The sequence below is a fragment of the Schistocerca americana genome, chromosome 11, assembly GCF_021461395.2.
Source record: "Schistocerca americana isolate TAMUIC-IGC-003095 chromosome 11, iqSchAmer2.1, whole genome shotgun sequence".
In the NCBI taxonomy this organism is placed as follows: domain Eukaryota; kingdom Metazoa; phylum Arthropoda; class Insecta; order Orthoptera; family Acrididae; genus Schistocerca; species Schistocerca americana.
Genome location: NC_060129.1, coordinates 91,246,110 through 91,318,198, shown reverse-complemented (window position 1 = coordinate 91,318,198; position 72,089 = coordinate 91,246,110). Strand labels below are relative to the sequence as shown.

At 41.5% G+C, this 72,089-nt stretch overlaps 1 long non-coding RNA gene across 1 annotated transcript; it reads left to right on the top strand.

Annotated features, from left to right (window-relative positions):
• Nucleotides 1-26,091: 26,091 nt before the first annotated feature.
• Nucleotides 26,092-65,167, top strand: LOC124553579. Its single transcript, XR_006968064.1, has 4 exons — nt 26,092-26,165; nt 39,763-39,892; nt 40,016-40,063; nt 65,139-65,167. It is a non-coding gene; the product is annotated as an uncharacterized LOC124553579 (long non-coding RNA).
• The last annotated feature ends 6,922 nt before the right edge of the window (nt 65,168-72,089 follow it).

Genomic DNA, 72,089 nt, shown 5'->3' with positions numbered 1-72,089 from the left:
TTTGGTAGAGATAAACGCTTTTTCTCTAACCAGTTTGTTTCTTTAACTAGTGAATGACCCTCGTATTATGTTACTAATTGTCACATTAGGTCCCTTATATACAACTGGATAAATCAATTTCGTGGCTTAAATGTTTCGCCTATACTTCTTTAAAAGGCAGAGGGTGACAATTATGAAACAACATGATCAAAAACGTAAATTAGTTACAAACCACGACGTGCCCACGCATTATTCAGCATGTAAACGTCACTAAAGATATTCGGATTTAGGCTGTCACATGTTCCATATGCCTGCCACCATGGGCGATGATACGGCGCAGACGAATAGCGAATTTCTGCATGACCCGCTGAAGTGTCAGAACATAGATGCAGTCGATGACCCCCTGAATGACCCAGGAATGGTTTTGGAGTTGTTGATCTACAGCGTGTCATTAGTATAGGCCCACAAAGAGGAGTTTCATGTGTTCGGATCCAGAGAATATGGCGACCACTCTAGGCCCATGCCAGTGGCCTCTGGGTACCCCAGAGCCAGAATGCAGTCCCCAAAGTGCTCCTCCAGGGTGTCACTCTCCTGCTTCTAAAGGGTCGAAGGTAGTTTAGAAACTCGGTAACCTACCGTACAAGTTCAAAGAAATCTTTCGACTTTGTTGATTCAACTACGATCTCAGAGTTTTGAAGATAGAAGGAATAAAATGCGCCCAGCGGAAATTTGTTTCCAGCATGAACACAGACCTGACTGCACTTAATAGAGTCTATAGACACTAGAATGAACACGTAGATGAGAAGAGAGTGAGATAGTGTTGAGAATACTCCCGAAGTTATTCTATCTTCAGGGCGAGAAAGCTTTGAAAGAAACCAGTAAGCAACTTGTTAAGGAGATTAAAGTTCAAGATGAAGAAATATATACTTTGAGGTTTACCAGTAAGATTGTAATTATGTCAGTGATGCAGAAGAAGCAAAAGATTAACTAAATGGAATGGATACAGTTTCGAGGAGAGGTTACAAGATGAGCATCAATAAAAGAACTACAGGATATAGGAATGCTATTAACTAAATCAAGCCATCGTCAGGGAATTATGTTTGGAAAAGAAACTGTAAAGGCTGTATATATCGTTTGCTATTTGAGCTTAAGAGTAACTGATGATGGCTGAAGTAGAGATGATATAAATATGGAATGGAAATAGAAAAAGAAGCATTTCTGAAAAACAATAATGCTTTTAATGTATAATATAAATTTAAGCGATAAAAAATCCTTCATGAACATATTTGTCTGGAGTGCAGTCTTTTATGGAAGTGTATCGTCGACGATGAGCAGTCAAGAAGAGAACAGAAGCTTATCAAATTCAGTGCTGCAGAACAGTGTTGAAGATTACATGGATAGATCTAAGAAAAGATGAGGATACAATAAAGTGAATTGCGAAAAAAAATTGTAGTGCAACGTGACCAAATATTGGGTAATAACCAATGGGACTCGGGGCAAGTAAGGCTAGTAACCTGCTTCCCTGGTACTTTAAATATGATGCTGACAACAATCAGAGCAATATGCCTCGGATCTTCGGAGGTGACGGAGTCCCACCTCTAACTGACAAACCAGGGACTCCTAAGATATGACTTGGCAAACAAATGGTAATGAGATGGCGAGCTATTAATATCAATGGGGGCTACTCTGGGAAGAAAGTAGAGCTGACAGAGGCTGCAAGTAAGATGGGGTTGGACGTTTTAGTTGTTAGTGACATTCGGGTAAGGGGGTGAGAAAGAAGAGGAAGTGGGAGAATACAAGGTTTACCTGTCAGGAGTCAAAGCAGGAATAGCACAATGGGGTGTAGGGCTTTACATCAGGAAATAAATGGAATCCAGCGTAGTTACAGTAAGATACGTAAACGAACGACTGATGTGGATAGATTTGACAGTGTCTAACAAGAAAATTAGGATTGTGTCAGTACATTTGCAATTGTGAAGGGACAGATCAAGATAAGATGGATAGTTTATATGACGCACTCAGTGACATAGTTGTTAGAGTAAAGGACAAGGACAGTGTTCTCATGGGTGATTTTAATGCCAGGATTGGAAAATGGAACAGAAGGGTATGTAAAGGTTATGGGTAAATTTGGAGAGGATATGGAGGCCAACAGGAACGGGAAACAACTCTTGGATTTCTGTGCCAGTATGGGCTTAGTAATCACAAACTCATTTTTTAAACATAAGAACATTCACCGGTATACTTGGGAAGGCAGGGGAGCCAGCTCTGTCATTGTATAATAACAGACCAGGAATTCAGGAAGGCTGTGAGGGACACACGTGTATTCAGAGGATTCTTTGATGACACTGATCATTATTTAATCTGCAGTTATATTGCGATTGTGAGGCCGAAAATACAGCAGGTCAGGTCCATATGTAGGTGGATAAGAGTGGAGAAACTTCAGGATAAGGAAATCAGGCACAAGTACATAACAGCGATCTCAGAAAGGTACCAGTTAGTTGAATGTAGTCAATTACAGTCATTGGAAAAGGAATGGACAAGGTACAGGGACACAGTACTAGAAGTGGCTAAAGAATGTCTTGGAACTGTGTAAAAGAAGGATGAAGCAAACAGCTTGGTGGAATGACACAGTCAAGGCAGCCTGTAAAAGGAAATAGAAGGTGTATCAAAAATGGCTACATACTAGAACTCAGGTAGACAGAGAAAGTTATGTTGAAGAAAGAAACAAAGCCAAACAGATAATTGCAGCATCCAAGAAGAAATCTTGGGAAGACAGGCTGGAGACAATGGGTCAAACTGCTGGAAAACCATTCTGGAGTGTAATTAGCGGTCTTCGAAAAGGAGGTAAGAAGGAAATGACAAGTATTTTGGACAGGTCAGGAAAACTGCTGGTGAACCCTGTGGATGCCTTGGGCAGATGGAGGGAATATTTGGAAGAGTTGCTCAATGTAGGTGAAAATTCGATCAGTAATGTTTCAGATTTCGAGGTAGAATGGGATAGGAATGACGATGGAAATAGCATTACATTTGAGGAAGTGGAGAAAATGGTCAATAGATTGCAGTGCAATAAAGCAGCCGGGGTGGATGAAATTAAGTCGGAACTCATCAAATACAGTGGAATGTCAGGTCTTAAATGGCCACACAGGATAATTGAAATGGCCTGGGAGTCGGGACAGGTTCCATCAGACTGGACAAAAGCAGTAATCACACCAATCTTTAAACATGGAAACAGAAATGATTGTAACAACTACAGAGGTATCTCTTTAATCAGCGTTGTGGGTAAAATCTTCTCAGGTATTGTTGAAAGGAAAGTGCGAGTATTAGTTGAGGACAAATTGGATGAAAATCAGTGTGGGTTTAGGCCTCTTAGAGGTTGTCAGGACCAGATCTTTAGCATACGGCAAATAATGGAGAAGTGTTATGAGTGAAACAGGGAATTGTATCTATGCTTTATAGAACTAGAAAAGACATATGACCGGGTTCCTAGGAGGAAGTTATTGTCTGTTCTACGAGATTATGGAATAGGAGGCAAACTTTTGCAAGCAATTAAAGGTCTTTACATGGATAGTCAATCAGCAGTTAGAGTTGACAGTAAATTGAGTTCATGGTTCAGAGTAGTTTCAGGGGTAAGACAAGGCTGCAACCTTTCTCCACTGTTGTTCATATTATTTATGGATCATATGTTGAAAACAATAGGCTGGCTGGGTGAGATCAAGATATGTGAACACAAAATAAGCAGTCTTGCATATGCGGATGACTTAGTTGTGATGGCAGATTCGATTGAAAGTTTGCAAAGTAATATTTCAGAGCTAGATCAGAAATGTAAGGACTGTGGTATGAAGATTAGCATCTCCAAAACGAAAGTAATGTCAGTGGGAAAGAAATATAAACGGATGGAGTGCCAAATAGGAGGAACAAAGTTAGAACAGGTGGACGGTTTCAAGTACTTAGGATGCATATTCTCACAGGATGGCAACATAGTGAAAGAACTGGAAGCGAGGTGTAGCAAAGCTAATGCAGTGAGCGCTCAGCTACGATCTACTCTCTTCTGCAAGAAGGAAGTCAGTACCAAGACTAGGTTGTCTGTGCACCGTTCAATCTTTCGACCAACTTTGTTGTATGGGAGCGAAAGCTGGGTAGATTCAGGTTACCTTATCAACAAGGTTGAGGTTACGGATATGAAAGTAGCTAGGATGATTGCAGGTACTAGTAGATGGGAACAACGGCAGGAGGGTGTCCACAATGAGGAAATCAAAGAAAAACTGGGAATGAACTCTATAGATGTAGCAGTCAGGGCGAACAGGCTTAGATGGTGGGGTCATGTTACACGCATGGGAGAAGCAAGGTTGCCCAAGAGACTCGTGGGTTCAGCAGTAGAGGGTAGGAGGAGTCGGGGCAGACCAAGGAGAAGGTACCTGGATACGGTTAAGAATGATTTTGAAGTAATAGGTTTAACATCAGAAGAGGCACCAATGTTAGCACTGAATAGGGGATCATGGAGGATTTTTATAAGGGGGGCTATGCTCCAGACTGAACGCTGAAAGGCATAATCAGTCTTAAATGATGATGATGATGATCATGATGATGAACTAGACCAAATGAAGGGATCGGCTGGTAGGACACAGCCTGAGCCATCAAAAACTGGTCAGTATGGAAAGAGAAGGAAGTGTCGAGCGGGAGGGACAGGGAGGGCGGATAAATAGTAAAATTGTAGCAGGTGACAAAGCCTTGAATACAGTAAGCAGGTTGAAAGGTATGTAGGTTGCAGCAGTTATACAGAGATGATGAGGCTTGTCTAGTATAATGTGGTGAGTTGCTGTAAAGCAATCTTCTGACTGAAGACTACAACACTTTTATTTTATTTGTTCACTTATATATTTCTTTGTGCTCTGTAGAACCAGTATCAGCAAAGTTGTATGGATTTGGAACGAGTCATAATTATACATGAGAACGGTAGTCTACTTATAGATGCTGATAGATACAAATTGCAATATGTGTAAAGGAACAAAATGTGGTAACAATTACAAGCTTAGGCACTTCCTAATGTAAAACACAGGTATAACACAATACTATAATAAAGTACCATTATTCCATAATAAGCTACAACTTTTCTAGAAATGAAGTACATTCTTATTCTGACAAACACCATGTGATCAAAAGTATCCTGACACCCACAAAAACGTATGTTTTTCTTATTAGGTGCATTATGCTGCCACGTACTGCCAGATACTCCATATCAGTGACCTTAGTAGTCGTTATACATCGTGAGAGAGCAGACTGGGCGATCCAGGTTACTCACGGATATCGAACGTGGTCAGGTGACTGGGTGTCAGTTGTGTCATACGTCTGTACGCGATATTTCCACTCTCCTAAACATCCCTAGGTCCACTGTTTCCGATGTGATAGTGAAGTGGAAACGTGAAGGGACACGTACAGCACAAAAGCGTAAGGGTGGACCTCATCTGTTGACAGACAGAGACCGCCAAGGCAGACATCTATCCAGAACATCACACAGGAGTTCCAAACTGCAATACGATCCACTCCAAGTAACATGACAGCTAGGAGGGGGGTGAGAAAACTTGGATTTCATGGTCGAGTGGCTGCTCATAAGCCACACACCACGCCAGTAAATGCCAAGCGACGCCTCGCTTGATGTAAGGAGCGTAAACGTTGAGTGGACTGACGAATCACGGTACACAATATGGCGATCTGATGGTAAGATGTGGGTAAGGTGAATGCCCGGGTGAACGTTATCTGCCAACGTGAGTAGCGTCAACAGTAAAATTCGGTTATGGTGTAGTCGGGTTTTTCATGGAGGGGGCTAGCACCCATTGTTGTTTCACGTTGCACTATCTCAACACAGTCCTACATTGATTTTTTACGCATCTTCTTGCTTCCCACTGTTGAGCAATTCGGGGATGGCGATTGCATCTTTCTACACGATCGAGCATCAGTTGATAATGCACGGCCTGTGATGGAGTGGTTACACAACAGTAACATCCCTGCAGTGGATTGGCCTTTATAGAGTCCATACCTGAATCCTTTGCAACACCTTTGGGATAGTATGGAACGCCGACTTCGTACCAGGCCTCACTGATCGACATCGATACCTCTCCTCAGTTTAGCAGTCCGTGAAGAATGGACTGCCATTCCCCAAGAAACCTGATTGAACGTATACCTGCGAGAGTGGAAGCTGTCATTAAGGCTAAGGGTGGGCCAACAGCATATTGAATTCCAGCATTACCGATGGAGGGCGCCACGGACTTTTAAGTCATTCCCAGCCAGGTGTCAAGATACTTTTAATTACATGGTGTAGGTCATGATGTCATGTCATGGCAACAGTGAATATTAGAAATCCATGCGCCATATCTGGTTTACAATATAGTAGCGTTTATGAGAAAGAATTCAAGGGAGTAAAAAGAGGGATCAAGAAGATATTCTTATAATTTTGTGGTGTTACTCTAGTAAGATCTTTAATTTTCATAAAAAGTACATTATACACCTTTTAGTACGAGGCTCAAGTTTTTGCATCCACATGCAACTCGTGTTTTGATGTTGTGTGATAGTCATGATAGTCACTGTTAGTTTTGTGCATCGTTAGGTTCTTAACTAAACAGGACACGAGAGATATGAGATATTGTGAGGTCACTGTTAATATTTCATGTCTTTTAACAAGATTTCTGCATCTATAATTTACACTCACTCCTCTTAGAATTCCGATTGCCCCTTTCGGAGTGACATATATTTCATTTTCCATTGGTTGATTGCCCCAAAACATTATGCCATATAATAACAATGAATGAAAATAGCCAAAATAAGCACCATTTACAGCGTCAGTATTTTTCATCGCCGCTATAGAGCATAAGTCCTAATCTAAATCTTTTTCTCAAGTCCAGAATGTGGCACAAGGAATGTAATTCATTGTGGGCGTGGAGGCCTGAAAATTTAGAACGATATACTTCATGTAGATCTTGATCATTACAGCATAGGCGTGTGTCCTCCTGCACTTTCTGAGACCCAAGGAAATGACTGTACTGTCTTTTTTTTGCTTTATTTTATTTAAAGTCAGGCCATTGCAGGCAAACCATTTATAGAGAGCGTTGAACACGAAGTTGACAGATGATGCAATGTCTCTGTCAGGTGTCTTTTTTTCCAACTAAAAGAGCTGTATGATTTGCAAAGAGAGTATAACGATCAAAAGGCTATTAATGAGGACCCTACGATGCCGTGTGACAACAGATGAGACAGTAACATAATGACGCCTTGGCTGTTTGGACGTGCTTCTGACTACACTTGGATTGAAATTACCTAAATTCTCGGTGTATCAGCGTGGGCTGTCCAACGTGTCTACAAGGAATATTACGAGGGTGGTTTGAAAAGAATCAACACGAGAGGTCAGCACTAGCGTCATGAGTTCTTCACGTGATGTTCATTGGACTGTAGCCTGTACACACGTGCCACGTCAGTGCTCTCGGAAGAGAGCTGTGGCGGTGACATGGCTCTGTTGTTGTTTCCGTTTTGTGATTTGCGAAGATGGAAATAATCGAGATAAGAGCAGTGGTTAAGCACTTCGTTAAAAAAAGGTATGAAAGCAAAGGACATTCATGCCGATTTACCGAATACACTGGGGGACTCTGCTCCTTCATATTCAACTGTTGCCAAGTGGGCAAATGAATTTAAATTTGGTCGGGAGAGCTTAGACGAAGATCCGCGCAGTGGTCAGCCAAGACATATCACTACTTCACAAATCATTGCAAAATTGCACAAAATGGTCACGGGGGATCGCCGATTGAAAATATTGCCATATGTCATCTGAAATGTTATATCACATTTTAACAGAAGAGTTAGAAACGAAAAATTATCTGCAAGATGGGTGCCGCGACTCTTGACGCTGGATCAAACACGCATGAGAATGGACATATCGGAACAAATTTTGGCCAGTTTTACGAGAAACGAACAAGATTTTTAGCTTCGGGCTGAGACCACAGATGAAATTTGGGTGCACTGCTATACCCTAGAGACCAAACAACAGTCAAAGCAGTGGAAACATGTTGATTCTCTGCACGAAAGAAAGCAAAGACAATTCCTTCGGCGGGAAATGTTATGGCATCAGTGTTGTGGGATGCAAAGGGGATTCCGTTTGTAGATTATCTTCCCACTGATGAAACAATTAATGGAGAATACTATGCTAACCTCCTGGGCAAACTGCAACAAAAGATACGCGAAGAAAGGCCAAGTTTAGCAAGGAAGAAAGTCATCTTCCATGAAGGCAACGCCCGCCTGGACACATATATGTCGCCATGGCCAAATTACACGAACTAAAGAACGAATTGTTGCCACACCCACCTTATTCACCTGATATGGCTCCGACAGACTTACATCTCTTCCCAAAACAAAATTTTTCTTGGTGTACGAAGATTCACTTTAAATGTAGAATTGATAGTCGGAGTGAACAACTACGAGTATTTTGCTGCCCTGGAGGAAACTCATTTTCGGGATGGTATCAAGGCATTCTAATACCTATGGACCAAGTGCTTTAATCTACAAGGAGAGTACATTGAAAAATAAAAAAAGTTTCACTGATGTGAGTGCTTTTTTTCTATTCCGTTCCGAGAACTTTTCAAACCACCGTTGTATACCACCGGCAAGCACATAAGGTGACGTAAGACCAGTGATTTTTAAACGATTCTCACTGCAGGGATCGAAGACGAGAACCAATGACAGTCAGTTTCAAACCAAACAGGAATTTCTCCTGTCAGAGAATACTGAGCAGTAAGTTTCCGAGAGAATATTTCGGGTGTCTCGTGAAAGGACATTTCTCACAGGAAGACCTAATCCTGCGGGTCTCCAGTCCGCCAAACCACACAGAAAGTGGAGAGTAACAGGCTGGAGGCGTTTAGTGTGGTCCCCCGTGTCACGGTTTCGCCTCTCATCAAGCGAATGCGCGGCGCCAAGTGCAGCGATAGCGCAGTGACGCGCCCAACTCGTCAAGTATGGGGCAAGTGGCAGGGGCTCGAGGTGTTTCTGCGATATGTCGGTGGTGTTTTTTCGTACTATTACTATAACCTTTTCATTCGGGTTAATGCTGACATGAACCAAGAAGTTGCCCAGGAATTTCTCATTCTTTTGAATATTCGTCATGAGAATGTTGTGGACACACTGTCTTCCAAGATGACAGCCGTGTTCGCAGAGCTGCGTGGAACGTTCCTTGTATGATGCACACTCGGATATCCAATTCTACATCGACTGGACCGCTAAATCGACAGATCTTAGTCCCATAACCTCGGGGATAATTTAGGACAGCGTGTGAAATGTAGCAATTAGGAGTCCTTCAGTTTTGTATGTATACAAATATACACTCAAGAGACGATAGTCATGACATACCTTCTTTTCCGGCATAGTGCGGCTACTCGATGTGGTATAGGCCCAACAAATCATTGGACGTCTCCTGCAGCAATATTAAGCCATGCTGTCTCTATAGCAATCCGTAGTCCCAAAAGTGTTTCCAGTGTAGGATTTTGTGCCCCAATTGACATCCGCAATACAGGACATAAATGTTTTGTAGCATTCATACCGGGAGATATGGAAGGCCAAATAATTCGCTTGAATTGTGCACAATGTTATTCACCCCGGTGACATGACGCATTGTCGCCCACAAAAATTCCATTGTTGTTCGGGGACAGAGAAGCCATGGATGGCTGCAAGTAGTCTTCAGATTTCTTTTTTGAGTCATCAGTCTTCTGCGTGTTTTGATGAGGCCAGCCACGAATTCCACTGGCTTTTGCCCTCTACAGCTCCCACTAGCTCCCTGGTGTATTAACAAATGTCCTATCACCCTGCCCGTTTTCCACATATTCGTTTCCTCTCCGATTCAGCGCAGAACCTCCTCATTCCTTATCTTACCAATCCACCTAATTTTCAACGTTCGCCTGTAGTACCACATTTCAAATGCTTCGATTCTCTTGCGTTCCGGTTTTTCCATAGTCCATGTTTCACTTCCATACAACTCTGTGCTCTAAACGCACATTCTCAGAAATTTCTTCCTCAAATTAAGACTTATGTTTGATACTAGCAGAATTTCTTTCTCGCTGTTCTCATTTCTTGCTACTTCTCATTACCTCCGTCTTTCTTCTATTTACTCTCAATCCATATTCTGTACTAATTGTTCATTCCATTCAGCAGATCATCTAATTCTTCCTCACTTTCACTCAGGATAGCAATGTCATCAGCGAGCCGTATCACTGATATCCATTCACCTTGAATTTTAATTCCACTCCTGAACCCGTCTTACATTTCCATCATAGCTTCTTAGGTGTAGCGATTGATATGTGGGGGCGAAAGACTATACCCCTGTCTTAAACCCATTTAAATACGAGCACTTCGTTCTCAGTCGTCCACTCTTATTATTCCCTCTTGGCTCTATGGCATGTTGTGTATTACCCGTCTCTCCCTACAGCTTGCCCTATTTTCTTCGGAATATCGGACATTTTGCACCATTTTACATTGTCGAACACTTTTTCTAGGACGACAGATCCTATGAACGTGTCCTGATTTTTCTTTAATCTAGCTTCCATCGTCTAACACATCTTAAATTTTCTTTTCCATTCTTCTATATATTATTCTTGTCAGCAACTTGAAGGCATGAGGTCCATGCTGACTGTGCGATGATTCTCGTACTTGTTATCTCTTGCATTCTTCGGAATTGTGTGGATGATATTTTTCCGCATGTCAGATGGTTTGTCACCATACTCATACATTTTACACACAACGTGAATAGTCGTTTTGTTGCCACGTCCCCCAACTATTTTAGAAATACTGAGGGAATATTATCTGTCCCTTCTGCCTTATTTGATCTGAGGTCCTCGAAAGCTCTCTTCTAATTCTGATACTGGATCCCCTATCTCTTCTAAATGGACTCCTGTTACTTCTTCTGTCACATCAGTCAAATCTTTCCCCTTGTAGAGGCCTTCACTGTACTCTTGCCACCTATACGCTTTCTCGCCCGCATTTAACAGTTAAATTCCCTCCACACTCATAATGTTAACTCCCATGTTTTAGTTTCATTGAAGTTTACTTTCATTTTCCCATATGTTGAGTCAGTTCTTCCGATAATAGTTTCTTTATCGAGTTCTGCACGTTGTTCATGCAGCTATTTCGTCTTAGCTTCCTTGGATTTCATATTTATTTGATTTCTTAGCGACTTGTATTTCTGTACTCCTGAATTTCTCTGAACATTTTTGTAGTTCCATCATTCATCGATCAACTGAAGCATTTCTTCCGTCACCCATGGTTTCTTCGAGTTACTTTCTTTGTACCAATGTTTTTCTTCTGAAGTTCTGAGATTGCCATTTTTAGAGATGCCCTTTCTTCTTCAGCTGTAGTGCCTACTGATCTACTCCTTATTGCTCTCTGTGTAGCCTTAGAGATCATCGAGCAGATCCCATTATTTCTTAGTACTTCTGTATTGCACTTCTTTGCGTACTGATTCTTCCAGACTAATCTCTTAAACTTCAGCCTACTCTTCATCACTACTACATTTTGATCTGAGTCTATGTCTATTCCTGGATACGCCTTACAATCCAGAATCTGATTTCGGCATCTCTGTCTGACCATGATGTAATCTAACGGAAATCCTCCCGTATCACCCGACCTTTTCCAATTATACTTCCACCTCTTGTGATTCTTGAAGAGAGTATTCGCTGTTACTAGCTGAAATTTATGACAGACCCGAATTAGTCTTTCTCCTGTCTCATTCCTTGTCCCAAGCCCATATTCTCCTATAGTATTTTCTTCTACTCCTTCCCCTACAACTGCATTCCAGTCCCTTATGACTATTAGATTTTCATCTCCCCTTACATACCATATTACCCTTTCAATATACTCATACTTTCTCTATCTCTTCATCTTCGGCTCACGACGTTGGCACGTATACCTGAATTATCGTTGTTGGTGTTCGTTTACTGTCCATTCTGATGAAAACAACCGTATCTCTGAACTGTTTACATTGGCACACTCTCTGTCCTACATTCCTATTTATGACGAATCCTAGTCCCATTCTACCATTTTCTGCTACTGTTGATATTATCCTATACTCACCTTACCAGAAATCCTTATCGCCTTTTTATTTCGCTTCATCGAGCCCTACTTTATCTAGACTGAGCGTTTATATTTCCCTTTTCAAAGTTTATAGGTTCTGTACCACGTTCAAGCTTCTGAGATTCCACGGTCCAACTCGTAGAACATTATCCTGTCGTTGGTTATTGAATCTTTTTCTCATGGTCACCTCGTCTTTGGCAGTCGCCTCTTGGAGATCCGAATGAGGAACTATTCCGGAATCGTTTACCGATAAAGAGATCACCATGACACTTTCTCAGTTATAAGCAACACGTATTGTGGATACACATTATATGTCTTTAATGGAGTGGTGTCCATTGTCTTCTGTATCCTCATGCCGTTGGTAATTCCTGATTTTTCTGCCCGGAGGAGCAGTTTCCCACCCCAAGAACAAGAAGGTGCCCTGAACCTCTGTCTGCTGCTCCGCCCTCTTTGACAAGGTCATTGGCAGAATGAGGGTTACTTCCGATCCCAGAAGATTTTGGCCGCCAATGCTGATTATTAATCAAAATTTCAGTAGTGAAGTGTTTAGAACCCGAGATCGAACACGTTTTGATTACTGATCAAAGGAGCTACCCCTAGAAAGGCCTTCAGATAGCTGAACATAACGATGATCGGTTCAGTTGGAGTAGAGAACCCAGTCCGTTCCGTGTAAACATAGATCACATGCTAATGGAGCCACCACCAACTAGCACAGCGCCTTGTTGACAATTTGTGTCCATAGCTTCGTGGGGTCTGCACCACACACAAACACTACCATCAGCTCTTATCAGCTGAATCCGGAATTCATCCGACCAGACCACGGTTTTCCAGTCATCTAGGATCACGAGCCGAGGAGAGGCGCTGTAGGCGATGTCATGCTGTTACCAAAGGCACTCACGTCCGTCGTCTGATACCATAGCCCATTAACTACAGACTTCACCCCACTGTCCTAGTGGAAACGTTCGTTGTACGCCCCACATCGATTTATGCGGCTATTTCGTGAAGTGTTGCTTGTCTGGTGGCACTGACAACTCTTCTCCAATACTGATGATCTTGGTCGTTAAGTGACGGCCGTCGGCTACTGCCTTGCCAGTGGTGAAAGGGAATGTCTGAACTGTGGTATTCTCAGCAGACTCTTGAGATGGGTGGACTTTGGAATATTGGATTCCCTAACGACTTCAGAAATGGAATGTCCCGTGCGCCTGTCTCCAACTTCCATTCCTAATTCAAAGTCTGTGACTCCCGTTCTCCGACTATAACCTCGTCGGAAAGTTTTTCGTATGAATTACCAGAGTACAAATTACTGCTCCGCAAATGCACTGCCGTTTTATACCTTGTGTACGTAAAAGTACTGCCATCTGTACATAGTCCTATCCCCAGCCCACGACTTTTGTCATGTCTCGTGTAATAGTGAGTTACCGGTTGACAATTATTGAACAATAGGAAAAAATCGTATATTAGTTAGAAACAACGGTGTGCACTAAGTATATTCAACATTTAAACGTCACCATAGATATTCGAATTTACCTTATAACATGCTCTTTATGCTGCGATAATTTGCGATGATGTGGCGCAGACAAATAGCTAAATTCTGCAAGACCCGCTGAAGTGTTGGAACATCGATGCTGTCGATCACCTACTGTATGGCTCTGTTCAGCTCAGCAATGGTTTTGGGGTTATTGGTGTACACCTTGGCTTTAGTCCTTCAGTAGGGTGCGGTGTTTTACGCAACGAGATCGGCGCCGTGTATCAAATTGACTATATCGCTTATTCACGTGGTTAATTATTGAATTTCCCTAACAAAACACACAATAAATTAAAAAATCTTCAAAGAAAGACAAAGAAGACATAATAGCATAACAGCAATTTAAGTATTATTAATTAAGATTTCTTTTCGTCAGTTTTGGATTGTTGCACCGAATGATAACATTGCCTTCTTTTCACATGCTTCTTTATTACAATTCACTAGTTAAACTCATTATAAATGACAAATATCTCTACAGAAAGGCAAAGATGACGTTATAGGACAATGAGAATGGTAACATTACTTATTCAGTCATCGTAACTTTTGGGCTGCGGTAACACAAGAGGAATTTTACCAGTGAGAACGAAAAGGTTCAATGTGCATCAAGCAGATTGGCTTTTGACACATTTTGCAACGCTATTTTGTCATGTTTTCTTCACTGCGCAGGAATCACACCTTTTCCTCTTGCTTGCAGTTGTTTTTTTCTCCTTTTCTGCTTCCATCTTCTGCTTCACCTTCACACGTTGACCTATATTGTTGTAGCCTCAGTTGCAGATCCCTGTGATGTCCAGACTTCTTCGAGCCAAGTGAGGTAGAACTAATGCATGAGACTGTTGTTTCAGGAATCCTTTTCTTATGATACAATTCTCATTGCTGCCATAGTAGATTACTTTTGCATTGATTCCATTCACATTGATCACTGAAAAAAATATAACCATCGGCCAACGGCGCATGTTTCTTGCAACATTGTACGAAGTGGTCAGCTTATCCGTAGTGTCAACTCCACCTTTGGCGCCATTAATAAATGTTACAATCGATGCCTTTAGTTTATCTCCAGTGTCAGCACTTACTGATTTATCGTCATGCAAACTTGATCCTAGGATCAGATATTTCCCCTTTCTAGGAACGTAGGAAACTAGAGTACATCCATTCTGGAAGCCAAAAAGTGAACTGTTGGCAACCGTTTGTTTACTAGTAGCAAACTCCGGAGGAATCTCACGCTTGTTTTCCTTCATAGTTCCAACAAAAGAAACAGTTTTCCTCCATAACTCTTCTGTCAAGCAAATACTAGTAAGTCAGTTTTCTGAGGTCACATTTCGACCTGACTGATAAATAGGTTCACATAGTCGCAGAACATCATCGGAATGTTTATTGCTTACGTGATATAATCCTTATGGTCGTAACCCAGAGTATATTTCCAAATCATACAGGTAAAATACTTGGGAATACACAAAATCATATATCTTATTCCCATATTTATTTGTTTTGCTAGATATCACAGAATCCTTCCAGTTTCTCATGTACTGTAACATTTTCTCCGATAGGATTACTGTCAGTTCGATACAAATATAGAAAATATTTCCCAAATCGTTGCTATCTTGTCTAATCGTCTCCCTTCATCGAGAGTTGCACGATTGTCAAATCTAAGACACCGCATAAAGAATTTGAAATGTTTTATGTTCATTACGAGGGAAAATTTCTCAGTGACATCCCCATTACTTCTCCACAGATCCTCTAAGCTTTCTCTGTTGCTTTTGTTTACTCCAGCTAGAAAGAAGTGACCGATGAAGGCTTTCAATTCAATTATGTCTATTTTTTTACGTCTCTTTCACGCTGGAATGAAGCTTTGACGCTCCCAATATACTGATTTGTACACAAAAATATAAAAGACAAAATTTTGTCATCTATAAGGCAATTCGAGAATTCCAAAGGTGTTCTCGCTGCATTTGCTACTCCTATATGTCCAGTAATTTCCGAATAATATTGAGAGCCCTGCGATGGTGGAGCTTCATTCCATTTTGTCTCTTTGTCCCTTCCAATATAGTAATGGCCGTTTTCCTCAAGTACTTCCTCATATTCTTCACTGTCGTCTTCTCCTGTTCCTGAATCTTCCAGCCAGACTTCTATTACGTCATCACCATCTGTGTCCACTTCAAAATCCTCTTGAAATTCGTTAATATCCTCTTCGAATAGCATCTATTGGATTTGTGCAACATGATTTAGGTCCAGGAGTTTATATGTCTTACTGTAGCCTGAAATCACGAAACATATCCCACCTAAAATCATAACGTTCTATAAAAAACGCAATCGGGAGCGTGTTATCAACTTGAAACGTGATTATCAGACAACTTAAAATACGACTAAACGCTCCAAAAAGAATATAAGTGCATTTTACATTCTCAATTAGCTTTCTACTACTTACCTAGTTAGGTTGATAATCAAAGAAACTACCTGTTGAAATGTAATGGGAATGGGCGTGGTGTATCAAACTAAGCAATGAGCAAATATCTCGACAACACAGCAGTCACGTTGATACTGAAGCGTACAACAACGGATAACGTCTGGGGAAGGGAAGCCACTAGCGAGAAGGTGCCGGTGCTGCCAAATGCTGCCAAATAATTTACAGAAACTATCGACGTGTATCAATTTTAACGGCCCGCCCGACGGAAGGTTAATGTAGCCACACGAAAGGGAGATGCATGTGTTCACACCCGGAGAATATGGCGGTCAGTCGATGACCATGCCAGTGGTCTCCGGGTACCCCAGAACCAAAACGCGGTCCCCAAAGTGCTCCTCCAGGACATCACGCTCCTGCTTCCATGACGCCGAGATGCGTCTTACACGAACCACGTCTTGTCGAAATTAGGGTCACTTTGAACAATGGCGATGGAATCATCTTCCAGAACCTTCACTACCGTTCGATACTAACGATACCAGCAAGCAGTATCGCCTCTATCATTCCGTGACTGGACATTGCACACCACACAGCCACCCGTTTAGGGTGAAGGGACTTCTCTATCGCGAAACGCGGATTCTCAATCCCTCAAATGCGCCAATTTTGCATATTGACGAACTCTTCCAAATGAAAGTGGGCTTCGTCGCTAAACGAAACCAAAATGCGCATACTAATTCCCATCATGCCCTGCGACTAACCGTGCATATTCAACGTCCTAACACAAACCGTTCAGAAGTTATGAAGATTTTATCTCACACAGTGCAATGATTGCCACCCTGCATATGGCTAATGTGAAGGACGTTGTTGTCTGTATGTTCCACGGAACAGAAGCCACAGACACGGGAAGAGACAGTGTCGACATTATAATGACCCTCCCTGGGCCACTAGAAAAATGAGCAAAAAGAACAGACAGTCAGGCAGCCCCGAAACTTTTCGTTGCGAAATTGATTGCACTCGCTATTCCCTACTCTTACCAGGTCATCTTTCCTTCCTAATATTAAATGATTCAATTAAATCTGTCCTTCGGTGTTACTTTTGAATATGAAAAGTGAAACTGGTTTTTTCAAGAAAAATAATATGTTTAGTGCTGTGGATCTTAATTGCTGTCTTCTTGGCTGGAAAAGAGTGCAATCAAGTAAATTCAAGGTTAAAGTTCTTCCTAACAGCTAGCGTAAGAAACAGTTTGTCAAGATCTGCGTCGTGATATAGGTCTGAAAATTTCTTGACGCTGTTATTGAAGAGCAAGTTAGACGGATACGATTATGAACAACTGTGACAGTCTGTCTCGTTAGGGCAAGTTCCACGAAATTTCGCTTTTCATTATAGAGAATTTGTTCATTCCAAAAGATCGTGTTATTAAACAGGAATCGCACAGTAGTACCAAGCACTGAAAATCCTAAGTCTTCTGCTTGCATGCACTTTGTATCGTAATTACTATGAGGGAAGAGAGCATAGTATTCGGTTCGGAAAAGAGAAAAAATTTATGTTTTAAGATAATAATTATTATTTAATACACTACTGGCCATTAAAATTGCTACACCAAGAAGAAATGCAGATGATTAACGGGTATCACTGGAAAAATATATTATACTAGAACTGACATGTGATTACATTTTCACGGAATTTGGGTGCATACATCCTGAGAAATCAGTACCCAGAACAACCACATCTGGCCGTAATAACGGCCTCGATACGCCTGGGCATTGAGTCAAACAGTGCTTGGATGGCGTGTAGAGCTGCCGATGCAGCTTCAACACAATACCACAGTTCATCAAGACTAGTGACTGGCGTATTGTTACGAGTCAGTTACTCGGCAACCATTGACAAGACGTTTTCAATTGGTGAGAGATCTGGAGAATGTGCTGGCCAGGGCAGCAGTCGAACATTTTCTGTATCCAGGAAGGCCCGTACAGGACCTGCAACATGTGGTCGTGCATTATCCTGCTGAAATGTAGGGTTTCGCAGGGATCGAGTGAAGGGTAGAGCCACAGGTCGTAATACATCTCAAATGTAGCGTCCACTGTTCAAAGTGCTGTCAATGCGAACAAGAGGTGACCGAGACGTGTAACCAATGGCACCCCATACCATCACGCCAGGTGATACGCCAGTATGGCGATGACGAATACACGATTCCAATGTGCGTTCACCGCGATGTCGCCAAACACGGATGTGATCATCATCATGCTGTAAACAGAACCTGGATTCATCCGAAAAATTAACGTTTTGCTATTCGTGCACCCAGGTTCGTCGTTGAGTACACCATCGCAGGCGCTCCTGCCTGTGATGCAGCGTCAAGGGTAACCGCAGCCACGATCTCCGAGCTGATAGTCCGTGCTGCTGCAATCGTCGTCGAACTGTTCGTGCAGATGGTTGTTGTCTTGCAAACGTCCCCATCGACTCAGGGATCGAGACGTGGCGGCTCGATCCGTTACACCAGTGTGGATAACATGTCTGTCATCTCGACTGCTAGCGATACGAGGCTGTTGAGATCCAGCACAGCGTTCCGTATTATCCTCCTGAACCCACCTGTTCCATATTCTGCGAACAGTCATTGGATCTCGACGAACGCGAGCAGAAATGTCGCGATACGATAAACCACAGTTGCGATAGGCTACAATCCGACCTTTATCAAAGTCGGAAACGTGATGGTACGCATTGCTCCTCCTTACACGAGGTATCACAACAACCTTTCACCAGGCAACGCCGGTCAACTGCTTTTTGTGTATGAGGAATCGGTTGGAAACTTTCCTCATGTCAGCACGTTGTAGGTGTCGCCACCGGCGCCAACCTTGTGTGAATGGTCTGAAAAGCTAATCACTTGCATATCACAGCATCTTCTTCCTGTTGGTTATATGTCGCGTCTGTAGCACGTCCTCTTCATGGTGTAACAGTTTTAATGGCCAGTAGTGTAGGAATGTTCTTCTCAGTGCTCAACTATTACAATATATATTCAGCTTCTTACAAGAGCGTATATTGACAAAAATTAATATTTTCTGATATCTCGCATCAATGGTGGCTGTCGTTTCTTTTTCTAACAGTAGAGGTACACCTGATTTGAAAATACGTCCTTCGTTGTCAAGCCCACTATCAGGAAACAAAAATTGTTAGTTAAGTCACGCAGTCCACAAATTTGTTAAAAGTCACAGAACGCCAACGATTTTATTTACAATCTGCGCTCTCGCAGGTGAAAGCGATAATACTGGTTATTTATAACTAGCGCAGAAAAATGTTGTTCTTTGAAATAGGTTCCTACAGTGTTGCCAATGTTATATTAAGTATAATAAAATTCATTTATGTCCAGCAACCTTTAGTATTTCGAAATGTTAACTCGCAGTCAAATTATTACCACATGCAGAATGGCAACTCAATAACAATTCGGTGGTGGTATGTCAGACATTATTACATTTTAAACAATGTACAACAGGACTGATATTGTTCCTACAGCGTTGCCAATGTTATATTAAGTATAATAAAATTCATTTATGTCCAGCAACCTCTAGTATTTCGAAATGTTAACTCGCAGTCAAATTATTACCACATGCAGAATGGCAACTCAATAACAATTCGGTGGCGGTATGTCAGACATTATTACATTTTAAACAATGTACAACAGGACTGATATTGTTCCTACAGTGTTGCCAATGTTATATTAAGTATAATAAAATTCATTTATGTCCGGCAACCTCTAGTATTTCGAAATGTTAACTCGCAGTCAAATTATTACCACATGCAGAATGGCAACTCATTAACAATTCGGTGGCGGTATGTCAGACATTATTACATTTTAAACAATGTACAACAGGACTGATATTGAGTTACTGCGTGAGTAGATTGTTTCATGACCTCTAGTTCGCCTGAGTTTTATTATATTTTCAGTGATTATAAATTGGTGAAAGTTATGTTGTGATGGATTACATAATGGATTTACCGCAGAAGAAGAAGAAGCAGTACGCTCAAAAATATCGGTATGCGTGGGAAGCAGAACCTGAATTCGTTGGAGACTTATCCAAGGCAAGGTGTCAGGTATGTGCAACAGAGTTTTATGCTAAATTGTGTTACATTAGAAAGCATTCGAAAACTATTAAGCATAAACCAAAAATTGATTTAAAAAAAACGCAAACCACCTTACCTGTGAAAGTTGTTCCGAAAACTACAGTTAGAACAGCAAGCAGAGTGGAAGGCGCCCTTTATTTATTGCTGAACATTGTTCTATTTTAGCTGTAGATCATTTAGGAATACTGTGCAAGAAGGTGTTTTCCGGTGATGAGGGCGCTAAAAACATGCAATTACATCGTACAAAGTGCACTAACATTATAACTGAAGTTTTGGCTCCATATTTTACACAATCATTGGTTGAAGATCTAGGTAACCAAAAATACAGTGTACTAATAGATGAATCCACAGATGTATCAATATCTAAAATGCTAGGTATCATTATACGGTAGTATAGTGTAAACAACCAAACCATTAGATCAGCATTTCTCAAACTCGCTGTAGTAGAAACTGCAGATGCAAGAAATCGGGATGCTGTTCTTGTGAATTCTATGAAAGATCTCAAACTTCCAATCGCTAATATGGTAGGAATTGGCACAGATAAAGCTTCTGCAATGGTTGGAATAAACAATGCGCTTTTCTAACAACTCAAGAGAGAATATGGTTTGAAGCATTTGGTATTGATCCGTTGCATTTGTCACTCTCTTCAGCTTGCAGTTTCGCACGCCTCAGTGAATACCATACCTAGAAACATAGCGTTTCTTGTACGGGAAATCTGCAATTGGTTCTCCATTTCACCCAAAAGACAAGAGGAGTATAAAAAGGTTTATGAGACAATAAATTGTGGAAAACAGTCACAAAAAATTTGGACGGTCTGTGCAACACGTTGGCTTTCAATTGAACCAGCAATACGAAGAATTCTGGAGCAGTGGGAAGAACTAAAGCTACATTTTTCGCTTGCCATGGTTCAAGACAATTGTTACACTGCCTATCTTTTGTACAAGATGTGTCATGACGACTCAAATCATCTTTACATGTTTTACCTTAAACATGCTTTAAAAGACGTACAAATAGCAATAAAAGCTTTTGAAGGAGAATACAATGACCCAACTAAATTACTAAATACACTTATTTCTCATGCAGTCAGTAGGACAAAACATAGTTTTTCCAACTGTTGATTTGTTGACAACACCAGTTCTAAGCGAATTTATGTACACAAATGCGAACCTTGGCTTTATGTTTGAACAGAAATTGTCTGAGTCAAGTTTGTCTGAAGAAAATAAAATTTAGTTGAAGAAGAGATGCATTCAGTTTAGTCTGAAACTCATAAAAGAAATTCAACAAAGACTGCCAAGTAACGTTACGATCCTGAAAAAAAGTCAATGCTGAATGTTGATGAAACACTAAAAGTGAATGAAAATAATGCTGTAACGGATGTAGCCAAAGAATTGGGTTTCAGTGGCGATTTCATAGACGGTATGCTGCAAGAATGGCATAATATCAACTTCATTACGTGGAATAACACTACTAACACTGTTCGATTTTGGAGTGAGGTTTTGCAGTGTAAAAATGCCGTAGGGGAGAACCCTTTTTCTTTGATTTCACAGCTAGCAATTACTGCTCTATGCCTACCACATTCAAATGCAGAAGAGGAAAGAACATTCAGTTCTATGAACACTATAAAAACTAAACAACATAACACATTATCGTTAAAGACAATTAATGTTTTGATCATACAGAGAGACCAGCTGAAGAAACAAAATAAATATTGTGCATTTTTTGACATACCGTCAGACGTATTGGAGCTTATTGGAACGAACAAAAGTTACTCTTTCGCGACAATACCAGTCGAACTGCATCATCATCTTTTGAGCGATAGTCAACCCTCTACATCAACTACAGTTCTGCCAGAGCATGAAACAGAAGAGTTATTCGATCTTCTGAGTGACGACGATAAATAGCTCACATACCGGTATGTATATATTTTGTAACCTAATTTGAGTTCTTGCTTTCTTTGTTACAACTATAGTTTTATATTTCTAGTATATTTGACTACTGTGATTGAAGCAACAATTTATGTGTTGCGTCAATTATGATAACATGTTTATTTAAACGTTAGCATATTTTATGTTGTTGCAAGTGATGCGTCATTTAATTAAGACAATATAGCAATTACATGTGAGAATTTTTATTAATATTTTATTACCCCTACCTTTGAAAGTCAAACATGGAAGGAAATCTTTCAAGGAATAATCCACCGCTTGGCAATAACCAAGGAAGACTGCACTCGGATATGGTGGGCAGTCACCTGAAAGATAACTTGGATGAGTCGGAGCATCTGAAAATACCCAAAACGGACAGACGACCAAAACTCAAGACAGGACAAATAAACTACATTGCGACACACAATATAAATTCCCTCATACAACCAGGCAAACTCAAAATTCTGACGGATGAAATGGATCGCAAGGGGATTCTCATAACCGGACTTCAAGAAATGAGAAATACTGATCAGGAGCCAATAGAATCACAAGGATATAGGATTTATAAGGGAATACCAGGGAAAAGAGTCATGAAACAGTGTCCACAATTTGGAACAGGATTCGTGGTGAGTCTGAAAATAATAGAGTCCATAATAGAATTTAAAGCACAATCTCCCAGGCTCTCAACATTAACTCTAAGAGCTGCAAATAAAATGTACACAATAATAAATGCCCATGCCCCGACAAATGATAAAAATAATAAAAAAGAACACAGAGAAGAGGTAGAAAAATTTTGGGAGCTCTTAGATCAAACGACGAATAACATTAATAAAAATCACATCAAAATTTTAATTGGAGACTTCAATGCCCAGTTAGGAAGGGAAAAGAGATATAGAGACATAATAGGGAAATGGACAGCACAAAGAAGAACAAACAAAAATGGCATAAGACTAGTGGAATTTTGCAGAAACCATGACATGATCTCAAAGTCGACGTATTTTAAGAGAAGACCAAGTAAACTAAAACCTGGGAAACATCCAGACTGGAAAAAAGGAGAATGGCAACTGGACCATGTCTGCATGGATAAGAATTACCACAAGGAAATTTACAATGTGAAAGTACTGAGAGGGACAGATACCGGATCAGATCATTACATGATAAAAATTAAAATTAAATTAACCCTATTAGCAAAGAAAAAATCCCACCAGAAGAAGAAGAGAACCTATGACCCTCATAAACTGATACAAAATGAGGATTATGAAGCACAAACCAGGGATATAAAAATAACAGATGATCTGGAAGAAATAATTCCCAAATTGAAACAAATAGCTGAACAAGTTGCCCCTATAAATCCAAGGAAAAAACACCAGTGGTGGAACAATGAATGTGATGAAGCAGGACACCAAGCCTGGTTAAGGCATCAAAATGAAAAAACAGAAAAATCATATTTGGAACTCACAAAACAAAGGAAGACAACACAAAAAATAATAAGGAGAGTTAAACGTCAGTACCAAAAAGATATACTTCTAATGATAGAAACAAATAGTGAAAAAACAAACTCAAGAGATTATTACAAAATATTTGGCAGACAATTACAAAGATATGATCCTCCAACATTAATGTTAAAAGATAAAGATAATAACCTAGCCCATAGCAATAGTAAAAATACAGAAATTCTAGCAGAAACATTTAACAAGTTACTAAATTGTGAAGATCCCCCAGAACTTCTTCAGATAAACACAGAAACCCCAATTAAAACACCAGCAGAAAATATAAATCCACCTACAATTAATGAGGTCTACAGAGCTTTGAAAGAACTCAAAAAGTACAAAGCAAGTGAAGAAGATCAAACGTTTGCTGAACTTTGGAAATATGCAGCAGAACCAGTAAAGATAGCATTACACCAATGCATAGTAAAAATCTGGAATGAAGAGAAATTACCACAAAATTGGACTACTGCTATAATACATCCATTACATAAGAAAGGAGAAAAATCAAATCCAGACAACTATAGAGGAATTTCCCTTTTGGACTGCACGTATAAGATCATGTCAAGAATACTATACAACCGCTGTAAAGATCAACTAGAACTGGAACTGGGAGAATATCAAGGAGGATTTAGATCCTGGAAAAGCTGCCCAGAACAGATAATCACCTTGAAGTTAGTTATGGATGTCTACAAAAGAAGGCAAAAACAACTAGTCATAACCTTTGTAGATTTCAAAAAGGCGTATGATTGCATCCATAGATCTTCAATGATGAAAATATTAAGGAATTTTGGACTTCATCCTAAATTAATAAAAATGATACAGTTAACCTTAACAAACACCAAATCCAAAGTAAAATTTAGAGGAGAAATATCTGAACCATTTACGATTAAAACAGGGTTGAGACAGGAAGATTGTTTATCACCATTGCTATTCAATTGTGCTTTTGAATATGTAATGAGAGAATGGTACAAGGAAAATCCTATGAATATTAAAATTGGAACTAAGAAAGATAAAATAAACCTAAATTGCTTGGGATTTGCTGATGACCTAGCATTACTAGCTAATAATATTCAGGAAGCCACGAAACAAATAACAAGCTTACAAAATATAGCACAAAAATTAGGACTCCAGATATCATTTGAAAAGACTGAAATAATGGTGACGGATCCACTTGTAATAGATCACATCACAGTGAACAATAGGGAAATTAAAATAGTGAAACAATTTAAATACCTGGGTGAAATTATAACACATAAATTGGACGAGAAACCTGCATGGCGAGCAAGAACTAATAAAATGATAAAAGCTCAAAAACTAACATGGTCTACGTACAATAAAAAATGTCTATCAATTAAAACAAAATTAAAACATTACAAGACGGTGGTTCAACCAGAGGTTACATACGGAAGTGAAACTCTTTTTAAAGTCACCCAGAAAAACAGAATTGACAAAATTTTAAAAGTAGAGAGAAGAATTGCTAGGACACGCATAAATAAGAAATATCAAAAAGCTGGGCAATGGCGGATAGTTCCAAATGAAGTGGTATACAGAGAACTGGAGCCCATCACTGATACTATTTGAAAGAAAAGGATCTCTTTTTGTGGTCACATTCTGAGGACACCAGAAACCAGATTATCAAGGAAAATTATTGAGAAACTCTGGAATTTGAAACAACAAGGAGGATGGCTTAAGGAAATAAGAGAGGATATGGAAGAACTGGAAATAACTCTGGATGATTTGCAGAACAAAACGCCAAATTTAAAGAAGTTGAGGGACACAGAAATAAGATTTAAACCAAAAATTGACAAACGACATACAATGAAAAGGGTATTTACAGATAAGGAACGACGAAAAGCATCGGAACGAATGAAGAGATACTGGGCCACTCGGAAGGGGAAAATACCAAAGAAGAGGACCAGAAATGATTGACTGAAGTGGTCCAATGAGGCCATAAAAGCAGAAGAAGAAGAAGAAGAATTTTATTACCCCGTCCCCTCCCCACTGGCTTATTGCACCATTCACAGCACGAAATTTTCAGTACACCCTTAGTGAAATCAGTTTTAGCGACTTTCTACCGACTTTTGATATTGAATCTAGCGACTTGGGTTTTTTAGAGTTGGCAACACTGGGTTCCTATACGAGTTGGTAAACAGAATATTAATATTTACAAATGTGTATCTAGCTGTCTTACCTCTGAGCATTTACATTCATATCGCAGTTTGCGTTACACGTTATTAAGTGATACTGTAACTTCATGTACATGACTTCTTCTATGAGTATTCCTCAGCCTGGCGTATGTATTTCAGAGGAGAGGACTGAAATGCACTAAAAATAAGTTCGTGGTGGGCAAGTCTGTGGCCGCCACGGAGTCGCATCGGCAGAGCCCGCCGGTTCACAATGCGGAGGAGAGCAATTGTAGTAATCATCAGCGTGGCCTTGGCGGCTGTGGTGTGAGGTGTTGCTCAAACGCCCGATGCTGGAGGCCGTGGGGGGGGGGGGGGGGCGACGGCTGGAGCAGGGGGCAGGCAGCGGACGAAGGAGGCGGGGGCCGGCCCAGCCGTGGCCAGGTAGGAGGAAGGAGGACAAAAGGCGGGAGTCGCGACCGACCGCCACTGCGCTGGTTGCTGCATCGCGGGACGTGTCTGGTGAGTGGCCACGTACTTCTGTCACCACCGTGCGCTGTGATTGCCTCTCACTTCACTCGACTTAGTAGCCTCCTGTTTCCTGTTCTCTATGTTACACACACTTAAAAGTGGTGACAGTGGAACTGAGGGAATCCAAAGAAAGAATGGAGATTTTTTTCTGTTTTTCTTAACTTCTCTCCACGACCTGTAGCACCACAGCTCTTGTGATTGATCCCTGTATCCTTTCACTTCTGGTCGTGCAGTTTTAAAGCACAGTTTAAATAATAGCGCCACTAGCAATATTCACGTGTCGCATGTTTTTCGAACAGGTTTCTAGGCGAATGTTATTTTGATGTAAGTTCGTGCGATATGTAACGCTCTCGCGATGGCTAAATGTACCAGTCACGAACCTTGCTGCTCTTCTTTGGACATTATCAATCTCTTGAATCAGGCACAGCTGGTAAGGGTCCCACACAGACGAACAATAAGACCGGACGAACTAACGTATTGTATGCTATTTCCTTTGTTGAAATACTGCATCGGTTCAGGATTCTACCATGGAACCGCAATCTAGAGTTCGCCTTGCCACTTACTTGTGTAATCTGATCATTTCAGTTAAGATCATTTCGAATAGTCACTCCCAGATACTTGATGGATGTTACCGCTTCCAAAGACTGGACATTTATTTTGTACACTAATGAGGATTTTCGCCTTGTTATACACAGTAGGTTACACTTACTAATATTCAGAGATAACTGCCAGTCATTACACCAAGCATTTATTTTCTGCAAATCCTCATTGATTTGTTCACAACTTTCGTGTGACACTATTTTTCTGTAGACTAAAGCATCATCGGCAAACAGTGTAATGCCGCTGTCAATACCATCAACCAGATCCTTTATGTAAATCGTAAAAAGCAGTGAACCTATTACGCTGCCCTGGGCACACCTGATGTTATACATATTTCTGTTGAGGTCACCCGTTCAGGACGACATACTGCTACCAATCCGTTAGAAAACTATCTATCCAACCGTATATGTCATCTGATAGGCCGTAAGCGCTCACTTTTTGGAGCAAGCGACAGTGCGGAACTGACTCAAGCGCCTTTCGAAAGTAGAGCCGACATCTAGAGCCTGTTGTATATCATGCACAAAGAGGGCCAGTTGTGTCTCGTATGACCGCTGTTTCCTAAAACCGGGCTGGTTTCTGCAGATGAGCTTCTCAGAGTCTAGAAAGTACATTATGTATGAACGCAAAATATGTTCATGATTCTACAACAAATCAATGTCACTGAAATTGGTCGGTAATTATGTGTATCCGATTTTCTACCCTTTTTATTGATTGCTATGACCTGGGCCTTCTTCCAGTCCTGTGGAACGTTCCTCTGTTCCAATTATCTCTGATAGGTGATGGATAAGAATGGTGCTACTCTTGTAGTATAGTCAACATATAATTTTACTTGGGTACCGTCTGGGCCAGATACCTTCCTGGCGTCTAAGGATCTTAACTGTTTTACAATCCCAGATACACGAAACACTATGTCAGCCATCCTTACGTTTGTTCGATTATTGAAAGGGGGAATGGTGCTGCAGTCCTCTGCTGTAAATGAGTTTTTGAAAGGTAGGTTTATATTTTCGGCCTTCTGTTTATCATCATCAGTTACACTACCAGCACTGTCAGCAAGAGAAGGTATTGAATTACTTGTAGCGCTCATAGATTTTACGTATGACCAAAATTTTTTGGGGTTATTTTTAGAATTTCCAGATAAAATATTGCTTTCGTTAAAAGAATCTCTCATTGACCTTTAGACAGCTGCTTTCATTTCGCATAATTTCTGTTTGTCAGCGGGGCAGTGACTACATTCAAAACGACTGTGCAAAATTCTCTGCTTTCTCAGCAACTTCCTAATTTGTTTGTTTGTACCAAGGTAGATCCCAGTCAATGGATGCCAGATTAAAGTCTCCACCTATAACAAATGGATAATTTGGATATTTATTTCCTATGTACTCAAGACAACCAACTGAAAATTTATAGTACAAGATTTATAGTAAATATTCCTTCATCATTCATTAAATATCTATGATCACTATGTTCACAAATACACAATTTCAAACCATTTAATGATCGGACTCTACTTGTTGCTGTATATAACGGACCATACATAAAAATTGCTTGTCTTAATAAACTCCCAACTACTTCGATTGCTTGTCCTTGTAATTTATTAACAGTAATATCAAATGCAGGAATAATTCAGAATCATCTTCTTTGAAAAGGTCAAATAGTACCCGAACAGCCATAGATACACGTGGACCAAAATTTGCTTATTTTCTGTGATTCCAAATAAAACTTGTCAGTCAATAGCATTATTATACATATAAACATTTGGCATGCATTTTTCATCCCTCAATTACTCATTATTTTGTATTTAGTTCAAATGAGAAGAGCAATGTACTTAACTTTAACTGTAATTTGCATCATAGCAAACCACTTAAAGAGGGAAAATTCAAAAACTGTACTGGTTAGTAGTTATTAATTTTGTATTCATTATCAGAAATCTTTATCATAGATGTGATAAATCTTTGCTTCACCTAGCATAGCACTGAGTATATCATTATTTACTATGGGACAGTATTAATTTAATGCTGAAGCTTAGATGGGTAGATCACATAACTAATGAGGTGTTGAATAGGGGGAGAAGTTTGTGGCACAACGTGACTAGAAGAAGGGATCGGTTGGTAGGACATGGTCTGAGGCATCAAGGGATCACCAATTTAGTATTGGAGGGCAGCGTGGAGGGTAAAAATCGTAGAGGGAGGCCAAGAGATGAATACACCAAGCAGATTCAGAAGTATGTAGGTTGCAGTAGGTACTGGGAGATGAAGCAGCTTGCACAGGATAGAGTAGCATGGAGAGCTGCATCAAACCAGTCTTAGGACTGAAGACCACAACAACAACAACAGTATTAATTTTTTGTGGTAGAATTACTGTATTTAAGATGGATTGCAATCATCAATCATCAATGAAATTATATTTATCAGGGACTAATGACTGTGGTATACCAGTAATATTGTCATATAACTTATTTGGTTCTTATCAGTTTGTTTCAAAAAGTCCAGGAACTCTAATTCATGTAGCATAGCCCTGATTACAGGTGAACCATGTGGAACACCTGGAAAAATTTATCGAAAATCACTACATAAGACACAGTTCAATGCCGCATCCGGCCATCCAGACTTAGGTTTCCCTTGATATCCCTAAATCGCTCCATGCAAATGCTGAGATGGTTCCTTTGAAATGGCACAGCCGACTTCCTTCCCCATCTGTCCCTAATCTGATGATAGTGATCTGTTTGGTCTCTTCCCCCAAACTACTCAACCCTACCACATAAGACAATTGTTTTACCTCCTAAAGCTTTATGCTTTTTACACGCATCTGTACCACATCTCTAAATAATGCATTATAAGGTTCAATACTTGAAGTCAACACATGGAAACCTTACAATAAACATGAATTAATGTGTTGATCACAGTTACTGTTTGATATTGGATTGGGCACTGAATTTTCCAAAATTGTGTTAGATAGTTTGAATGTATTGTACTAGGTTCTACCTCCAGTTAGGAGAGCTGAAGCTATGCTACTTAAGGCTGTTGTGGTGCAAGGAAGATTCAGGAAATGCAATTTAGGAATAATTTCAATTTGTGTGATCATTTTACCACAACCTACAAGAGGTCTAGGCAAAACACATTTGATCCAGTGTCATGGAACTAAACACCACAAATAACACATGCAATTATAAAATGCTACTAACAGTTAGCTCTTTTGTAAAGTTCACTGAATTGTAGCTTTTTAAGGATCGGATCTCAGATATCTACATAAGGAAATTCTGGTATTAAAGTTGGTACAAAAAATTCAAGTAATTGATATTTCCAGTTGTAATCATTCACAATATCATTAATTTCTAATTGTACTCTGCTGTAAGAACTTTCTTCATTGTACTCCTTTAAGCAATTTTCGCAAACAAATATTCTAAATTCAAGCCATAGTACTAAAGCATTTGCTGCTACTTTCAGTGCACAAATTACACCAAATAAGTGATGTGTTTGCTTTGGTGGTTTCAATTCCTTTTGCTTCATTTAAACATTCATGCCAGTTTCATGCAAGTTATGGGATATACTACATACATTAAAATATTTAAAATTAACTCACGCCATCCACAAACCACAATTGGCTATGATGGTTTTCGATGACCAGAGCCGCTAATATTTCGGTCTAGTAGCTCCTTAATTGTCATCACAAGGCTGAGTGCACCCCCGAAAAATGGCATCAGCGCATTTCAACCTAAATGGTCACCCATCCAAGTGCTGGCCACCACTGACAGTGCTTAACTGCGGTGATCTGACGGGAACCGGGGTATCCACTGCAGTAAGGCCATTGCCATGCTTCATACATGCAGGCAATAATTTTATCACCCCCATGTACTTTTTCCTTCCATTTTTTCTATATCAAACTGAACATAGTGCATAGGAATGTCAGTAAAACAGTGAACATTCGCTGGTGAATCAGTTTCATTAAATGCAAGGAATTATAATAATCTGTTTTCGCATTTTCAAGTGCATCCCGTTCATGTCCGAATCTCAGGTAAACATTTTGTGCATGTTGTAAATAAATAGCAAGCCTAATGCAGGGTGCAACTGAAAATGGAATGGAAATTCACAATTACTCTATACCACTTCAATTGCTCTGACATAACAGCAGTTCACAAAATCGCTCACTTCACCAATCTGAACTTCTTCATTTCTGTGAGTTCTTTGACTGCCTAATTCTATAGCTGCACTATCATACACTTTATGCACATATTTATAAATATATTTAACAATTTTACTATAGCACAAACTTCAGTATTCACATTGCAATCGAATTTGGCTAGTGAACATGGATTAAATAATACAATGTCACGATTGTCAAGAGATTACTCTCGAAAATTAACACTAACACCATTATCACACCATCTGTGCAGTGGATATCCATTAACTGATTGTCAAGTGATATCACAGAAATATTTAGGAAATTTTTTTGTGCATTTGCCACCTCTCATACAAATAGAACCTTTATTATGTGCACCATATGGTCCATGCACCATATGTTTTGCAATATGTTTAAATAGTTTACAGTGTGTTTGAATATCTGGAATTTCTGCAAGTATAACTTTATCAGTATCGCCAATCTACTATTTTATCAATTTCACATAAAGTGATTAAAATACAGGCATGTGACAACCATCTATTTTTAATTCGCTTGTGTAAATGATGGTCTGAACTTTGCAGAAAATATGTTTCATTAGTATTGCATCAATTAATTTTTAATTTAGCCTTAAATAATTGCACAACTTTTTTAAAGAAATTAGCAGATTCATGTCGATCAATGATATAAATAATTTCTGACCATTTAGGAAGGAAAGTCATTTTAGCAAATAATGAAAGTTTACCGAAATTTTGAACAATGGACATTGCACCAAAATAGTTGTGATCGGTATTTTTTGGAGAACCATTAAATAAAAAAGGCAAAATAACTCTTCTACCACTATTTATTATCATTCGGATTTAGTTATATGTGATCACATAACTTATTATAAATTTTGCCTCATGAAACGGAGTCTCTTACCTTCAATATATACATACATATCAACAATTCACTATTAAAGTAGTTCTTGTGAGTGATGTGAAAGACAACATAGTAACTTTATTTCGAGGCTGTCTCACAGTGGACGTATTTGGGGTATTATGGAACTAATTAGTATACCATTCAGTGCCCCCATTACGAAATAATAATGGATGTACTAATGGATCCAGTGATGCATCTAGAAATGAGATTGTTTTTCTTTTTACAATACACACAGTATTTCTTCCGAACAGTGGCTCACCATTTGCTGTGGTAAAAACAGCAGTCACTTGAGTCTGAACTGCGGCATTGAAACACCAGAGGTCCAAATTCTTATTAACTGTAATATTTTCATCCACTGTTTCACCCGCTTTTGAGTCGAATTTCGAACAACCACTTCCTACAATATGAGATCCATACGCTCCCCAAATTTAAACTTTCTGTCCTTAGTGGTTTGGGCTGGGCAATGATGGGTCAGTGACTCAGTCTGGTCCTATTTCACACCCTTGTAGGTTAATTTCCAAAAAGAGTGAAACACGAATTTTTGTGACTTCTGACTGAGAAGTCAGATACAACTTTTCATAGATTTAGCTTCCAAAATTACTGCATTGTGAAATATTTCCATAAAAGCTTCCATCCTCTCTGTAGCCCCCTATGGGTTAGTTCCTAGAACGATAAAGAGGTTGCTTTGTTTACAGCTGAGTATCTAAATTCATGTTTTCGTATATTTATCTTGCAGAAATTAATTGTGAAACACACCCTGCCGCTGTTGGATAAGCAGCAGCCAGCAGCAAGTCGTATACTCTTAGCTCACTTATTTCTATCATAGTTTCTTAATTTATTTTTGGGTAGTTGCATAGTTTAATTCACAAATTGCAAACTTATTATAGTATTTGAGAGTTCTAGCATAGCAATTTGTCCTTTTATTTGGACTGTTGAGCTCCGTGGTCGTGGATAATGACATTTCACTATAAAAATACAGGAAAGTGGCTGGTTGCTGTATTTTTATAGTGAAATATCATTCTAGCATAGCGTTTTAGTACCTGTATAGTGTAAACTCGCGTAGTCGTCAGTCATCTGTTTGTTCTGAACGGCTTGTGAGGTAAAAGAGAGGAGAAAATTGTTTGGGATTGACAGAGATTGCGCCTGTTGTGTACGGATTCAGTGAGAATTGGCCACTGTCCGTAAACAGCTGGAAGCTGTGTTGGCCATGGTCGACAGGCTCCAGGCTGTTGCCCTGGGCCGCGGTGACATTGAGACACACTAGGTGAGAGCTTTGGCGCCTCTGGAACCTGTAGCATCCCCTGGGATCTCTGATGCCACTGCTCCCTCGGATTCGGAAGTCCCTGCCGGTCGACACTTGCCTGACGATGATTGGCGAACTGTAGCAGGGTCGCGAATTTCTGGGCGGAAGGCAAAAGTTGGTGTAGGCCACAAGGCTGTACCCTTATGCCTCCCTAACAGGTTTGAGGTACTGCCCACTGCTGAAAGTACTTCTGAGCCAGAAAGGGTGGCCTCGCCTGTTGTAGCAGTGGCTGGTCTTCCTGAGAGGTCCGGACAAGCGCAGAGGGTGGGACTGTTTGTCATTGGGAGCTCCAATGTTAGGCAGGTGATGGATCCCCTTAGGGATATGGCAGTTAAGGATGGGAAGAAAGCCACTGTGCACTCCGTGTGTATGGGTGGAGTCATTCTAGATGTGAAAAGGGTCCTACTGGATGCCATGAAGGGTACAGGGTGCAGCCAACTGCAGGTGGTGGCTCATATCGGCACTAATGACGTGTGTCGCTGTGGATCAGAACAGATTCTCTCTGGTTTCCAGCGGCTATCTGAGCTGGTGAAGACTGCCGGTCTTGCTAGAGAGATGAAGGCTGAGCTCACCATCTGCAGCATCGTCGACAGGACTGATTGTGGACCTTTGGTACAGAGCTAAGTGGAGGGTCTGAATCAGAGGCTCAGACGGTTCTACGACTGTTTAGGCTGCAGATTCCTCAACTTGCGCCGTAGGGTGGTGGGGTTTCGGTTTCCGCTAAACAGGTGTCCACTACACACAAGAAGCAGCTACACGGGTAACAGGCCTGTGTGGCGTGCACTGGGCGGTTTTTTAGGTTAGACGGTATCGGGAAAGGTCAAAAAGGGCTCCAGTCTCAAAGGATAAAGCGCAAAGAATCGACCAAGCAACAGTCGGTATTGTAGTTGTAAATTGTTGTATCTTTGTTGGAATAGTACCAGAGCTTCAAGCGCTGATAGAAAGCACTAAAGTTGTAATCGTTATAGGAACGGAAAGCTGGCTAAGGCGGAGATAAATTCTGCCAAAATTTTTACAGAGGCGTAAACCGTGTTCAGAAAGGATGAATTAAATAAAGTAGGTGGTGGTGTTTTTGTGTCTGTTGGTAGTTGTTTATCTGGTTGTGAAGATGAAATAGATAGTTCCTGCGAGTTACTATGGTTAGAGGTTATACTCAACAGCCGTACCAAAATAATAATGGGCTCCTTCTACTGATCCCCGACTCATATGATATAATAGCTGAACGGTTAAAAGAAAATTGAATCTCATTACAAATAAGTACGCGACTCATAGAGTTATAATTAGTGGAAACTTCAATTTACCCTCGATTTGTTGGTGAAAATACATGTTCAAAGCCGGTGGCAGACAGAAAATATCTTCCGAAATTCTACTAAACGCTTTCTCTGAGAATTACTTTGAACAATTAGTTCATGAGCTCACACGAATTCTAAATGGTTGCGGAAACACTCTTGAGTTCTTAACCACAAATAATTCAGATGTATTAGAGAGCGTCATGATGGATACAGGGATTAATGGACACAAGATCATTGTAGCGAGGCTCAAAACCATATCACCCAAAAACCACTAAAAATAAACGCAAAATATATCTATTTAAAACAGGAGATAAAAATTCGCTTGATGGCTTCCCAAGAGAGTCTCCATTCCTTCCAAGCTAATTATGTAAGCGTAAACCAGATATGGCAGAAATTCAAAGATATAGTATCGACAGCAATAGATACAGTCATACAGTATAATTGAATAAGAGACGGGACTGATCCACCATGGTACACATAACACGTCAGAACACTGTTGGAGATGTACCATAAAAAGCATGCCGAATTCAGAAGAACGCAAAATCCCCAAGACTGTCTAAGTTTCACGGAAACTCGATATTTAGTGGGAACGTCAGTGCGAGATGCTTTTAATAGTTTCCACAATGAAAAATTGTCTCAAAATATGAAAGAAAATCCAAAGGGATTCTGGTCGTCTGTGAAGTACAACACTGGCAAAAAGCAGTCAATACCGTCACTGTGCGATAGCGATAGAAATGTTACCAATGATGATGCCACCAAAGCGGAGTTACTAAATGCAGTTTTCTTTAATTCCTTCACGGATGAAGATGAAGTTAAGATTCCAGAACAGCTGTTAGTATGAGTGACATAAAAGTAGATATCTTAGATGTAGCTAAACAACTCAAATCGCTTAAGAAAGGCAAGTCTTCCAGTCCAGCTGGTATACCAGTCAGGTTCCTTTCAGAGTATGCAGACACAATACCGCCTTTCTTGGCAATCACATACAACTGCTCACTTGACGAAAGGTCTGTTCCTGAAGACTGGAAAGTAGCACAGGTCACACCAATACTCAAGAAAGGAAATAGGAGTAACCCATTGAGTTAACGACCCTTATCACTGACCTCAATTTGCAGTAGGATTTTGGAGCATGCCTATACTGTACTCGAACATTGTGAATCACCTTGAAGAAAATGACTTAGTGATACATAACCAAAACGGATTCAGAATATATCGTTCTTGTGCAAAACAGCTAGTTCTTTATTCCCTACCAGCCGGTGTGGCCGAGCGGTTCTAGGGGCTTCAGTCTGGAACCGCTCGACCGCTACGGTCGCAGGTTCGAATTCTGCCTCGGGCATGGATGTGTGTGATGTCCTTAGATTAGTTAGGTTTAAGTAGTTCTAAGTTATCTAGGGGAATGATGACCTCAGGAGTTAAGTTCCATAGTGCTCAGAGCCATTTGAACCATTTTCTTTATTCACATGAAGTAATGAGTGCTGTCGGCAAGGGATCTCAGATCGATTCCATATTCCTAGATTTCCAGGAGGCGTTCCTCACAATCGACTATTAATCAAATTGCGTGCATATGGAGTATCGACTCAGTTGTGTGACTGGATTCGTGATTTCCTCTCAGAGAGGTCACATTTCGTAGTGAGACACCGCAAATCATCGAGTAGAACAGAAGTCATATCTGGCGTTCCGCAAGCTAGTGTCATAGACCCTCTGCTGTTCCTGATAATCTGAGCAGGCCCCTTAGATTGTTTGCAGGTGACGCTGTAATTTACCGTCTAGTAAAATCATCAGACGATCAATCCCAATTACAAAATGATCTACAGATGATTAGTAGCAATTGGCACTAAACAAAGAAAAGTGCGAGGTTATCTACGCGGGTACTAAAAGAAATCCGAAAAATTTTCGGTATACGATAAATCGCACAAATCTAAGGGCTCTCAATTCGACTAAACACCTACAAATTACAATTACGAGCAACTTAAATTGGAAAGACCACATAGATAATATTGTGGGGAAGGCTAAACAAAGACTGCACTTTGTTGGCAGAACACTTAGAAGATGCGACAAACCCACAAAAGCGACAGTCTACATTAAACTGGTCCGTGCTCTGCTGGAATATTGCTGGGCGGTATAGGATCCTTACCTGGTAGGATTGACGGAGGACATCGATGAAGTGCAAAGGAGGTCAGCTCTTTTCATGTTATCGAGCAATAGGGGTGAGAGTGTCACTGATACGATACGCGAATTGGGGTGGCAGTCACTGAATCAAAGGCGGTTTTCTTTGCGGCGAGATCTATTTACGAAATTTTAATCACCAACTTTCTCTTCCGAATGCGAAAATGTTTTGTTGACACCCACCTACGTAGGGAGAAATGATCATCAAAATATAATAAGAGAACGGACAGATTTAGGTTTTCCTTTGTCCCACACGCCATTCGAGAGTGGAATGGTAGAGAAGTAGTATAAAAATGGTTCGATGAATCCTCTGCTAGGCTCTTAATTGTGAATTGCAGGGTAACCATGTAGATGAAGATGTAGGTGTTTATCCCCTGTATTTCCTAAAACACTGAAACACTTATTTGTAGCTAAGAAGTCAAATACCAATTTTCATAGACGTAACTTCAAAAATACTTTAGTAGTTCTTCAATAATGATTTATTTTCAAAAAATTATTCTCCCCACTATTTCATCATTATAGGGGATACATTTCCAAAATGCTCGGAGACACATTTCTTTATTTCTGTTTGAGACACCAAACACCAATTTTCGTAGGCCTAGTTTCAATAGTGCTTCGTAGCCCCATATTTTCCAAAAACCATTCGTCCTCTACTTCACACCCTTAGACACGGATGCAACTGCGAACAAATTTCAAAACGCTTGTCTTTGTCGTCTTCATTGAGCTTCTGCAGTAATTCCAACTTAAGTGGGTTCATAGACAGCTTCTGTCGCAGGACTTTCCACGCTGTCATTGGAGCCGTTTCGAGTTCACGGGATGCACGACGCACCCATTTATTTGGACTCTTTATGAATGTCACTACACATTCACTTCACGCAAACTGGGACGTCCGCTTCGCTTTTCCAGGCACAAGCAACCCGTCGTAACGAATTTGTTGTGCCAGTGGTAAATGGCCCTTTTTGTTGGTGGCTTCTTACCGTACTTGGTTCTAAACATCCGCTGAACAAACGTAGCACACTTGTTTTTGTCGAGCTCCAACACACAAAAAGCTCGCTCCGCATCTGAACTCGTCATGTTTGAGACTAGCGCTAACTATCGGCAAATTATACATGAAAATAAACTTTCAAAGTATCTGTTCAAGATGACATATGTATGATATTAGTTAAATGTTTGGTTATTGTGCAATAAATAACTCAAAGTGTGCCAGGAATTGGCTGGTGCAAATGGCTCTGAGCACTATGGGACTTAACTTCTGAGGTCATCAGTTCCCTAGGACTTATACTACTTAACCCTAACTAACCTAAGGACATCACACACATCCATGCCCGAGGCAGGATTCGAATCTGCGACCATAGCGGTCGCACGGTTCCAGACTGAAGCGCCTAGAACCGATCGGCCACTCTGGGTGGTACCTTGACTTGATGTACAACCTGTTTATATATACAATGTGTGGTCAAAAGTATCCCGAAACCTGGCTGGAAAGCAGATACTAGTTCGTGGAACCCTCCAACGATAATGCTGGAATTCAATATGGTGTTGGCCCACCCTTAGCCTTGAGTATAGCTTCCACTCTCACGGGAACACGTTCAGTCAGTTGCATGAAGGTTACTTGTGGAATGGCAGCCCATTCGTCACGGAGTGCTGCACTGAGGAGAGGTGTCGATGTCGGTCGGTGAGGCCTGGCACGAAGTAGCGTCCCAGAGCACCCCAAAGGTGTGCTGTGGGATTCAGGTCAGGCGTCTGTGCAGACCAGTACATTACAGGGATGTTATTGTCGTGTAACCACTCCGCCACAGGCCGTGCATTTTGAACAGGTGCTCGATCATGCTGAAAGAGACAGTCGCCATCCCCAAACTGCTCTTCAACACTTGCAAACCAGAAAGTGCTTAGAATATCATTACAGGTCAGTGCTGTGATAGTGCCACGCAAAACAACAAAGGGGTGCAAGTCCCCTACATGAAAAATACGATCACACTATAACACCACCGCTTCGGAATCTTACTGTTGGCACTAAATAGGCTGTCAGAGGTTCACCAGGCATTCTCCATTCCCACACCCTGTCTTCGGATCGCCACATTGTGTATCGTGATTCGTTACTTCACACAACGTTTTTCCACTGTCCAGTGGTCCAATGTTCACGCTCCTTACACCTAGAGAGGCGTCGTTTGGCATTTACCGGCGTGATGTGTGGCCTACGAGCAGCCGATTGGCCGTGAAATCCAAGTTTTCCCACCTCTCGCCTAACTGCCATAGTACTTGCAGTGGATCGTGATGCTGTTTGGAATGTGATGGCCCACATAGATGTCTGCCTATTACACATTACGGACCTCTTCAACAGTCGGTGGTCTCTGACAGTCAATAGACGACTTCGGCCTGTACGCTTTTGTCTTGTACATGTCCCTTCACGTTTCCCCTTCACTATCACATGGGAAACAGTGTACCTAGAGATGTTTAGGAGTGTGGAAATCTCGCTTAGAGTCGTATGGCGAAACTGATACCCAATCACCTGACCACGTTCGAAGTCCGTGAGTTCTGCGGAGCGCCAAATTCTTCGCTCTCACTATGTATAAATGACTACTGTGGTCGCTATGGAGTACCTGGCTGTAGGTGGCAGCTCAATGCACCTAATACCAAAAACGAAAAACGTATGCTGTGTTTAGGAGATTGCAACAGTCATATTCGAGTCAGCACTCAGTAGTCGCTGTTATATTCCTAAGACCGTAGTTTCCGCCGTCACCACTGTTGGAGGTACCCACTGACCCGTCTTTGCCTCCGTAAGGCTCGTTTAGCCAGTAAAAGCCGACGTCTGGGGCACACACTCACACTCTCACACTCTCACCCCTCTCTCGCTTTACACGACACATCAGCTCTTAGTGTCATGAACTACAATTTCGTTCGTTAAAGCAAAGTTGGTACTGATCCCTCTAAAATCAAATAGACAGCACTTTCTCGTACTTGATCAGATGTAAACAGAATTACGATATCTTAGAGGTTTTTGAAATATTTTAAGGAATTAACTTAGCTGAATGAGCCAGTATATACATTTAACAGAACGAAGTGATATCAAGATGATGCTATCCACGATAGATTGGAACATTAATTTACACATTATAGATTGGAGCAACAAAATTAGTTTTGTATTATATTTATTTACAAAATATTTGATTGTACAAGTGTCTGAAAATTTTATGATTTTTAGGAAGAAGTTCTTTACTTCGCCTAATTACTGCATCCCAGCATTATGTCGTGCAGAAGCTGCAGCTGGTTTATCTGCTTCTTTGTGGCGGTAGTCTTAGCTGCTGGCTCCAGTGACACAGATTCCATTACAGGTACAACTTTTACATTTTGTTAACTAAAATATGTATGGTATGATCATGAATAACTATTTTATAATCCGTAATGAAATACATGTTCTATCTTTCCATTGAGATTTGAATCAATTGCTTTTTCAGAATCCGATCCTGAAGTCACAGTCTACAGTTCAGAAAATGACAATCAAGGTAATATTTTATTTCATTAATCCTAGATACATCGAGAGAGGGTATATTAACTTGGGGTCGAATACGGCTCTGTACTTCCATTTAAAATTCCTGACACTCTAAGTACCGGGAAGGAGAGTTCTATTTAGGTATCATTGGTTTCGCCTGATGGGAGGATAAGTCGTTCCCAGCATGTACACGGGTCGTACAGGATCCTGGTTTACTGAAGCAAAACGTCAAGGCCGTACATTTGGTGCATGATGCGAGCCAAACATTAAAAAAAATAACAAGGCTCATTTAACTGGAGCAGGACGTGAAACGGGCCTATTTGGAGCAGGAGAGGCACCACAGGACATTTTATTTTCCACTATCTGTACTTTTATAAATACATTCATTAAAGTTTGTCAGCATGACCAGGAAGGATTCAGGATTCACATTCATAGCAGTGGAAGTTCCAAAACATAATAAAATATTTTTTTTTGCATCCGAAGATTCATCATTTTTTTCACTTTCTATTCGCTGCATTTGTTGCTATAGGTACACTTTTCTTAATAAGTAAGAGATTCTTCGATGAATTTTGCACAGCATACAAACCATATTTACAGGTGCATGAAACTCTAGAGGTTTCCTAATCTATTAAAAACTGTGGTAAAATCTGAGATAATTAACTACAAAATTTGAGTTTTTTTTTCTAAACATGAAGTTTAAAATGTAACAGCTCACTCATTTTCTCATAAATTAAGTAAATTGAAGGGTTTCGTTTACCTCGAAGTATAGTATGTATGCTGTCCAAAATTCATCAAGAATCTCTCCTACTTACGAAGGAAAGTGTACCTATAGCAACAAATGCAGCCAATAGTAAGTGAAGAACTGATGAAATATGACATGCCAAAAAAAAAACAATGGAATGAGCACGAATCCTGAATCTTTCCAGGTCATGCTGACAAACTTGTATGAATTTATTTGTAAAAGTATAGACAGTGAAAATTAAAATATCCTGTGGTGCCTCTCCTGCTCCAAGTCATCCGTTTGACGTCCTGACCCACTTAATAGATACGTCTATATCTACATACCTACTCCGCAAACCACATTACGGTGACTGGCGGAAGTTATTGTATGCCACTACTAGTCACTACCACTTGCCAATAGAACGAGTAAAGAACGACCGTGTAAAGACCTCTGTGTGAACCAAATATCTCGCATTTTATCTTCATCATCTTTACGCGAAATTTATGGTCGTGTTACTGGAGTCGTTCTCTAAATTTGTGCAACAGTGCCTTGCAGAAAGCGCGTAAACTACGTATTTTCTCTTATATAAACCAATTTTGTCAAAAGTAAATGTGAGAAAATTTGAGTAATCGGCTAATTTACTGGCAGTTAGCATGACTCATTCACATGATATTGTTGTGGAACGAAATGGATGACCAAATCGCTGATTTTAAAGTTCACTACACTGTGTCTAAGTAGCCACTGAAACAAACACAAGTGAAAGGCTCGTCAGATACTATCATAAAAACATCCCAGTCTCCATCATGTGATCTGTGGTGGGAACATGTTGGGGGACTTTTTATTGTGCCAACTGGTTACAATATCTTTGAAATGAGCAAACGATGCCGGTGTTTACATTATATGGCGTGAAGAGCCAATTTCGCAGTGCGCATGCAAAAAGCCGGCTTAAATAAGAATACATAAAATGGTATCATGCAAGATACCATAGTGACACATAGTCAATTATAAAAGACGAGTTATAAATTATTGTGAATCACAATCATATTTAACAATTGGCCAGTTATATAAAATAAATTGTGGCAAACATCGTTGGAATTTAAAACACTTTACATGACAGCATCATTGATTGTTATAAAAGACCAAGCGTAGAATCATACAAAAGGGGGGGGAGGGCTGGGCAAGTGCATAGTGAATATCTGAGTTCAGGAAGCATCTGCGTAATGCTGGCATTCTGCTCGCACCTGCCGGAAGAAAATCTAGCAGACCGCCTCTCAGTTGCGTCAGTGTCTTCCCCCAGTTGGACCTGGTGGGGATCACTCAATCGGAATTCAAGAATAGGTTGCACTAGCGTTCTACACGCCGTCTCCTTTATAGACGAGCTTCACTTTCCCAATATTATCCTAGTAAGAAGATCACAGAACCAACACAAATTACACGAAAAAACTGGGAAGAAGGGCAGCTTTCAGGAGGGTGGGCATCGGCACTAACACATCCTATACAAAATAAAGGCGATAAGACGGAACATGGAAACTGCAGAGAAATTTCTTTAATACCTGTGAACTATAAAGTATTCTCGAAAGCACTGCTAAATACACTGGAAGATCAACTAAATCCACAAATTGATGAGTACCAAGGAGGCTTCAGAAAGGGGAGATCATGTGCGGAGCAGATCCTGAATCTAAAACTGACAGTCGTTTATTAAAACAGAGGATCAAAAAGTTCATGCGTACATTCGTATTCAAGAAAGCCTATGATTCTGTAGACAGGTACACATTGTTCCAAATTTTAGGGGAGATGAGTTTGTATAGGAAATCCAGTGAACTGGTGAAAGAGACCCTAAGCAACCCAACACCCAACGTCAAGTTCAGAGGAAAGCTGTCAGAGGTCTTTAAGATGAAAGCCGGGGTAAGACAGGGAGACGGACTCTCCCTTTTGCACTTTAATTGTGTGCTCGATAAGGTGATTAGTGAGTGGCGACAAGAAGTGAAAGGACTGGGTGGAATACGATTGGGGTGTAAGAATAAAGGTGTACAGGTAGACTGTCTAGCATTCGCAGTTGACATTGTGATCTTGCCCGAATCATTTGATGAGCCAGTGAACCAAACCAAAGAACTGCAGAGATAGTCAACTAAAGCAGGACTATAGATCTCTATCGAGAAAACACAATATATGACAAACATCACGCCAGCTCCTAGATGGATGACCGTATGAGGAGGGAAAATTCAGAAGGAAGGGAGTCCAAATACCTCGGAGAATGGATAGGAATTGAAGTGACTTAAAAAGAAACAATCGGAGCACGAATAAAAAGAATGAACTTAGCATATAAACTAAGTATCAACACCTAAAATAAGAAGAATATTTCGATAAAAGCAAAAATTGAAACATTACCAAACAAGGATCCGCCCTGGAGCTCTCTATGCAGCAGAAACAGCAAGAACTGGAGTGATCAAGAGGCTAGAAATGATAGAACGAGAGATTCTCACGAGAATACTAGGACCTCGAAGAACACAAGACGGTCAATTTAGAAATCGAGCGAAGCAGGAACTGTATAAAAAGAGAGAAAACAATTTCTGACGTCATTAGAAAAAGAAGGAGCATATTCTGTGTCCAGAGCTCAAACCAGTAGCAGTTAAATTATACATTGAAGGCAACAGCAGCGGTGCACAGAGTCTGATTGGTATCTCCTCATCCACTGTATTCTCACTTTTTCCATGCAGTATCAACTGAGTTTTCTGTGATCCAGTACTGACCCATGTCATGCTGTTTAGGATCGCTTGTGCACTTCTGAGGGTCAAGGCCTGACTTGGTGTCTTCAGTCATCAATGACAGCTCATTCTCCTGCCCCAACAAGCTGACCAGCTGTCTGGCAAGTTCCCAGAATGTTGCCACTGCTGGAGGTTCCGACACGGGTCCCAACATGCCGGATGGTGTCACTGCTGCAGGTTATGACAGGCTGGAGGACGCCGCATCTGCTGATAGGCCAAGAATAAATTAATAGCGACAATAGCAGAACAAAGACTTCGTCTTTCTCACAATGAGAGCTAACATGGACATTAAGAAAATGTCACTTACTCTTCCGCAGCTTCTTCCTGTTCTGCTGCTGCTGCAGCTGGACAGCGCTGTACGTTCTCAGCTGGTGCTTCATGCTGCCTGAGTGAATGCAACTGATGCTGCAGAGATGCTGGGCCCAGCTTATATCCCTGATATGATCTGCTGTGGGTTCCTATTGGCTACCGCCAATTTCGAGCCCAGTTTGTGGTATAATTGTGAATTCGACCAGTTGCTTGATCCTCTGGATCAAAGGCAGACATCTTGAGTGAGGTGGAAACTGCTGACTGTGATTTTCAAAAATGGCAAGCAGTTATAATAACAGCAACATTCTGCATGACTTGCAGAATGCATCTTGGCAATATTCTGCAGCACAGCCATTACCTGCTGGACAGTATTACTCTTCTTCTTCAGGCATTCATCCAGTACAACTCTTTTCCATTCTGCATGTAGCAGGCTATGGGCGCAATACTTGGCTGCGTGCTTTCCTGAAACATGGCTGTTAAACTCCTCCTGCTCAGACACCAGCAGCTCTTAGATAGAAATGGATAAGCAGTTGATGCTCATCATTGTAATACAGGGTGGCCCATTGATAGTGACTGGGCAAAATATTTGACGAAATAAGCATTAAACGAGAAAACTACAAAGAACGGAACTCCTCTAGCTTGAACGGGGAAACCAGAGGGCGCTATGGTTGGCCCGCTAGATGGCGCTGCCATAGGTCAAACGGATATCAACTGCGTTTTTTTAAATAGGAACCCCCTTTTTTACTACATATTCGTGTAGTACGTAAAGAAATATGAATGTTTTAGTTGGACCACTTTTTTCGCTTTGTGATAGATGGCGCTGTAATAGTCACAAACGTGTAAGTACGTGGTATCACGTAACATTCCGCCAGTGCAGACGGTATATTTGCTTCGTGATACATTACCCTTGTTAAAATAGACCGTTTACCAATTGCGGGAAAGGTCGATATCGTATTGATGTATGGCTATTGTGATCAAAATGGCCAACTGGTGTTTGCTATGTATGCTGCTCGGTATCCTGGACGACATCATCCAAGTTAGCCGGATAGTTACGTTATTTAAGGAAACAGCAAGTGTTCAGCCACATGTGGAACGTCAACCACGACCTGCAACAAATGATGATTCCCAGGTCGGAGTTTTAGCTGCTGTCGCGGCTGATCCGCATATCAGTAGAAGACAAATTGCGCGAGAATCGCGAATCTCAAAAAAACGTTGGTGTTGAGAATGCTAAAACATCGATTGCACCCGTACCATATTTCTATGCATCAGGAATTGTATGGCGACGACTTTGAACGTCATGTACAGTTCTGCCACTGGGAACAAGAGAAATTACGGGAGGATGACAAAATTTTTGCACGTGTTCTATTTAGCGACTAAGCGTCATTCACCAACAGCGGTAACGTAAACCAGCATATTATGCACTATTGGGCAACGGAAAATCCACGATGGCTGCGAAAAGTGGAACATCAGCGACCTTGGCGGGTTAATGTATGGTGCGGCATTATGGGAGGAAGGATAATTGGCCTCCATTTTATCGATGGCAATCTAAATGCCGGAATGTATACTGATTTCCTACGTAATGTTCTACCGATGTTACTACAAGATGTTTCACTGCGTGACAGAATGACGATGTAATTCCAACATGATGGATGTTTGGTAGATAGCTCGCGTGCGGTTGAAGAGGTATTGCGTAGCATATTTTATGACAGGTGGATTGGTCGTCGAAGCACCATGCCATAGCCTGCACGTTCACCGGATCTGAAATCTTCGGATTTCTTTCTGTGGGGAAAGTTCAAGGAGGAGGAGGAGGATATTAGTGTTTAACGTCCCGTCGACAACGAGGTCATTAGAGACGGAGCGCAAGCTCGGGTGAGGGAAGGATGGGGAAGGAAATCGGCCGTGCCCTTTCAAAGGAACCATCCCGGCATTTGCCTGGAGCGATTTAGGGAAATCACGGAAAACCTAAATCAGGATGGCCGGAGACGGGATTGAACCGTCGTCCTCCCGAATGCGAGTCCAGGGTGCTAACCACTGCGCCACCTCGCTGGGTGAAAGTTCAAGGATATTTGCTATCGTGATCCACCAACAACGTCTGAGAACATGCGTCAGCGCATTGTCAATGTTTGTGTGAACATTACGGAAGACGAACCTCTCGCTGTTGAGAGGAATGTCGTTACACGTATTGCCAAATGCACTGAGGTTGATGGACATCATTTTGAGCAATTATTGGATTAATGTGGTATTTACAGGTAATCACGCTGTAATAGCATGCGTTCTCAGAAATGATAAGATCATAAAGGTACATGTATCGCATTGGAACAACCGAAATAAAATGTTCAAACATACCTTCTTTCTGTATTGTAATTTAAAAAACCTGCCTGTTACCAACTGTTCGTGTGAAATTGTGAGCCATATGTTGGTGACTATTACAGCGCCATTTGTCGCAAAGCGAAAAAAGTAGTCCAACTAAAATATTCATATTTCTTTACGTACTACACGAATATGTAATAAAAAATGGGGGTTCCTATTTTTAAAAAACGCAGTTGATATCCGGTTGACTTTGGCAGCGGCATCTAGCGGACCCACCATAGCGTCATCTGGATTCCCCCTTCAAGCTAGACAAGTTTCGATCTTTGTAGTTTTTTCGTTTGGCGCTTATTTCGTGAGATATCTGGCCGGTCACTATCACTGGACCACCCTGTGTATTGCACATACAGATACGCTTCCACTGATACAACTGAACCTGCCACATCCATTTTGGATGACTGAATGCTTCACATGGAATATCTCAACAGTCTGCTCATGCAAATGAGCTCTATCATTTGAAACATCCACCTTGGCTCCACCCCACTATGCTGCCACATTCTGCTGAAGCGAATTCTTTTGCTCCTTCCTTCTACAGCCTTAGATTACCATAGTCTTCTCTCCCCTTTGTAGTGAACTGTGGCTACAGTCCTACCTCGAATGCCTACATGTAATACAGCTATTGAAAGCCACTCTGTCCTTCACATTGATCATATTGATCAACCACATCATGATGCTTCCATAATGGCAGCTCACCAAAGACTGATCTTGTCTCACCAATTATGTTCTCGTGAGTTGAGAGAAAAAGATTCCACCCAGATTTGAATCTCCCACCAATTGATGGAGGAGGAGTTGGGGTGTGGCTTCAGCAAAGCCTTAGGGCAATGAAATTCCTACCATTATTCTGAGTTTCCCGCCAACGTTCGAAGTTCTCACAGAAAGGGCAGGTGGAGATGGGCAAGGAGAGTGGGTGGGGATGCATGAGCCAGGTGGGGAAAACCAATGATGTTATCTGGGGATGGGAATGGGCGATATAGGTTATTAATAGATCAGTTTCATTGACTTAGATATCAGATTGATATGAAAGGTGTCCAACGCACCCCATTATCCCACTACTTACCATCACTAAAAATTTTACATTCGAAATCGCATCATGTGGAAGTGTTGTATTTCTTTTGGGGTGGTGGCCAAACACCACATTTAATGTAGAACTTGCCACTGAATATGTCCCTGGGTCGTCACCACACAATATCAATAAGAATTCTGTTACAGGTAACGTACTCCATCCACCTCAACTTGTTGTAAGGAACGAATATAGTACAGTCCACAAGTATGCATTGTAAGGTATTCGTCGTTCATTAAAAGATCTGAGGGGAAACGAGCAGCTCTTAGATTGCACATCCATCGATAAATCCGCGTAGCGTATTACAGACGAAATGACTCACAAAGTTTTCCTTATATCCAAGCAGAGTTACCAAAATCATCTGTGATTCAGTGGACATGGCATATTAGCAGCCAAAATCAACGATCTCAGTGCCAAGAATTTCATCACTCAAAACGAAATATCATAAAAAGTGGCAATGCATACAAGTATACATTGTAAGGTATTCATCGTTCATTAAAAGATCTGAGGGGAAACGAGCAGCTCTTAGATTGCACATCCATCGATAAATCCGCGCAGTGTATTACAGTCGAAATGACTCACAAAGTTTTCCTTACTTCCAAGCAGAGTTACCAAAATCATCTGTGATTCGGTGGACATGGCATATTAGCAGCCAAAATCAACGATCTCAGTGCCAAGAATTTCATCACTCAAAACGAAATATCATAAAAAGTGGCAATGCATCAGTCTTTTTATACTGTAATGAATCAAGACTAGGTTGTCAAAGAGCCAACTGAATTCTTGATTTCGTTTGATTTGCTGGGAGTCCATTGCATCGGTAAACACTGGAATTCGTCCTCCCTATCGTTCTCCATAACCATTTTAGTAACGCCATCAGGCATCCTATGAAACAGACGAACAATATCGTTGAAGCTACAGTTCTAAATGGAAAATTTACAGGAGAATATTTGCTCTTGCCCACAACCCAATGATTCAGGCAGATATGCCTTATAAAATTCTAACGTTTACTGTTCCCATTGCAAGTCACATTTGCAGTGGCCATCAACGAAGCTCAGGGGCAAATTTCGCAGATCCTTGCTTCTCACATGGATAGCTGTTTGTGGCCTGTTCACAGGTAGGAAAATATTCATGCACGCACCACACGGAAAACAAAAAATATTATGTCTCCGCAAATACTTCAATAAACATAATTTGAACACAAACACCTTCATTGTTTGAGTGGGACTACAGTGCATACTTGATATTCAGCATAACTCGAAAGTTCAACCTTAAGTAAGTAACGGGGCTACGAAACGTAATGCTTTGGAGGGTGCTTATCCAGGGATACATATGAAACGAAGGCAACTATGAGACAATATTATGAAACACGTATCTCTGAGCTCGTAGGAAGACAGGAACATTTAAGGGCCAAGCACCACAAAGCATGTCTACTAATATATGTAGAAAGAGACATTTAAATCAATATACTTCACAAAACGCCAAAATAACTTCGTTTGTGAGTGTAATTAAGAGACATAAAAACTTGAATAAACTAAACATATCTGATAAACACTACAGTGCCGGACAAGTATAGGTAATTATATTAAGCATTAATTAAGGTGACAGAAAACTGCTAACTAGAGAAATGTTTTATTTATACAGCTAACATGGCTGTCTCCACTCAGGAATTTAGGCCAGGTATTATACAGATATCCTGAAGAAATTCAAAAATTACATACAACAGTGAAACGTTCGTATATAAAATACCGCACCCAAGCAATTTCTCGATTCTGCTGACCGCACAGATCACACATCACTGGAGCAGAACAACAGGCTGTGGGAAAATGGGAAAGGGTGTTACACTTTCTTCTCTCTAGAATAAATGGATTTGTAGTCCCATGACAGATTTGAACTGAGAGGAAAATAATTCCCCATCCATATCTGTCCAGGAACCAAATCGTTATGGCATGGAACAGGACGACCTGCCGGAGGTTCTTGGTCGGAGACAGCCTTTACGCTTTTCTGTGTTGACATACTTGAATGCCCTACATTCATAGCAGCTGCGGGTCGTTATTTAACAAATTTTTCACTTATCTACGGCCTATTTACCATTTACCTGTCTGACTAATTACATCAGGGGCGAATTTATTTGTTTTATTTTAGAAGCGCACTGAGAGAACCTGAGTTGAAGTGTCATCACCATGCAGAAAACGAGAGCCATTGTGACTTCGTTTAGTTTACTTCAGCTCTTCTTGTTGCGTAGTAGCAGACTGGTCCCGAAAATTCGTGGCGGAGGAGGAAGTGGTTCAGTATCTTTTCTCTTCAGTAAGAATTCTGTAGTAACCATGAGGAAGTCCTGATTCTAAATCCTCAGGACTCATAAGTTTATTTGTTTGGAATGAGATGAGGGTCGGCAGAAATTTGTTTGTTTTGACAGTGCATTAGAGCACTGTAATTTGTAGTTTAATTATACTTTCTCTCTTCTTTATTTCACTGACAAGAAAAAGTGTGAATGCATGTAGTTAATTGCCATAATGCGACCATTAACTAGGTACGTCGGTGTACTGTTTTTCAACAGAAAACCAAACTGAAATTAGGCACTCAGTGTTAGTCTGAAAAATCTGTATCAACATAGACACTAATATTAAACCTAATTTTACTGTTGTGGAGTTTGAAGAGATACTTTCTTTACACACTAAGTAACGTTAACAGAGTATTATAAGAGGCCGGCGCAGTTTTGACACTGTGCAGTAGTTTTTCTCAGAAGTTCCTATTAGGCGGTCGTTAGCTCATGGCGGTGTAAGTACAAATCTGTTGATACACGGAAGAGCCAAAGAAATGGGGACACCTGCCTAATATCGTGTAGGGGCCCGCGAGCACGCAGAAGTGCCGTGGTAGAGAACCAAACCTACGTCTGAAGTAGTGCTGGAGAAAACTGACAATGAATCGTGCGGGGCTGTCAATAGATCCGCAAGAGTACGTGGGGGGGGGGGGGGGGGATGGAGATTTCTTCTGAACAGCACGGATATGCACAATGATGTTCATGTCTGGAGCCTTTGGTGGCGAGAGGAAATGTTTAAACTCAGAAGAGTGTTCCTTTAGCCACTCTGTAGCTATTTTGTACGTTTGGGGTGTTGCGTTGTCCTGCTGGAATTCCCCAAGTCCATAGGAATGCACATTGGAAGCGAATGGATTCAGGTTCTCGGACAGGAATCCTACGTACGTGACACCTGTCGGAGTCGTATCTAGAGGCATCGGGGGTTCCACATCACTCCAACTGCACACGCCCCACAACGTTACAGAGCCTCTACCAGCTTGAACAGCCCCTGCTGACATGCAGGATTCACTGACAGATAGACTGCATACCCATACACGCCCGTCCGCTACATACAATTTGAAACGAGACTCGTCTGACCAGGCAATATGTTTCATCAACAGCCCAATATCGGTGTTAATAGGCCCAGGCGAGGCATAAAACTTTGTGTCGTTCAATCATCAAGGGCTTACGAGTGGGCCTTCGGCTCTGAAGATATCGGTGATGTTTCGTTAAATGGTTCGCATTCAAATCTGCAGCAGTTTGCGGAAGGGTTGCACTTCTGTCACGTTGAACGAGTCTCTTCAGTCTTCGTTGGTCCCATTCTTGAAGGATCTCTTTCCGGCCTCGGCGATATCGGAGATTTGATGTTCTACCGGATTTCTGACATTCACGGTACACTCTTGAAATGGTTGCACGGGAAAATCCACACCTCGTCGCTGCCTCGGAGATGCTGTGTCCCATCGTTCGTGCACCGACTATAACAATAAGTTCAAACTCACTTAAATCTTGACAACCTGCCATTGTAGCAGCAGTAGCCGATCTAATAACAGCGGCAGACACTTGTTGCCTTATATAGGCAGCGCCATATCCTGCCTGTTTTCATATCTCTGTATTTGAATAAGCATGCCTACACCAGTTTCTTTGGCGCTTTGGTGTATTTTCCGTTGTGATTGTTGACTACGCAGAACAGTAACAAAATCTTCAAATGGCTCTAAGCATTGTGGGACTTAATATCTGAGCTCATCAGTCCGCTAGACGTAGAGCTACTTAGACCTAACTAACCTAAGAACATTACGCACATCCATTCCTGAGGCAGGATTAGAACCTGTGACCGTAGCAGGCGCGCGGTTCCGGACTGAAGCGCCTAGAACCGCTCGGCCACAGTGACCGGCTCAGGGCAGCAAAGACTGCCATGTTGTGTAATTGGTTTATGATGCGAAACAGTGCACATAAACATAGTTCCAGCTGTCAAAGGTGTAAATTACATGTGCTGATAAAATACCACTGGTGGCAATGATGTAGTAAGAAGAAAAGCATTAAGCAGGGAGGCAGTGTGGCATTCAATGAACAACCGTGTGACTGTTAGAGACACGTAGATCACCAATGTTCACATGACATGGCTGAGAAATTTTGAGAGTTGTAAAGGAAACTGCGAAGGGGTAAAGTATGGTATTTGCTAACTCGTTTCTTCTACAGTAAATGTAGGGACTTTTTCTTCATTGGCGCTCAATTCTAATCTCAAAATTTCGGGTCTCTCTGGCTTCTTCCACATTTGCTTTCGGAGTTGCTACAGATAATGAAATGTGTGACGAGGGCCTCCCGTCGGGTAGACCGTTCGCCTGGTGCAAGTCTTTGGATCTGACGCCACTTCGGCGACCTGCGCGTCGATGGGGATGAAATGATGATTAGGACAACACAACATCCAGTCCCTGAGCGGATAAAATCTCCGACCCAGCCGGGAATCAAACCCAGGCCCTTAGGATTGACAGTCCATAGCGCCGACCACTCAGCTACTGGGGGTGGACACTGCCGATACATTTTATAGTTTTAGCTGCACACTTCAGTCGTAGTCTTTCTCTGGCCCTTTTTACATTGATGTGTCCGTTTATTACTGCTTTTAATAGCACCTTACCTGTCAATAGACATACAGTCATCTTTTTGTTTTATAACAGTATCCTCTTATTTGTAATTTGCTACTTTATCAATTAATTTTATTTTCAGTGTTCACCTGTAACACCTCCCCTCGAAAAATTTCTCTTCGTTCCCCGGTCTACAAAGTCTCACTGTCATACAAGGCCACAATCTTCATATATGTGTACAGGAAACTTTTCCTGATTTGTGGCCTGTTACTTTTAGAGGTTAATATCGTTTTCTTTTCCTGAAGGGACTTTTTCCTTGGACGGTTCTGTTTGTTATTTCTTCTTTGCTTGTTTTACCTCTAGTAGTCTTCTTTCCTAAGTACGTGAGTCAATTTGTTGCAGTTGTTTATCACATATACATACCCAGACCCCCGTTTGTCGTCATTTGTCACAATCCATCACCTTTGATTTAGATAAATTTTTTTCGTGTTACACTTTTTCGTCATAACTTTATCAATATAATAAGAGTCGAGATCTTGTTCACTTTCAGGTAAAACAGCAGAGGCATCAGCTCATTTATTCTTTCCTCCAGTATCACTAAAGGTAAAGGTGGATAAATGGGCCCCCACTTTGTTTTTTTTATATAACACCTTTTATTTTTAGTACAATCACCTGAAATTAACATAAAACATTTCTCTAATATGTCCTGCAAATAGTTACGACATGTTTTGGTTCAACTTTTTAATATTTAAAACAAAATTTTACTTTTCCTGATAGTCTACATTTTGTTGCGTCAAGAATTTGTGATGGTAATATGGGCCCCAAGGTAGTTTGAAATAAAAAGAAACAAAAACTTGAAAAAATTATTTTATTTAACTTTTGTGTATAATGAAAGAAACGTTCACTCTGAACATTGTTAATCAGTCTACTGGTGGGATGATTTTCACAGCCTATGTCTAGTCTATTCACAATAGTCACACACATAAGCATCTTTTTACACGTTACAAGTGATCCTCTTTCAGCTGCAGATAATGCACCAACCTGGCTTTTTCCCCTCAGGCCGATGACACGAGTAATTTTTCTTTGAACGACAGTAAGACCTGACTCGTCTGCCGGCCGCAGTGCTCGAGCGGTTCTAGGCGCTACAGTCTGGAACCGCGCGACCGCTATGGTCGCAGGTTCGAATCCTGCCTCGGGCATGGGTGTGTGTGATGTCCTTAGGTTAGTTAGGTTTAAGTAGTTCTAAGCTCTAGGGGACTGATGATCTCAGCAGTTAAGTCCCATAGTGCTCAGAGACATTTATTGACTCGTCTACATTAAAAACTCTGTCCGCAGGATCTTTGTAGTTACTGAACGCAGCTTCAAGTAAACTGAAGAAATTGTCGACAGCTTGTTTTTAAACCCATTAGCACGTGAATCGAAGTTGCAGATGGCTTTAAAATAGACAGAATATTTTTGTGCCGTGACATAAAATGGTCAAACCAAGTTCGACCAGAAACTTCGCCCTTTACAAATGGACGAGGGATTTTATTTCTTGTGCAAAGCTGATAGGCCATGCGCCTGACGTCATTTCTGGTAAGGCTGTAGAATTTGGGTTCCATAATGAGAAGATATTTAACCAGTTCGTCCTCAAGTCCCTGTGGTAAAAACCGGTGGACGGCCCAGTTTAATATTAACTATTTCTTCGACCGGTTTATCGATTCGTGAAAGCCTTTGGAGCGTACAACGAGGGACAGAGTACACTTTAACCGCTTTTTTAAACCCTATTTTTTTTCTCTTTAATAGCTACAATAGCATTTGACATATTTGCTTTGTCCCACGATTGCCGTTTCGATTTTTTGATGGTAGAAGATGTCTTCGAGGCATCTGAAACATAAAGAGTAGCAATATTTGTAAATGGTCCCATAAAATCTGATTGATTTTATGGGGCTCATAATACCGGCAGCAAAAGGGGCCCATATATCCACCCTCGACATCTTGGGAAAAACGATTTTGTCTACGGTTAGTTTGGTTCGCAACCGACGTCAATTAATGTGAAACGGCATCCTAACAACAAGCCAAATACGTGCCTTACCTTAGTTTTAGTAATAACATGTTAGAAATTTGAGTTTTATTCAAATAAACACCAACCTTTCAAACTTTTGATGACAGCGAAAAAATTCACAGCACAACTAACTCACAAACCATGACAGCTACTGCGTCTGCACACTCTGCAGTGAAGTTTGGCAACTAGTTCATGTGCTCTCCACTAGAATTAGTGGCCTGTACTTACAAATGTGTAGGGCGCCCATAATACCAGCAGAGGCCCATTTTTCCACCTTTGCCTCTACATCTACTGTACCTCTACCATTATCTCACATTTTTAAGTGACTGCTCTGTCTATAGGTTAAAAATAACAGTTGATAGTGCATACTCTTGGTGGCCTCGCTTCTGACTATGTGCCTCCACATGCATAGAGCAACCATCAGTAACTACCGTTTATACAAGAGTCACCAATCTCTGTATTTATTTCCTAGTTTATTCAGTAACTCAAAATTTACTTTGCCATTTTATGTTATAAAGTACTTCCTGTACTTCTACAAACCATGAACCATGTACCTTACTGTTGGTGGGGAGGTTAGTTTCAGTAGTTGCAGGGGCAAGGGTCTGGATGATTGACTGATCTGGCCTTGTAACACCAACCAAAACGGCCTTGCTGTACTGTTACTGCGAATGGCCGAAAGCAAGGGGAAATTACAGCCATAATTTTTCCCGAGGGCGTGCAGTTGTACTGTATGGTTGAATGGTGACGCCTTCCGTAGGAATGATGCCGTACATAGGAATTAAAATCCATGGAGAAGAAATAAAAACTTTGAGGTTTGCCGACGACAGTGTAATTCTGCCAGAGACAGCAAAGGTCCTGGAAGAGCAACTGAAAAGAATGGACAGTGTCATAAAAGTCTAATCAACAAAAGGAAAACGAGGGTAATGGTATGTATTCGAATTAAATCAGGATCGCAGAGGGAATTAGATTAGGAAATGTGACACATAAAGTAGTAAATGAGTTTTGCTATTTTAGGAGCAAAATAAATGATGATGGTCGAAGTAGAGAGGATATAAAACGTAGACTGGCTATGGCAAGGAAAGCGTTTCTAAAGAAGAGAAATTTGTTAACATGGAATTCAGATTTAAGTGTCAGGAAGTCCTTTCTGAAACTACTTGCACAGAGTGTAGCCATGTATGGAAGTGAAACATGGACGATAAACAGCTTAGACAAGAAGACCACAGAAACCTTTCAAAAACGGTGCTACAGGAGAATGGTGAAGATTAGATGGGTACATCATGTAACTAATGAGGCGGGACTGAATAGAATTGGGGAAAAGGGGGATTTGAGGCCCAACTTGACTAGAAGAAAGGATCAGTTGGTAGGACACGTTCTAAGGCGTGAAGTGACCTTCAGTTTAGTATTGGAGGTACGTGTGGAGGGTAAAAATTGTAGAGGGAGACCAAGAAATGAATACACTGAGCACATTCAGAGGGATGTAGGTCGCAGTAGTTATTCAGAGATGAAGAGGCCTGCACAGGATAGGGTAGCACAGAGAGCTGCATGAAACCAGTCTCTGAAATGAAGGCCACAACAGCAACAACGAGTATTAATGGCAATATTTCTCCTCTGATTCATTTGTTTGTAGGAAAGGCAAATTAATTTTCTAATGACATGGCGCCAATTGTTCGAGGTAATTAGGTGTTGCATTCTGTGAAGGGTTCAGAACTAAGCTATGAGTTCGATAGTTTTCGCATTTTGAGACATTTCCCTTTTTTGGGATGAACATTATCAGATTGTAACAGTACTGTACAAATGTTGAATTGGTCACTTACTTAAATGGCATCAGATGGTTAACGAATAACGTTATTATTATGCGTTTCACGATAACCATCATCAGGTATCAGATACATCGAGTTGTACAGGTGAACAGAAATTATATGTTACATACGTTAACTGTCAGAAGCAGTCTGCCTTCGACAGTTACGTACTGGAATTTTCATACAATCTCACTTCTTCTGTACAACACGATGCATGTGAATTATGGAGAAACGTGTAATATTAACGTCATTCATTCAACACGTGTTGACGTTACACTAACAAGGGGAGGTCCAGACTTTGGGATCACAGATTTACTTCAAATTTTGTACACGTTTAGTAGGGCATTAAAACAACGTAATGTGCGAATAGTGACATGCACTACTTTGGCAAGTCCGAGAAAATCGCAAGAGAAATTTTACGCGTCAGTTACGTAACTGATATACCTGTGCGTAGGTACTGAAAGTTAGGGTTCATGGCGGACAGGTGGTTAGCATTCGAGCTCCGTAAGACGACCGTATAAAAGGCGACGGCTGGACTCCCGCTCAAACTGAATTTATAACCTACGTTTGTTTAATCATGGGTCATGTTTTCTAATTTATATGACATCTCAGAGGTAATATAATTAAAAAACCACATGAACTTATATGAAGTTTAGTGAATTTCATGTGGTTGGACTATAATATTTTAAACTAAATTTAGTTATTAGAACGAACATATTTATAACTGTCGGCAAATACATGAGGAAACGCTTAGAGCTTTCTTGAAAATGTATGGCTGCCGTGATTTGTGGAATCAGTTATTCATTCAATCCGGTGCGCTACCCGAAACTACTTTGCACCTTGACGCTTCGAGTTGCAGACACAGAGGCAGGCCCCATTTGGCAGATTACCTACGTAGCGGTGAGATGTTGCTAATGTAGCAAGAACGAGTAGTGCGGGTGCACATTTTTTCAATGTCACAGAATTTACGTTTGTGTTGCAAAAGTGAAGATTTGAGTGGGAGGTGAACCGTTGCCTCAGGCACGTTCGCATTACGAAGCTTGAAAGCTCACCACTTTTTCTTTTTACTATCAGAGTGACTTGCTACTATCATGAAACCTCAAAAGACCATAGTCAAATCACCATGTGATATAAGCTACAAATGGGAGAAAACATTAATTATCATAACAAGACAATAATAAAAGGAGAAAGGACAAAAAAACGAGAACATAGCCCAAAAACCACCACCAATGCCACACGATATGTATAAACAACTTTATTGTCGCTATGTTTATTTAGTTTTCTTAATTTTTATTTATTATGTATATACGCTCGTGTGTGTATGTACATACTTCATCTATACACGTTTTACAATAGAAATGCTGCAATACTGAGTCAAAACACTAAAGAAAACGAGCAGGTAAGCTAGGAGAGAACAAACCGAAGCAAATCAGATGGGAAACATACATAACAAAGGAAACACCTATCATCAGAAAAATGAAATTAAGCAACACCTTGCCTGCGGAAAAGCAAATTCAACATGTTGGCGAAGAGGTCTCGATATCGAGGCATTCGCATACATGTCCAATAGGCCGAGACAATCTACTGCATTAAGTTCATGTGATCTTCCTCTTCGTCATCTACAACATATTGAGCGAAGTGTCCCAGCAACCACATAATTGTATGGGTTTTCTACCGTGGAAAAAAGGAAGAATCTGGTCGCAATATGATGTCCGTAGTGTATCAAGTCTCAGAAGATCGAACACGGAAAGCTAATTGTCTCTTAAACCAAGTTCAGTTTGCCATATGACCTCCACAAGTAGAGCGATGTCGTACCGTACCTGTTGACGTACAACGACTACATAGATCCGTGTCGCTACACCTGATACGGGAAGTCGCTCGTTCGTTGGCATCAAGTTATTTACCACCTTATACCAACAGAACGCTACGCGCATCGGCCACATCGGAAGACTGATACTGCACCAGACTGTACCCCAGCTTGTTTGCGGCGATCGTCTTTTAACGAGGTTCGGGCAAGAGACTGCTTTCCAACGAGTCTGTAGGAATTTCGTAGTGAGGATGGGTCTCCATAAAATGTCAGCCCCTAAACAGCTACCGCAAGATAGAAATCACGAACGTGTTTTAACTTATAATGTATGCGACCAACATCAATAGGGGATTCAAGAACAGCAGGACGGACACAGAGAAATGAAAGAGACGTGAATGTTTAAGTTTCTTGAGTTATCAAAACAGTACGTCGCACATATAGCATCTGCATCTTCCTTCGTATGTCAACCAGCCCAACGACCAAAGGAACGAGGCTTCGTGACCACCTCATACCGTAAGCGAAAGATATGTCTTGTCAATTGCTGTAGTTTCTTCACCATCATCGAGGTAACCGGATAAACTTGGGCCTCGAAATAAGCTTTGCATAGCACATATGTAACCAGTACTCGGGATTTCTGGAGCAGAGTAAGAGAACGCCTTTCATGTTCTACAGTCATGCTCATAAATTAAGGATAATTGTAGAATGTGGTGCCACACAATGTGGCACAAACAAAACTGGCGCTAAGTGAATAGGCACATAGGGAGCACGCACGACACAGATCTGTAAGTCCGCGGTATTGGTGATAAGTTGAAAAAACCGTCCCGAAATACATGTGCTATAAAACGCCACTGTTTCCTGCGCATGTTCCCCGACAGCAGTTTGGGATATGATCACCACGCACATCTACACAGGTCGCACAACGGGTTGGCATACTCTGGATCACGTGGTAGAGCAGCTGCTGGGGTATAGCCTCCAATTCTTGCACCAGTGCCTATCGGAGCTCCTGAAGTGTCGTAGGTGTTTGAAGACGTGCAGCGACACGTCGACCAAGAGCACCCCAGATGTGCTCGATGGAGTTTAGGTGTGCAGAACCGGCAGGGCACTCGATTCGCCTGATATCTTCTGTTTCAAGGTACTCCTTCACGATGGCAGCTCGGTGGGGTCTTGCATTATCATCCATCAGGAGGAAGGTAGGACCCATTGCACCCTTGAAAAGGCAGACATACTGGTGCAAAATGACGTCCCGATACACCTGACCTGTTGCAGTTTCTTTGTCAAAGACAAGCAGGGGTATACGTGCACCAATCATAGTCCCACCCCACACCATCAAACCACGACCTCCATACATGTACCTTCCAAGGACATTTAGGGATTCCTGGTTCACGCTAGATGAAATCCCGGCGATAATCACTGTTCAGACTATATCTGGACTCGTCCATGAACATAACCTGGGACCTCTGTTCCAATCTCCATGTTCTGTATTCTTGACACAAGGCTTTACCTGCTCTCCTGCGACCAGGGTCAGTGGAATGCACCTTGCAGCTCTCTGGGCGAATAAACTGTGTCTGTTCAGTCGTCTGTAGACTGTGTGTCTGGAGACAACTGTTCCAGTGGCCGCAGTGAGATCCCAAACGAGGCTACCTGCAGTACTCTGTGGCCGTCTGCGGGCACTGATGGTGAGATATTGGCCTTCTTGTGGTGTTGTGCACTGTGGACGTCCCGTACTGTAGCGCCTGGAGACGTTTCCTGTCAGCTGGAATCGTTGCCATAATCTTGAGATCACTCTTTGTGGCACTCAGAGGGCCTGTGCTACGACCTGCTGTGTTTGACCAGCCTCCAGTCGCCCTAGTATTGTACCCGTCATAACGTCATCAATATGTATTCTTCGAGCCATTTTCAACTCCCAGTCATCATTAGCACGTCTGAAAACATTTGCACACTTACTCGCTGCACCGTACTCTGACATGCGCCAACACGCCTCTGCACATGTGGACTGCTGCCAGCAATACCGTGCGACGAACGCAGGTCAAATGCACCGCATGGTCATACCTCCAGGTGATATGAACCCGCAGACTGCCCACCAGAGCATTGTTTCACCATGTATCAACATTATCCTTAATTTACGATCATGAGTGTAGTATCGCTCTCTGATTTTTTTCCGCAACAGACTTCCAGTTGAGCGTCGCCATATTGAGTGGGCAACGATCAGTTATGATATTGAGTGACGCATACCAATCCACCATAGTAGCCCACGGAGTCATCCAAACCTCGCAAAGCCTGCAATTGCCTTCACTGAGCAGTGTACCTGAACTCCGACAATAATCATCGACTACAGCTTTCAGTCGAGGTATCTCTGCAGAATATCGGTGCAGAACCATCAGGTCATCCGCGTATGCACGAACCACTTGACCACCACGAACTCTTAACGTCCGGCACCCACGCACAGGTACGTCAGTTACATTATAGACGCGTAAAACTTCTCTTCAGGATTTCTTTGAATTACCACGACAGTGCACTTTACTACTAGCACATTACGCTTTTCTAATGGCCAGCTAAAGTGTACAGAGTTTGAAGTAAATCCGTAATCCCAACGTCACGGCCTCCCCTTGTAAGTAACCTTCTCATCATTGCGCAGTGCTGCTCCAGTTTTTTAATACGGCCACATGCTTCCTGTACGACTTCTTGTCGCATGTCGCGGATTACAAGGTCTCTGTGAAATCGGTGGGCAGTTTTCGCTGTTGGCGTACACTGGCCAAAAATAAACAAATAAAAATTAATACTTCCACTTAGAGGTTCCAAAGTCGCTCAAGATTTATTGTTGCAACAGTGCATAAGGCACACATGAAGTGATTACAGACGAGTAGCACAAGCGGTTCTGAAGTGCGATGTATCGACCAATGCTTAAACACCAGCCTTAGTGCGTGATGTAGTCTCCATGGGCGTCAATGTAGGCTCTCACTCTACCAGCCAGTCGATCGTACAGGTGACGAACACTGTACTGCGATATGTTATGCCACGCATGCTCAGCATGTTGACGTATTTCTGTGAGAGTTGTTGGTTAACGAGTCTCACGAGTGAAATCTCGTCCCACCATATCCACACGTGGTCGACTGGAGACAAGGCCAGAGATCGTGCTGGTCAGGGGAGTTGCCGCACGTCTTGCAGACCACACGGGCAGAGTGTGGGCGAGCATTATCCTGTTGAATCAACACACCACATTCCTATCGCAAGAATGGCAAAAGAACATATATAACAACACTCTGCTCATACCGAGCGGTGTTTAGCGTACCCTCCAGAATTACAGCCTGTCTCACCCCCACAACATGAGGCCCTAGGTGTGTCCAGTGTGTCTTGGACAAATGCACTCTGAGGGACAGCGACGACAGAGACTAAGTCGTATGCACAAACGACCATCACAGGGTGCTGGAAGAACCCTGTTTCATCGCTAGAACCCATGGCGCCCCATTCCATCTTCCGACGGCACCGGTACAGACGTGCGCGTCGATGCTGTGGCGTGAGTGGAAGACACGCTAGACGTGTGCGTGTCTGTAGTCCCACTGCTATATAACCAGTCAGGAACAGTCCGGGATCAACATGTCTGGACTCACAAGCCCTCCTATCTGGGCTGTGGCAGCTGTATGGTCTGCCACTGGCGCCCTTACAGTACGATGATCCTGGCGAGCTCCTGAGCTGCGACGACAGCCAAAACCTCCTCCAAAGGTATGAGAATATTTCCGTGACCACTGGTACCGGCACCGCTGTACAAATGACGTACCGTATGCAACTTGTGCGGCAATTCTCCGAAAGGACCGTCCCGCCAGTCGGAAGGCCACATGGATTCCGCAAACAGAGATTTTGCGAAACTCAGCTAGCTCTGTTCCTCCATGTGATCCACAGTGCAGTGGACAACGGTGCTGAGGTTGATGCCGTATTCCTTGATTACAGTAAGGCATTTCACACCGTCCCGTACTGCCGTTTAATTAGAAAGATATGTGCTTATGGAGTATCGGAGGAGACTTGCGATTGGATTCATCACTTTCTTGCAGACACAACTCAGTGTGTCGGTCTTAATGGAAAAAAATCGATAGTTTTAAAGGTAATATGCGAAGTACCACAGGGATGTGTTGATGTTTACAATATATATATATATATATATATATATATATATATATATATATATATATATATATATATATATATATATATATATATATAGGAGAAAGTCTCAGCTGCTGTTTGAGGTTGTTCACTGTAGTGCAGTTGTCTACACCGAAGTAGCAAGGCCGGAAGATAAAGATTTGGCATAACGACCTGCAGAGAATTGATTATTGCTGCAAGCTCTGGCAGTTGACCCTGAATGTAAATATATATAACATATTGTAAATACATAGAAAAAGAAATCAACTACTGTACAGCTACACTATTGACGACAAACAGCTGGAGACAGCGTCTGCCGTAAACTATCTAGGCGTAGCTGTTCAGAGCGACGTTAAGTCGCATGACCATATAAAACAGATAGTGGGATAAGCAGACACCACACTCAGAATCGTCGGAAGAATATTAATGTAATTCATCGAAGAAAGAAGTGGCTTATAAGGCGCTTTTTCCCCCGATTTTTAAGTATTGTTCATCTATCTGGGATCCCTATTAGGTAGAGGGGATAAAGGAGATAGAGAACATCGAAGGAAAAGCGGCACGTTTCGTCACGGGATCGTTTAGCTGGCCTGAGAGAGTTAAGGAGATGCTAAACAAACTCCGCTTGCAGACGTTACAACAGAGGCGTCGTGCATCACGAAGAGATTTACTATTGAAATTTCGGAAGAGCACTTTTCAGAGGGAGTCGGACAACATATTACTTCCCAACACACACATCTCGCTTATTGACCACGAGGACAAAATTCGGGAGATTAGGGCCAATGCAGAGGCTTCTTGCCACGCACTATTCGCGAGTGGAACAGGGTTGGAGGGATCAGGTAGTGGTACCGAAAGTACCCTCCGCCACACATTAGATGCCTTGCGGAGTATGATATAGAAGCAGATGAATTTGAGCCCGCTAAAACTCGCTCAGTAGCTTGTATGAAGCATAGGAAGCACGTGTGGGTCTCCGTGGCATGGTTGCCTGCTCTCTTCACATGTTTGCATCACACTGAGCCTTCTTCCTGTGACCATCCCCCGTTAGAGGGTACACACACATGCCACTCTGATAGCTATCCAACTCTGCTATATGTTTGCGGATGACACTGAAACCATTATCAGACATTTTCCACCCTCTAGATGGCAAATCTCGACATCAGCACAAAACTTACGTCGTCTTTCGAGGTGCGTTACTTTTTTTTCTGGCAGTGTATTTGATACATCCATTTCCCCATTTACGGGAAGTTTGGCTGTTACATTCCCTTTCCCTGGGCTTTGTTACTTCTCAGGAGTTTTACATTTAGTTACAGAATTAAATAGTGGTGTAACATCTGATTTAAGAGCTCAAACTGACCCTCTAATGTAGGCGTTGTAGACACTGAGTATAAAAGGAACTGGGAATACCTTCAGTAATAACTGGCCCTTATAACTGAGATATTATATCAATGAGAATTGTCGAAATTAAAACTGTGTGCCGGACCGAGACCCGAACTCTGGAACTTTGCCTTTCACAGGCAAATACTCTATCATGTGAGCTACCAAAGCACGACTCACGATCCATCCTCATAGCTTTACAACCGCCAGTACCTTGTCTCATACCTTCCAAATTTCACAGAAGCTCTTCTGCGAATCTTTGCAGAATTAGCACTCATGGAAGAAAGGATATTGCGGAGACATGGCTTAGCCAAAGCCTGGGGGATGTTTCCAGAATGAGATTTTCACACTGCAGCGGTAGACCACTTGCGTGCTAAAGTCAAAGGTCCCGAGTTAGAGTCTCGGTCTGGGACGCAGTTTTAATCTGCCATTCTCAGTACTGTGCCGGAATTGAATTTTACGTGACTTCCTGTGGAAATACACTGATGCACCAAAGAAAATGGTATAGACATGGGTATTCAAATACAGAGACATATAAACAAGCAGAATACAGTGCTGCGGTGGACAACGCCTATATAACTGCCTGGTGCAGTTATTAGATCGGTTACTGCTGCCACAATGGTGGGTTATCAATATTTAAGTGAGTTTCAGCGTCTTGGTATAGCCGAGGCACGAGCAATGGGACACAGCATCTCCAAGGTAGCGATTAAGTGGGGATTTTCCAGTAGGACCATTTTGACACCGGTGCAGCCAGAAGAAGATCCTGCTAGAATGGGATCAACGACGAAAAAAGAATTGATTAGCGCGACAGACGTGCAAACCTTCCGGAAATTGCAGCAGATTTCAAAACTGGGTGATCAACAGGTGTCAGTGTATGAACCATTCTACGAAACATCATCTATATGGGCCGAAGGCCCACTCGCGTACCCATGATGACTGCATCAGACAAAGCTTTACGGCTCGCCAGGGCTCGGCAACACCGACACTGCACTTTTGATGACTGGAAATGTGTTGCTTGATTGTACTAGTCTCTAATTGTATCCAGCAGACGGTCACGTCCAGGTATGGAGACAAGCTCATGAATCCATGGACTCTGCATGTCAGCAGGGAACTGCTCCAGCTGGTGGCGGCTCTTTAATGGTGTAGGGCGTGTCCAGTTGGAGTGATGTGGGTCCCCTGATATGGCTAGATACAACTCTGACAGGTGACAATACGTAAGCATCCTGTCTGATCACGTGCATCCATTCATGTCCATTGCGCATTGCGACGGGCTTGGGCAATTCCAGTAGGACCATGCGATACCCCACACGTCCAGAATTGCTGCAGAGTGTGTCCAGGAACACTCTTCTGAGTTTAAACGCTTCCGCTGGCTATCAGATGTAAACATTATTGAGCATATCTGGTATTCCTTGAAACATACTGTTCAGAAGAGATCTCCACCCCGTCGTACTCTTACGCATTTATGGAGAGCCGTGAAGGATTCATGGCGTCAGTTTTCTGCAGTACTACTTCAGACATTAGTCGAGTCCATACCACGTCGTGTTGCTGCACTTTTGCTGGGGCCGTACGCGATAATAGAATGGTGTACCAGTTTCTTTGTATGATCTCGACTTAGTTCTTTTTTGTGCAGATTAGGAAGAAATTCCTTAACTGATAGCATTAAAGATATGGATCTATTCAACCTCGGCATGAATTCTACACAGTAAGGATATCGTTTTGTTGGGACAGACGTACGATGGACAACATTTCCCAGCTTTTGCTTGACACAGTTCTACTTGTGGCTGACACAAGTATGGGGGCCGCAGAGGCTTTCTGAGTTTGGCCGTGTTCCAGAGCTGTCCACAGTGGAGCCGGCGTGCGAGCAGCTGGCGGCTGCGCAGCTGTCCGTTGAGACAGCGACCGCCACCGCCGTGTCCGCCATGCGGCACTCCTGCACCGGCCTCACGCGGGCCGCCGTCGCCTTCATAAGCACCCGCTTCCTCAGGGTGATGGCCACGGAGGGCTGGGTTGACGCTGCACGCAGCTACCCGAGCACTTTTGTGGAGTTAGTTCGCCTGCTTGCAGAGGCTCAAGCAGACACCAGGTAAGCACGAGAGAGGCAACTCTTCTGTGTTGCACAGGTGTACATGTGTGTGATTAGCCAGCTGTATAATTTCTGGCATTCAGTTTCATTAGATATACCCATGCGAGGAAATACGCTATCATTAACTATCGCTTTCTGATATTCAAACAACTTACAGGAATTCAGTCAGGTAATATGTACAGCGACCACCGATATTTCGGCGGGAGTACACCCCACCATATTCAAGGCACAAACTGTAACGGACAGGCGATGTACAAACAATTTTAAACACTCGTTCTTGGAGTAATTCAGGAAAGATGACTCACACTAGTGCCCTAAAAGATGACAGAAGTCAGAGGTATCGATAGTGAAATACTAGGAGTTAGCATGTGAGGTAATGTTGACTCTGTTCCTCTGTTTTTTGACAAGGGAGAGAGCAGGATTACAAGCAGATTTTAAACATAAAACCGCAGTCTCTGTTTACAAGGTTGCTCGCTAATTCAAACAGCCTCCTGAATAACACCGTCCCAATTGTTGGACGTGTATGCCAATACTTCGGTATTGTTATATAATATAGGGTTACCAAACAATGTTCGCCAATAGCTGATCTACTTGGCTACTGTAATCGTGTGTGGCGTTTATGCTCAGTACATATGTCCTCCACGCTCCTGATAGCCGGACCAATATATGTCATGTCATAGCTACAAGGAATGCGATATACACCCGCCTTATGCTAACGAAGATCAGCCGTAACAGAACCTAAAAGCACTGTGATTTTAGATGGAGGTCGGAAAACACATTTCACATCGTATTTCCGTAAAATACGACCGACGCTGTTGGAAGGGCTTCGTAAGTAAGGCAAAAAGGCAGTAGACTTAGGTGTCAACACAGTATTATCATCAGTCACCCGGTGCACAGTTGGTCGATAGCGCAACGCACCTTCAATCTGTCTTGCACTATAACCATTTTGACGAAATGTAATTTCACGATGGGCCAGATCAGCTGGCAAAGTCTCAGGGTCGGAAATAACATGTGCCCTGTGTACCGAGGTACGGAGTACCCCTTCACGCTGAGCCGGATGGTGACAACTATCAGCCTGTAAATACAAGTCAGTGTGAGTACGTTTCCGGTAAACTGCATGTCGCAATGGTCCATTAACCTTCCTCCTAACCAAAACGTCAAGAAAGGGAAGGCAACCATCATCTTCCACCTCCATAGGAAAACGAATTTTCTGGTGGATCCAGTTCAGATGATATAAATTAGAGTGCTTTTCTGTTCTGTTAAGGATGATCTTGGTTTGCATAAGGTGGATGTATATCGCATTCCTTGTAGCTGTGGCATAGCGTACAATGGTCGGGCTATCAGGAGCGTGGAGGACAGATGCACTGAGCATAAACGTCACACACGATTACAGCAGCCAAGTAGATCTGCTATTGCCGAACATTGTTTGCATACTGGTCACCCTATAACGAAATATTGAGATGCACGTCCAGCCACTGGGACGATGTTATTCAGGAGGCTGTTGAGATTGAATTAGTGAGCAACCTTGTAAACAGGGGTGGAGGTTTTTGTTTAAACTCTGCTTCGAATTCTGCTCTCTCCTCGTCAAAAAACAGAGCGACAGAGTCAATGCTACCTCACTTGCTAGTTCGTAGTATTTCACTATCGATATCTCTCACTTTGGTGACCTTTGGTGACACTAGTGTTCAGTGTGTGTGTGTTATCTTTCCCGAGTTACTCTTAGAACGGAGGTTTTAAATTTGTCTGTACACCGCCTGCCCGTTACCAGTTTGTGCCTTGAAAATGGCGGGATGTACTCCCGCCGAAATATTGCTGTAAATATTACCTGCCTTATTTCCCGTAAGGTGTTCGAAAATTGTATACAGTACAAGAAACTCAAGTCTCACACTTTCTGATAGTGCGCGATGCTTTCATTCGCTTCTTATGAATATAATAATTAGCATTAGATTGTGCAGCTAATAATATGAATTTTAAATATGCCAGAAATTTCGTAATTTCAAATATTTTTAAAAGAATAGTGATTTTAACTGTTAGTACATATCCATTATAAAACATTAATTTTTTTTTATACAATTTAGCCTGAAATATAATACATCGCATAAATATCATATGAATTCATTTACTAGACAAGCTGAGATAATTTTAAGCTATGCAAGAATCAATAGAATACATGGCATCGATTATCTCCATAAAAAAAGGTAATGTTGGAGGAGGCTGACTCGTTATAGGGAGCAGCATGAAAGTAAGGTAATTTTAAATGTAAATAATAGTTTCTAGGTATGGCAAGGTGATGAGCTTACGAATATTAATCTATTCAAATTGAAAAGTATTGCAATCGAGATAATCTTGTCAATACTGCATTTCATAGTCTGCATGTTACAATACTAATCTACTTCAGACCAGTACTTTGCAAGTGAAATAGATTTAGAATTAGTAGAATGAAAGATCAGTTACAAGTGACAACATTTTGTAATAGAAACTATGGGCTACTTAAAAAAATTTTGATTATATCAAAGTCTGAAAGAACAGACACGTTGGATTAATATAACTGATGCGCCTAGCTGGGTAATGGATCCACCTTCTTCAGTGCAGATGCATGAATACATCGAATCTCCTGTGGAAGTCTCAGAGTGGCGAACACAGAGTCACTGGACTGGGACTGCAGGCAGGCGGTGCGCTGTGGGAACCTGGATCGGCTGTGAGGTGTTCCGAGGTAGCCAGCGCAGCCGTGGTAGCTGTGACCTCGGTGGCGCAGTGGTTGGCGCACCTGCCTAGTAAGCAGGTGATCACAGGTTCAAATTCCAGTCCTGTACACATTTTCACTTATCGCCACTCATTCCGCATGTCTTGCTTCACCTGGAACCAGTGATCCCTTCACTTACTTAAAAACTTCCTGTTTCAAGATCGCAAAAACTGTTAAGAGATTAAACAAACTGACTTCATTTGGAAATATCCCACGTGCCATCAAAGAAGAACATCTTTTACAAGGTAAAATATGGTGCATGATAGATGAGGTGTACCGTAACTGCCCATACGTTACATAAAATGAACTGAATTTAATTCACCATAAACCTCTGTAAATGAGAAATTCACAAAATTCCCCCAAAACTTTACTAGCACTAAAATGTACAGAACTGCTGTAATTTACAAACATTGTACAAAACACAATCTCACGTCTCACAAAATGAAAAAGAGTGGAAGATGCTGAACCAACTTAGGTGTATAGAGTGCGTTGCTTCACGCGAATGAAAATCTTTCACTAGATTGAAACGCCCGATCAGGAAATGATGCGCATTCCTAAGTACGAGGGTCATTCAATAATTAAAGAGACAGATTTGTCTGGGAAAAAACTGTTGGTAGGACAAGTTTGTTACTTTTATGGTTTGAAGTTGGCATCACTGGAACGAGCCCTTTTCAGCTGATGTACCAACATTGTTTTGTTTATAGCATCAAAAATACAATTCAAGATGGCGAGTGCGTTTGAAACCTCCCCACTAGTTGAACAACGTTCTCTTATTCGGTTTTTACTTGCTGAAGGCGAGAAACCAGTGAATATACACTGTAGAATGTCTAAAGTTTATGGTGAAGGTTGCATGAATGGTGTAAAGTTTTACAAGGGGGTAGGGCAGTTCAAAAATGGTCACAAGTCAGTGACTGACGAACACAGTTCTGGCCGACAAGATGCAGTTTCAACTCCCTCACTTAAAAGTCGAACTGATGACATTATTCGTGCCGACCGCCGTGTGACTGTCGAAATGGTGGTTCATAAGATTCAAGTTAGTACTGGTATAGTTGATAACATTATCTGTAACTAGGTGTTAGTACCTCGAAACATGTGCAATATGGGTCCCAAAGCACTTGACTTGGCTACGCAAGGAAACAAGACTGAGAGTGTGCACAGAGTTAAAGGAACGTTGTGAAAGAGAAGGTGAGCACTTCCTCAACGAAACTTTAACCTGTGATTAAACTTGGGTTCAGTATTATGAGCCAGAATCAAATAGACAAAGCATGGATTGGAAGCACACCAACTCACCTGTCAAGAAAAAATTCAAAACCCAAGTCTCAGCAGGAAAAGTAATGTTGACAGTGTTTTGGGCTGCTGAAGGTCCAATTTTTTGCGATTATCTCGAAGAGCAGCGTACAATGAACAGAAAATACTACTCTGATTTGCTTTTAAACAAGGTGAAGCCAGCCTTGAGAGAGAGATGTCCTGGATCTCAGACGAGAGGTGTGATTCTCCAGCAAGACAACGCACTTCCTCATATTGCACAACTAACCCGTGAAACCATCGACAAAGTGGACTGGGAAGTACTGCCTCAATCCCCTTAGAGCCCTCATTTAGCACCTCGTGTTTTGCATTTGTTTCCTGCACTGAAGGACGTTTGTGTGGAAACAGGTTCCAGGACAATGAGGACGTGAAAGAGATTGTGAGAAATTGGTTCAGACGTCAAGATAAAGAGTTCTTTGCAGCCGGAATAGAAAAGCTTGTAGCCCATTGGAACAAGTACTCAAATGTTGAAGGGAATTATGTTGAAAAGCAGAAACAGTATGGTTTTGTAAGAAGAAACGCTATTTTTTCCAGACCAGTTTGTCTTTTAAGTACTGAATGACCCTTGAGCATTGTCCTCCAGGTACAACAGGTACAGTTACCTTCCATTTGCGCTGTATTTTATACAGACTGCTATTAGGCATTCTTCAGCTACAGGTCTGGGAAACTCAGGATAAGCAACGCATAAAGTGATTAACTCATTGGCGACTCATTCATCTTAGTGAACCAACTATTTGTCGTTGGGAGTGAATGCTCTATTTATTGTGTGTCGACAATACCTAAGTAGAACTGGCTGTATTAAGCCGCCATCCGCCCTCCGTGTGAACACACATTCCCCACATCGTGTCTCTCTCTCTCTCTCTGTCTCTGTGTAGTGTGCCAGCCGCTGCAGAGAGCGGGAACACCTCCGCTGTGCCACACGCTGGTCTTCACTCCAGTGACCCACCTCACGGCGCCAATATTTCCTGCGTTTGGTGAGTTCCACCTTTACATTTGCACATCTCTCCACGTTCACACACTACAAATTATGATAAAAAATCGTATGGCTCCTAATTTTATTTTTATAAAACGCTGCGGCTCTGGTGGTTAACGGTAACTATATTTCATTCAGTCTCTACATGCTTCTCTGGGTACACACATATAATGAAGCTCACTCTCCGTATTTAATGTCTTACATCAGATTTTACACATATTTATATGGCATGACAATGTGGATCATGTTCAGTTCAGAGCACATGTATTTCACTCAATTCAGTAATATTTGTATGCCAAAATTCTTTCCCTAGAGTTCTTTTACATATTGATGTGCTGGATGCAGTTTGTACTTTCATTGCTGGTTATACAGGATGATTCTCCAAGATATGCAAATATTTCAGTATGTTATTCTACAAGTAAAACTAAAGGAAAAAGTCTAGATATAGGTCCGCAAATGTTTTGTTACGGCTAACAAAAGATTTTGCCTGAAATGTAGCAACTTCGCTAATATGAAGCCATCACAAAACGGTACGAAGTTAAAGTAAACCACGATTTCCTTCTGTTTTGTTGTTATTGATCTGTTGAATCTAATAAAACATGCCCCAGACGTGTATCTGCAGTAGTTTCCCAGAAGATCCTTAGAAGCAAAGACATAATTTCATACAATTTTAAATTTATTGACTACTTGACCCAATTTGCTTTTTAAATTCCAAACAATTGCACAAAGTCTTACTGAGAAGTTGTAGAGAATTTAATTTTGAGAAAATGATGGAAATAACGTTAATGAAACTGTATGAACATGTCAGGTAATATGACTTTATTAGTGCGATAGCAGACGTGAATTCTGGTTTCACTTAAACACACTGTTGTTATTACGCTCTTTCACCCAATAATACAGAAAACTAATTCATTTCAAGGTTAGGAAACGACTGAAACAACTCACTAACGGTTGCCAATAATGACATAACTTTTCTACATTCTTCATGTAAAGTAAACAAATTTAGCTACATATTAATCTTTGCTTCTCTGGATGTTCTGGAAAACTACTGCAGATACACGTCTGGGACATGTTTTATTAGATTACCCAGATCAATAAAAAGAAATAGAAATCGTGATTTATTTCCGCCTCGTACAGTTTTGCCATGGTGTCATATTAGCGAAGTTGCTAAAGAGTTTTATTAGCCGTAACTCTGTAATTAAACATTTGCGGACCAATGTTTATATAAACTTTCTTCTTTAGTTTTACTTGTAGAATAACATATCAAAATATTTGCATATGTTCGTGAATCACCCTGTGTGTGTTCCAATTTCATCCTCGACGGACTGGATGTGGGAGTAGGATTTCGGTGTATTGCAGTCGTACAAAACCTTGCTGCAGTGCGAATAGCATGTACGAATTTGAATTTATGGTGGTCTTCAGCAGGAAAAGAAGGAAGAGTCAAGAGCGAGAGAAGCAAGTAGAATTAGAAAAAGAATTTCCATCTATGATTCTGGGCAGCACTTGTTCTGGAGTTTAGAGTGTATTCTTAGACATTAACTGGGTGACACAGAAAGAGATGCATCCTTAAGAGATGGTGGACAGAACGAAATGAAACTTCCTAGCATGAGACAATGTATGATGTTATTTCAGTCATTAGAAAATAGAGTCAAATTTCCTCAAAACTTAGCTGTTTGAAAC